The sequence below is a fragment of the Propithecus coquereli genome, unplaced genomic scaffold (genome assembly GCF_000956105.1).
Source record: "Propithecus coquereli isolate 6110/MARCELLA unplaced genomic scaffold, Pcoq_1.0 Scaffold150, whole genome shotgun sequence".
NCBI classification, from domain to species: Eukaryota; Metazoa; Chordata; class Mammalia; order Primates; family Indriidae; genus Propithecus; species Propithecus coquereli.
In genome coordinates, this window is record NW_012139414.1 from 7,734,943 (window position 1) to 7,796,913 (window position 61,971).

Below are 61,971 nucleotides of genomic sequence, written 5' to 3' on the forward strand. Positions count from 1 at the left end.
CGCTGCAGCCGCTCGCCGTAGCAGTACGAGAAGGGGGCGGAGCCCGCCGCGTGCCCGGAAGCGCTCGATGCCCCCCGCTGCCTTGATGTGGCGCGTGCGGAGGGCTAAGAGCGCACGGCCCAGAGGTGTCTCGTTGGTAGCTGAGTCCTTTTCCCCACCCAGGCCCTCCCCGGCCGCGGCCGCGAGCTGCGCGAGGCAGAACGAGAGCGAGTCCGTGAGCGCTGGCTTTGCAGCCGCCATCTTGGCTCGGGCCTAAAGCCCCGCCCCACTCCTCGCCACTTAGCCGAGGGAGCGGAACTGGAAGAGAGGGGCGTGGCCGGGGTCCTCCTCTTTGACGCTTGTTAAATAGCGCCGCCGCAGTTTTCCTGCGAGTCGGAAGTTGTAATTACCGATCCCGGAACTCTGGTTCTTGCACAGTCGCAGAAGGCACGTCGGGAGTGGTGGTTATCTAGTCTTTGTGCGAGCCCGAGAGGCGCGTGCGGTGCATGCTGGAATTTGTAGTCCGCAGCAAGCTTAACATGCCTCCCTCAGGACGGATGGGAAACTCTCTTCCAGGAGTCTCCCAGTGGGCCGGTGCCTCTGGAGATCCAGACGTCCAACCATGGAGTCTTCCTACCGTGCTGCTTTGCCCCCGGCGTCTCCTTGGCAGGGACCGCCTTTCTACATTCAGGCTCACTTCGCTGCCCCCTAGCGGTGGCCGGGGCTCCAAAGTCCGGGCTGACCGACTCGAAGTACCCTGAACCAGGCCGAAAGTGTTATAAGCCCTGACAGCGCCGCAGATGGGAGCTCTCGCTCGGTCAGGTGAATGAGAGGGTTAAACCTACCGAGAACATTCGCTGCCACTTCCTAGAGCGGCACTGGCTTGTGGACTTTTCCGTTTCCGTTGCCGGACCCCAGGGTCCCGAGTGTCTCCAGTTCTGGCTGTGTTTATGAGCTGAGTAGCTGGCATCTGGAGAACCGGGCGCTCTTCACCCGCAATGGAGTCGGCGGCACCAGAAGTGGCGAGGGAGAACCCGGACGGGGCGGAGCAGCAGGGGAGCGGAACATTAAGATACCGGGGAGGCTCCAGGTCGCCCCTGGATTGCGAGGGTGTTCCGCCTGAGCGGCCTTTCCTGGTGTGGCAGGGGCAACCGGCCGCCCGGGAAATGCTACTGGGCCTGCAGTACCTATGTAGGCCAGGCTCTGGCCCTGGAAAGGAAGAAGACTTTGCCAAGACCAACCTTCTTGCACTCTCCAAAGCCTTCGAGTGCCGGAAGTGTGGGCTGACCGCAGCCTGCCTCCCCGACCTCATTCACCACCAAAGCAGCCACGCAGGTGACAAGCCTTACAGTTGTCCGGAGTGTGGCAAAAGCTTCCGACGTGGCTCAGATCTGGTTAAGCACCACCGGGTACACACTGGTGAAAAGCCGTACCCCTGCCCCGAGTGTGGCCGTTGCTTCAGCCTTAGCTCCAACCTTATCCAGCACCGTCGTTCCCACGCAGGCCTCCGGCCCCACAAGTGCCCGGAGTGTGGGGAGGCTTTTGGCCGCAGCTCAGACCTGGTAAAACACAAACGGGTGCACACAGGTGAGAAGCCCTACACCTGTGCCGAATGTGGTAAGACTTTTAGCGTTAGCTCCAACCTGATCCAACACCAGCGCACGCACACGGGGGAGAAGCCTTACCGCTGTGGGGACTGCGGTAAGAGCTTCAGCCTTAGCTCCAACCTGTTGCAGCACCAGCGCTCACACACTGGTGAGAAGCCCTACCTGTGTGCCTGGTGCGGTGACAGCTTTGGGCGCAGCTCCTATCTGCTCAAGCACCAGCGTTCACACACTGGTGAGAAGCCCTACAATTGCTGTGAGTGTGGCAAGAATTTCACCAACAGCTCGGACTGCCTACGGCACCAGCGCACCCACAATGGAGAGCGGCCCTTCAGGTGTCCTGAATGCGGCTGTGGCTTTAGTGAACTCACTCAGTTCACTGAGCACCAGCGCATCCACCAGGGTGAACGGCCCTATGCCTGTTCAGAATGTGGCAAAAGCTTCTACCACAGCTCCAAGCTCCTTAAACACCAACGCTTGCACACAGGTGAGAAGCCCTACAAGTGCTCTGATTGTAGCAAGAGTTTTGTGGACAGTTCAAATCTGCTGCGGCACCAGCACACTCACACAGGCCAGAAGCCTTATGCTTGCAGTGAGTGTGGCAAGAGCTTCAGCCAGAGCTCCCACCTGCTGGTCCACCAGGTGGCCCACAGTGGTGAGAAGCCCTACATCTGCTTGCAGTGTGGCAGGGCCTTTGCCAGAAGTTCCAACCTGGGCCAGCACCGGTGGACACACCAGGGTGGCAGCCTCTGCAAATACCCCAGGCTTCAGTTTTAGCCCACATTTCAGCTCTGACTTTGGTCCAGTGTTCAAGGAGCCTGAAGGGACTAGGGTCTCTAAGCAGACCCGCTTTCTGCTCCCCTAGGGCTGTTGACTTGAGAGCCGATGATGGGATTTGGAAGAGTCTCCACGCCTTTTGCCAGGCCTTCTGGGCTGAGTCAAGGAACGCCAAGCTGGAAGAATCAGAACACTAGAGTTGTGATCACTGTCTTCAGGGAGTCCTTCCAGATAAGAGGGTTTAGGCCTGTTCTTTAAGGATACAAAGACAAAACTTTGGCCAGCTAGAGGGATAGTTTGGGATGGCAGGAGCTGTCTAGCACTGAGGTAGCTGCTTGCAGAGATGTAGGACACCTCTGGCAACTGCTCACCTGCTCTCTTCACAGGCCTAGGGAAGACCAAGAGCAACAACTACCTCTTCCCAGAGGAATGGGACCAGAAGCCAGGCAAGCCCCTGTGAGGAGTGCAATGGCAGGGGGTGGGAGGGGATCCCCTAACCTAACTTCAAGAGGGGACCCTGAGGAAGACTGTGTTCTGGCAGAGGGACCAGAGAGTTTGAACTTGGGACCATTATGTGAGCTCTAGGTTGTATGGCCCTTTTGAAAGACCTCTCACCGCATGAGAACTATCTTTACAGGTGAAGTCCTAGAGTTGTAGGGCCCCAGAACAGACCTGTCTGTTGAGTTCAGGGGATGCTTTGCAGCATTTCTAGGCAGGGGCAAAAAGCTCAAGGTTTGTCTGTACCTTCCCCTTCCTCAGCCCCTTCCCTCACAAGTGCCCCAGGCTCTTTCTCTGCTCCCCTGTCAATAGAGGAAAAAGTGGTGAAGGTTCTCTTGCGCCTGGACATTGGGGACAGAATGTGGCCCTTTTCCCTGGGCATTGCCCAAACAAATGTATTTCTACTGGTAAAACAGCATATATGAGAGCCGGGGGAGGCTTCCCAAAGCACTGCATAATCTGTGCTCAGAGCAGAGTCCAAACTGGGAGACCCTTCCCTCCCCAGAGCTGCCGTGTTCCTGGGAGAGGCACAGATGGAAGCCCTCAAATTTTGAGGTTGGAGGAGGGAGCTGCCTGTGGGACAGTCCTACCATTAGCCCAGGCTTCTGGTTCCCTGCCCCCCAATTTTGCCTTCTTTTATCAGGCTTGCCGCATCGAGGACTGTGCCCACAGAGAGTAGGGGCTAAAGGGAAGGAATATGAAGTAACCCCACCCTCAGCTTCAAGCTCAGAGTGTTCAGAATTGTCTCTTCTTGGCTGTGTGACCTTGGGAGGTCTGTCTCATCTGAGCCTGTTTCTTCACCAGGGATGGCTACCTCACGAGGTTGTGGTGAAGACTCCACGGGAACATCTACATGAAGCACTTGGGTCAGAGAAGTGACTCAGTAAACCTCAGTTCCCTTCTTTCTAGACTCCTGTCAAACACTATGCCAGCTCATGTACTAGTTTCTCCCTAAGATTACAGAAATGAGTGAGACAGCCCCAGCCCTGGAGTGGCTTGCTAGCCTCTGAAGGACGTGGACTGAGGACGAGTAACAACACAGAGTGAATGACACTGGGAGTGAAGAAGGGCCCTGCCTGGAGCAAATCTGCGAGGCTTCGTGAGGTGGTGACATCTAATGAACAGCACTTGTGTCTTCAAGCCAGAAACAACAAATGCCCCCGAACGGGGTCAGTGATGAGGGAAAGGGTTTTTGACATGTTCTTCATTGAGGACACCTCAAAGACCACAAGCCAGGGTTTGAGTTGCAGGCCTGAGCCCAGCATTTACATAGTAGGTACTCAATAAATAACTGCAAATACTGATCAGGTCCTGTTTACACTGCTTACTAGTGGCCTTTGGGCCTCAGTTTCCTCAGAGTTGTATTGAGTGAGTGTCAAGTGTTAACTTACTCTGCAAAGTCTGTATCTTTGTATACAGATGTTAGGTATATGGTAGACATGGGCATTGGGAGAAGGATTTGTGTGCAAAATCCCTTTCAGAGATAAGCTAATTTCTCACATTGAGGTAGGTATTCCTGGGCCCCTTCTCCTCTCAAATTGCATAAAACCAGCCTAACCAGAACAGGGAGTCAGGCCAGACCACAGAAGCAGGAGAGATCGGCTTAATCCAACAGGTATCTATCCTGGGCCCTGCATTCACTGTGCCCTGAGCTGGGTTTAGAAGCAGCCTGACTGTCCAAACATGTGACCAGTGCTTGGGCCAGAGATAGGAAACACATTTATTTTGGCCCTCACAGTATGTGTGTGTGTGTGTGTTTAAACAGTTTAGCCTACAATTAAATCAGGAGATTTCAGGTCACAATCTAAATTTCTAGTATTTTTGTTTTGGTTTCTAAATCAGAAGATTTAGCAACGTTGGATCTTTATGGCAATGATTTATTGTGTAGTAGCTGCCCCAAACATGGACAGTCCCCACCATTCATTGTATCCCTGACTCAGCATGTTTTGTTTGCATTATTTGCCTGACCCCTACAGAAAGGATTTGAGATTCCATTCCCCATCCTACACTATCATGGGGGAGAAGGACTTCCATGCAGTGAAGCCAAACTGTACCTTTTCCTTCACCCCTTCCTCCCCTCTACCCTGCCATTTTCCTTCCGCTCCCACAAAACTCTTCAGTGACAGACCCACCCTCCTTCCCTGACCCTGCCTGTCTCTCTGCCACCTATTTCCACCTCCAAACCTCCCTGATATCACCCCTTAATTTGAATCTTCTTTCCTTAATTGAAAGGGTGGGGGCAGAGTGTACAAGCCCAGCTAGGCAAGGTGAACCCTTGTATGCCTTGGTCAGAGGTCAGGGTATTAGGCCCTGGGCCCTGTGGGCTTCAAGGAGCTAGTCCCTGGCAGACATGCCTCACAGAGCTATTGTGGGCAGCAAACAAGTATGGAGGTACTCTGTAAATGCTAGACTGAAGAGGGGGTGGCACTCGGTGACAATGCCTCCCCGGGGCTGGCCCTGCTCCTGCCTAGTTTTGGGCATGAGATTATTCCAATGCAATCACACTTCTCTCTGTGATCTCACCCAGTCCTGGGACTTAAGTTCCTCACTCTGAGTCTGGTGGGCCATGCAGAGGCTGGTGCTGGGGCAGGGAGGTGGCCATGGCCTGGCAGCTGGAGTCCCAGCCACCCGTACACTCAACTGTGATGTGGCAGGTGATTTTGGAGGGGTACTTGGGACGCAGGAACAGTGCCCCCCATCCCAGGCCGAACTCCCTCCCTTCCCTGGACATCCCCATAGGCGTACTCCAGGAGGACAGTTAATATATCAGCATTTCTTGTTTTGTTTTTTTTTTTGTTCCAGTAAGAATATCACTGTATTTATTTTCCTATAGGCACTTTTATTGCTTCAAATATTTTCCCCTCAAAATTAAAAAGAACAACAACAAAAAAAAAATCCCAAAGCTTAGAAACGGATCACTTGGCCCTTTCTCTTCTTATGCCCTTCCAGTTCTCTTAATGGCCAGCAGCCTCTTGGAATTGCCTCATCCTATGACCTTATTTAACCTTTATCACCTCCTGACAGGCCCTATCTTCAAATAGTCACACTGGGGATTAGGGCTTCAACATATAAATTTGGGGGGACACAAACAGTCTATAACACACCCAATGCCTCCAGCCCTAGGCAACCACCAATCTACGTTTTATCTCTATAGATTACCTATCTGGACATTCATATAAATGGAATCATACAATATGTGGCCCTTTGCAACTGGCTTCTTTTACATAGCATAACGTTTTCAAGGCTCACCTATGGTGTAGCATTTTATTTCTTTTAATGGGGAATAATATTCCATTTTATGGATTGCTATGGTTTGAATGTGTCCCCTAAAGTTCATGTGTTGGAAATTTACTCTCCAGTGCAACTGTGTTAAGAGGTGCGGCCTTTAAGAGGTGATTAGGTTATGAAGGCTCTGCCCTCGTGAATGGATTAACACAAGCATCACATGAGTTGGGTAGTTACCGAGGGAGCGAGTTTCTGATTAAAAGATCCGTTCTGTGCCCCCACCCCTACACTCTCACACACCGGCTCTCCTGCCCTTTCTCCTACTGCCATGGGATGATGCAGCCAGAAGGCCCTTGGCAAATGCAGTCCCCTCAACCTTGGACTTTCCAGCTTCCAGAACTGAAAGAAATAAACCCCTGTTCTTTATAAATTACCCAGTGTTCTGTGAAAGGGCTGTGTACGCAAAGTGACTCTGCAATGCCCAAGAAGCCGAGAAACCAAAGGAGGCAGACAAATCATTTGCTGGTATAGGATGATTTATTAGGGGAATTACAGACAGTAGCATGGTCTTGGGCCTCTGCAAGACAGGCAGATCTCCACACCACAACTCCCCTGACCCAGGGCTTGTATCTTGGGGAAAAAGAATATGTGCTCTGGAAGGAATGGCTACAGGTGTTACTGCCTATGATGTATGTAACAACATCAAGGGTTGTTTTGGAGGAAAGGTGAAACTTTGCAATGAATAGGTGTTTCAACGCAAAGAATAATACATCAACTAGACATTTTGGAGGCATTCCCAGACTTGGAGTTAGTCAGGAAAATTAGCATTTTTAAAGTCACTCTTGTCCCCACACCCAGTCTCAGGTATTCTGTTATAGCAGCACAAAATGGACTAATACATGGATATACCACTTTTATTTTTTCGTTCATCAGTTGATGGACATTTGGGTCGTTTCCACTTTGGAGCTATTATGAATACTGCTGTTATGAATATTTATGAATGAGATTTTTGTGGAATATGTTTTTCTCTTGGTTATATATCTAGGAGTGAAATTGCTGGATCATATAACTCTATGTTTAACCATTTGAGGAACTGCCAGACTATTTTCCAAAGTGGGTGTACCATTTTACATTTCTACTAACAATGTATGATGGTTCTAATCTTTCCACATCCTCTCAAACACTTGTTAATTATCTGTCTTTTTAATTATAGCCATCCTAATACGTACGAAATGACATCTCATTATGGTTTTTATTTGCATTTCCCAGATGGTTAATGATGTTGAGGATCTTTTCATATATTTACTAGCCATTTGTATAACTTCTTTGAAGAACTGTCTATTCAGATCATTTACCCATTTTAAAATTGGGTTATTTGTCTTCTTACTATTGAGTTGCAATAGTTCTTCATATATTCTAGGTACCAGTCCCTTACCAGCTATATGATTAACAAAAATTTTCTGCTACTCTATGGATTGTCTTTTCATTTTCTTAATGATGTCTTTTGAAGCACAAGAGGTTTTAATGTTGATGGTATCCAGTTTCTATATTTTTTGTTTTATTGCTTGTGCTACTGGTGTCATATCTAAGAAAACATTGCCTAATTCAAAATTATGAAGAATCTAAGAGTTTTATAGTTTCAGTTCTTACATTTAGGTCTATGATCTAATTTGAGTCCATTTTTTATATGTTTATGAGATAGGGGCCCAAATTCATTCTTATGCATTCAGATTGTATCAACATAATATATTGTATAATCTCTACTGAGAGTGCTATAGTTTCAATCTTCCTTCAAAAATTCATATCGAAATTTAATTGCCATTTTAACGATATTAAGGGGCCTTTAAGAGGTGATTAGGCCATAAGCATTCTTCCCTCGCGGATGGATTCATGTCGTTATTGTGGGAGTGGGTTAGTAATCACAGGAGTAGACTCCTAATAAAAGGATAAGTTCAGCCCCATTTCTCTGTCTCACATGATTGCATACCCTCCCACTCTACCACAATGGGATGACCCTCTGCATATGCTGACACTATGCTCTTTGATTTCCAGTCCAGAACTGTCAGCTAAATATATCCTTCTTTATAAATTACCCAGTCTGGGCCGGGCATGGTGGCTCACGCCTGTAATGCTAGCACTCTGGGAGGCCGAGGCAGGAGGATGGCTTGAGGTCAGGAGTTTGAGACCAGCCTGAGCAAGAGCGAGACCCCATCTCTACTGTAAATAAAAATAAATTAGATGGGCAACTAAAAATAGAAAAAAAAATTAGCCGAGTGTGGTGGTGCACAGCTATAGTCCCAGCTACTCGGGAGGCTGAGGCAAGAGGATCTCTTGAGCCCAGGAGTTTGAGGTTGCTGTGAGCTAGGCTGACACCACAGCACTCTAGCCCAGGCAACAGAGCGAGACTCTGTCTCAAAAAAAAAAAAAAAATATTAACCAGTCTGTAGTATTCTGTTATAGTAGCAGAAAATGGACTAAGAGAGTATAGAATATATCAAGAGCGTAGAAACACAACTGATTTTTGTGTGTTGATCTTATATGCTGCAACTTTGCAGAATTCATTTATTAGCTCTAATTGGGTTTTTATGGATTGTTTAGGGTTTTCTATATATAAAATCATCTCATCTGTGAATGGACATAGTTTTACTTCTTCCTTTTTGATTTTGATTCCTTTTTTTTTTTTTTTTTGCCTAATTGTTCTGCCTAGAACTTCCAGTACAAAGTTGAATATAAGTGGTAAAAGTGGGCATCCTTTTCTTGTTCCTGATCTTAGAGGAAAAGTTTTTAATCTTTCACCATTGAGTCTGATATTGGCTGTGGGTTTTATATAGATGCCCTTTACCAGGTTCAATGGGTTTCCTTTTATTCCTAGTTTGTTGAGTATTTTTATCATGAAGGGTGTTGGATTTTGTCAAATGCTTTTTCTACACTAATTGAGATCATAATGTGATATTTGCCCTTTATTTTATTGATGTAGCATACTACATTAATTTATTTTCATAGTTAAACTAACCTTGCATTCCTAGGATAAATCCCACTTGGTCTTGTTGTATAATCATTTTTATACATTTCTGAATTTGATTTGCTGGTATTTTATTGAGGATTTTTGTGTATATATTCATAAGAGATATTGGTCTCTAGTTTTGTTTTCTTGTGATGTCTTTGGTTTCAATGGCAGGATAATACTGGCCTTGTAGAATGAGTTGGGAAGTTTTACTGTAGTGACTTTTATAGCCTAATCTTGGAAATGACAAATAACTACTTCTGTAGTATTCTATAGGTCACACAGACCAGTCCTGGTACACAGTGGGAAGGGATTAACAAGGGTGTGAATACCAAGGGTAGGGTCATTGGGAACTATCTTGGCAGATGGCTGCTGGCATAATGGCTGAACATTCACTGAACACTCACCTCGTGCCAGACATTGTGCTAAGCACATCACATGGGTTGTCTCCTTGAATCTTCACAGAAACCGCATGAGGAAGGTAGGTGCTATTGTTATTGCCATGTTACAGATGAAGAAATTGAGGTACAGAGATTAAACTCACAAAACTGCCAAACTCTCACAGCTATTAACTGGCAGAACCAGGAATCAAACCCAGCAGGGTGTGAGTATAGTATGTTTTGACCTAGCGATAGAAATTTTGACTTAGCCTAACCCATAGGTCCTGGAAAGGTTAGAGTCCTCATTTACAAAAAAAATTCCCAGAATTCTGAGGTTCCTTCCAGCTTAAAAATCTTATGAATATGGAACAAATCTACTTCTCCAAGAAGGAAAATCCTGATTGATAAAACTTCCTTGCTTCTTGATGACTTTATTGACATCACAGGATCTGCTTTCTTGGAACTAAAGTGAGAAAATGGGTTCAGATTTGGTGCAGCCATGTATATGAGGAAGCCATGTGCTATCCCTGAGGCAAGTATTTATATAAATAATTTAATTAAGGTGAACACCTAAATCAACCGGGGTAATTCCATTTCCCTTGCCAGGAGTTAGTTTAAGAATGGCATATGTTGCAATTCTGGCCAATGAGATTTGAGGGAGGTGGTGAGAGATTATGGGAAAGTCTTCTTTGTTCTTAAAAAGGAAACTAACACTAAATAGAGACTTCTCTCTGCCAACCCTGGGCATTGTTTTAGGAGGATGTGGTGATTGGAGCTGTCACAGCCATCTTGTGACCATGAGGGAACAAGCCTGGGGAGAAAATCCAACATGCTGATGAAACCAGAGCAGATGAGTGTAAACAACCTGGGTCTTGATAATATTGTAGAGCCACTTAATTAATTAACTCTGAAACCACTCTGTCTCCAGGTTTCTCATTATGTGGTACCATAAATCCCCTTATTGTTCAAGCCAATTTGAGTTGAGTGTTTTTATTTTCACCAAAATTTTCCTAACTGATAGACATTGAAAAGTCATTTCCCCTACTGCCTGTAATCACCTTTTTAAAAAATTATTTTGAGACTGCTTTGATCCATGTGTTATTTACAAGTGTGTTGTTTAATCTCCAAGTATTTTGAGATTTTCCAGCTACCTTTCTGTTATTGATTTCTAGTTTAATTCCATTGTGGTCTGAGAGCATGCTCTGTATTATTACTATTCTTTTAAATTTGTTAAGGTGTGTTTTATGCCCCAGAATGTGGTCGGTTTTGGTGACTGTACTGTGTGAGCTTGAGACGAATGTGTATTCTGCTGTTATTGGATGAAGAATTCCATAAGTGTTAATTAGATCCAGTTGATTGATGGTATTTTTCAGTTCGACTGTGTCCTTACTGATACTCTGTCTGCTAGATCTGTCACTTACTGATAGAGGGGTATTGAAGTTTCCAGCTGTACTACTGGATTCATCTATTTCTCCTCGTAGTTCTTGTTTTTTTGCCTCGAGTATTTTGATGCTCTGTTGTTAGATGCATGCTCATTAAGGATTGTTGTCTTCCTGGAGAACTGACCACTTTATCATTATGTAATGCTCTTCTTTACCCCTGATAATTTTCCTTGCTCTGAAGTCTACTTTCCCTAGAGTTAATATAGCTACCCCAGCTTTCTTTTTTAGTCTTAGTATGACATATCTTTCTCCATACATTTTTTTAAATTTTTTTTTTTTTTTTGAGACGGAGACTCGCTCTGTTGCCCTGGGTAGAGTGCAGTGGTGCCATCATAGCTCACTGTAACCTCAGACTCCTGGGCTCAAGTGATCCTTCTGCCTCAGCCTCCTGAGTAGCTGGGACTACAAGTGCCTGCCACGACACCTGGCTAATTTTTCTATTTTTAGTAGAGATGGGGTCCCACTTTTGCTCAGGCTGGTCTCGAACTCCTGAGCTCAAGCTATTCTCCCACCTCAGCCTCCCTGAGTGCTAGGATTACAGGTGTGAGCCACTTCTCCCAGCCGATCCATTTATTTTTAATCTATGTCTTTCATTGTGTTTGAAGTGGGTTTCTTGTATACAACATACAGTTGGGCCTTTGTTGTTGTTTTTAATCCATTCTGACAGTCTCTGTATTTTAATTGGTATATTTAAACCATTGACATTTAAAGTGATTATTGATATCATTGGCTACCATATTTGTTTCTACTTTCTATTCATTACTCTTGTTCTTTTTCTTTTTTTTTTGGTCTTCCACCCTTCTTCTGCCTTCTCTGGTTTAATTGAGCATTTTTGTTTTACATTTTCTTTCCTCTCTTGACATACAAATTATACTTTTTGAAAACCTTATTTTATTGGTTGCCCTAGAATTTGCAATGTACATTTACAACTAATCCAAGTCCACTTTCAAATAACATTGTCTCACTTCACAAGTAGTGCAAGTCCCTTATAACAGAATAGTCTTGATTCCTCCCTCCTGTCCCTTACAATATTGCTGTTATTCATTTTATTTGACCATAAGCTATTAATATAATCACCAAACATGTTGCTATTATTATTTTGAACAAACTATTATCTGTTAAATCAATTAAAAATAAGAAAAATATTTTGTCTTACCTTCCTTTATTCCTTTTCTAACATGCTTCCTTTATTTAGATCCAAGTTTCTGACCTGTGTAATTTTCCTTTTTCCTAAAGAACTGCTTTTAACATGTCTTGCAGGGCAAGTCTACTGGCAACAAAATTCCTCAATTTTCGTCTGAGAAAGTCTTCATTGCTTCTTCACTTTTTTTTTTTTTGAGATAAAATCTCACTCTGTCACCCAGGCTGGAGTGCAGTGACCTCATCACAGCTCATTGCAGCCTCAAACTCCTGGGCTCAAGTGATCCTGCTAGGCCTTTTCTTTCAATATTTTAAACATTTTATTCCACTTGTTTCTTGCTATCATGGTTTCTGAAGAGAAGCCCTGTGCAATTCTTATCTCTGCTCCTCTGTGAGTGAGATGTCTGCCTCCCCCCACCCCCACCCCTTGGCTTCTTTCAAGATTTTCTCTTTGCCTTTGATTTTCTGCAGTTTGAATATGACATGCCAAGGTGTTTACTATTTGGTATTTATCCTGCTTGGTGTTCTTTGAGCTTCCTGGACCCGTGGTTTGGTTTCTGTCTTTAATTTTGGAAAATTCTCAGCCATTATTACTTTAAATATTTCTTCTGTTTCTTTCTCTCTTTCTTCCTCTGGTATTATCATTAGCTGCATGTTACATCTTTTGTAATTGTCCCACAATTCTTAGATATTCTGTTCTGTCTTTTTCATTCTTTTTTCTCTCTGCTTTTCAGTTTTATGAATTTGTATTAGCATTTTCTCAAGCTCACTGGTTCTTCCCTTAACCACATCCTGTCTACTAGTGAGCCCATCAAAGACATTCTTACATTTGTTATGGTCTTTTGTTTTATAGCAATTCCTTTTGATTTTCTTTCCTTTCTTTTCTATCTCTCTGCTTAAATTATCTATCAGTTCACTTTTTCCACTAGAGCCTTTAGCATATTAATCATAGTTGTTTTAAATTACCAGACTGATAACTCCATATCTGAGTCTGGTTCCAGTGGCTTTCTTCTCTTCAAACTGTGGTTGGGGTTTTTCATTGATTTTTTTTGTGGGCTTTTTTGTTTACTTGTCTTTAGTATGCCTTGTAATCTTTATTGAAAGACATACATGATGTACCTGATAAAAGGAACCAAGTTAAATAAGCCTTTACTGTGAGGTTTAATGTTTATCTGGCTAGGAGTTAGGCTATGTTTACTGTGTACTATTTGCTTTAGCTATAGGTGTTAGAGGCTGAAATTTCTTCTGCTATCTTTGTTTTTGCCTCACCTTGTTTTCCGTTGGTTTCTCTAGAGACTTCTTAAATTCTGAGACATGCAGTTCTTTAAGTTGTATTCTCTTGTTATTATATACAGGATTCCTATCAATATGGTGGTAAAGTATGGGAGGGAAGATAAGCTTTGTGTAGTCCTATGATTAGGTCTCAGTCTTTTAGTGATCCTGTTCTCTGGTCTGTGGCCTTCAAAAGCGCTTCTCAGTCTTCCCCCACCCCCATCCCCTTAGGTGAGACAGGAAGGTTACAGAAGGCTGGAGTTCGATATTTCCCTTTCCCCAGGTTGGTAGGCTCTGGTGAAACTCCACTCAGTTAGGCTCTTTCAAAATAGTTTTAGTTGAAGGCAGGACTGTTATGAAGAACAGAATGCTCTAAGTATATTTATATTTTTTTTTTAAGGGCTACTTTTCTCCTCTCCCCCCACCAGAAGCAAAAAGGAATTTTTCTTTGACCTTTACTATGAGAACCTGGTAGAGCCCTTGGAGGTAAAACTCACAAAAGTGTGGGGGATCCTTAAGACTGAGCCCCTGTGGAGGTTTTAACTCTCAAGCTTGTCCACATTGAGCCTCTAGCAATTTATCAATTACAGTTTATGTTTTTTTCTACCCTTATACCTGCTCCAGCAGTACACTCAGGTAATATGTGATTTTCTGTATCTGCTTGGCTGCCTCTCCAATGTGGGGGCAGTGATTTGCCCTGTGACCTCAATTCCCTGAAAGATCTAAGAAAATTTCTTGATTTTTAGCCTGCTTAGCTTTTTACTTGTTGTTAGGATGGAGTGATGACTTCCAAGCTCCTTGTATGTGTCGACCTAAGGGAAAAGACCGAGGCAAATTTAATAAAATGTAAACTAATGATAAAATCCTGAGCCCCTCTGCCAACTGAACAGACCCTCTCTTGGCTACGGGGACCCCATAAAAAATTTAAAACTGAGTTCCTGGCCATAAAGGGAAGGGAGGTCAGACATGCCTCCTTATACTCCCTCCCTTTTGGAGTTTAGACACCACTAGAACTGAACAGCATTAATGTTAAAATAGAGATCATAAACAGACTGACAAATAGAGATTGACAAAATAGATTCTTTATGGAAATAAGATACCAAATTACAAACAGGACCTAAGGCCATGCAAGGCAAAGGTTAAGTTATGGCTGTAGGCCATCAATTTGCTTAACAGATCACTTTGAGGACATTGTGGCTTGTCTATGATTAGCAGACTTCCTTATCTTAACTTAAAACCTTCCTTCCTGCTTATTCCAAACTTTTAGACAAAGCTTTGATTCATTAACCAATTACAAATAAAGAATCTCTGAACCTACTACCTATAACCTGTAAGCCCCTGATTCAAGATGTCCCGCCTTTTTGAGCCAAACCAATGTATACCTTCCATGTATTGATTTATGATTTTACCAGCAATTGCTGTTTCTCTAAAATGTATAAAACCAAACTGTAACCCAGATGCCTCAGGTATATTTTCTCAGGACCTCTTGAGACTATGTTCCCCAGGCCACGGTCACTCACACTGGCTTAGAATAAACCTCTTTAAATTATTTTACAGAGTTTGGATTTTTCCATTAACAATAAGTAGAGAGTTTATTTGGGCCAAGTTCGATGACTGCAACCAAGGAGCATAGATTCAAGTTGCTCTGTATATAAACTCCAATTAAACAATTGCCACTGGGCATAGGCATGGGGTAGCACGAGGGAAGTTCCATATGCATGCCTCTCTGGGCCTGATAAATTTCACATACCTCTTATAGTTCAGACTGCTCCCAGCTACTTTTTTCCTCACATGTCAGGCAGGAAACTTGAAATCCAGCTCATTTTTTTTCTTTGAAACATCCCCCTACCCCTTATTCTTGGCCATATGATTTGGATGAGATTGATCCCATCTCTAGCTCCAAAGATGGACCCTGATTAAGTTAAGCCCATCAATATATCCCATTCCCCTTGGTCAGTGTTACTGGTACAGAGGTATTGGGATATGAGGAAATGTGGGCTGGACCTTCTGGGACAAAGAAACTTCCTCTCTCTTCCATTGTGACTTACTAAAAAAAATGTTCTCCTCTCCCCTGAACGTGAGGCAGAGGATTTGAGGTCAGAACTGAGGTGGCCATTTGCTATCTTAAGGGTACAGCCTGAGGGTGAAACCAACATCATGAAGGCAGAGTGGAGACACAAGAACAATCAGGTGCTGGCAACACTGTTTGAGTAGCTGGATCAAGCCTTACCTGACCTATCTTAAGATCCATCCTTTTCATTGTTGAAGCCAGTTTGAGGCTTTCTATTTCATATATAATGTAAATTAAATGTCTACTGTTCATTTGCATGCTATGAACTTTGGAAAACATAAATTATTCTGTTCCTACCTGCTCATTTTGCTTTACGGTTTATACCCTGCCAAGAATGGAAATTTAGTAAAAAGAGGAGACAGACTATTGTTTTGGAAAGAGCACCAAACTGGACCACAAGTCAGAAGATTGAGCTACTTAATCTTGAACAAGTGTATAGATCCTTTTCCTCATCTGTAAAGAAAGGACAGTCCCTACCAGCTCTCACTGCCAAGTCTATGTATCTGTCTGTGAAGGTTGCAGAAAAGCACAACACAGCCCTGCCCTCAGGGAGTTCACAGTGAGTTGAGAGACAAGATATACACATGTTCCCAGTCATAAAGCAATGACAGAAAAGTCACAACAGGGCAGATGAGACAGGTACCAAAACAGTACTAAGAGGAAAAGTCACCAGTGGTCAGAGATGGTCTAATGGAGAAGGTGTGGCTTGAACTATGCCTTGAAAGATTGTCAGAATAATTTTACAGAATATTTACAGAATAATTTTAGGTCCCCTGTACATCTTTTTCACTCCTTTGAAGAAAATTTATGTAATCCTATTGTTTTAGTTTGAGTTCCCCTGGAAACAGATCCTGAGGCAAGAATTCGAATGGAACAAATTTAGAAGGTGATTCCAGGAAACTCTGGTAGAAAGTAGGGAAAGGAGACAAGAAAGGGAAGGAGTCAACAAAAGGTATATTAACTGTGGGCAACTAGAGCTTAATCCCACTGGGCACTCCAGGAGACAGCACGGAACGTGAGCTTTGTAGTTACCTTTCCTGAGAAGGAAAGAATCTGGATTATTAATACACCAACTCCTGGCAGCCATGGGTTTCAAGCTGCTCCCAGGGGCATTAATTGTTTGGCATTTCTACTCTGCCAAGCAGCAAAGAACATCCTCAGGAGAAAACAGGTGCTAGCAACTAGAAATCAGGTGGTGTGCACAGAAGTGGGTAAGAGTGAGGTTGTGCACAGAAGTAGGGAACCAGTAGCCTTGGCCAACCCATCTAGCCTGACTGTGCCGTTTTCTACTTTTAGGCCTTTTATGAGCTGTCATCCCAACACCTTTCTCATCTCAGCTCACCAAGTTCCCCCTACAAGGTAAACAACCCCCAGAATCTATTTCCTTAAAGAGGTTTACTTAAATCTATAAAAGAATTCTTCTAGCCAGACTATCATAACTTTGCACAAAATGTACCTACAACACTTGTGCCTTCCACACAATGACCAAGCTGCTCTGGGACCTGGGGTAGACACCAACTCTCATACAGGGGCCTGCACAGTGTAACAGGGCTACCAAGGATACAGGATGGGGGTCTGCTGAAATGTTCGCCTCTCCACCCTAAAGTCTACACACACTTTACCAGCTCTCAACATCACCCTCCAGGCCTGATGGTTATCCATTTGCTCAAAGAAGAAATACCATAGCTCATACCCCTTAGTTTCTCTGTTGTCATTATTACCCGATGACAGCAACTTTCTTAGAAATGTGAACCTTCCAAGAAGAACAAATAGCTGATAACAGATTGTTATTAATTAATGTACTGTAAGCTTGCAAGGGAATTTGCATTTTGAAAGCGTTAACTGAAGTGTAAATTCTCCAAGGAAGAACCTGATTCTCAAGCATCCTCACGACCTGGTGCAACTAAGAGGCAGTCAGGAGATATTTCTGAACAAGAGGGCTGTAGAACCTAGTGGCCTCATCAGGTGTAGTCCTTGCTTGGCCTTAAACTAATTGCCCATGTCCACCAATGCATCATCAACCCAAGAGGACTAGACAAGGAGAGTGTCTGGTCATTATAATGTGTGGAGAAGGTGAAGAAGGGGCTGATGGTGAAGTAAGGAGTTGTACCAAGACCCCAGATGTTAAATTTAAATGATGTGGAAGTTTCTATTGGGCTGGAATTTTAAGGTCATGTGGTTGGGGGATTAAGAGGTTTTGATAATCTCCCTCTTCCCCACTTGCCAGGAGCTCAGCTGGACACCAGCCCTCACATATCTCCAATAAGGACTTGAGAGCACTGTTCTTCATGCTTAGAGCAGTAAAGTTTCACTACTACAAGATTTTTGTTTTCAACCAAGCTTCTAGTCCAGGCCTCTGAGCAATGTCCTCAGAGCCATCCTGATTCTACCACTTACCTGTGTAACCAAGTGCCTGCATTAAGTGTCTACAGTGCCACATTAAACAACTCTTTACTCTATCCCTTCATTTATTCATCTGGAATGTTTATTAATCATCTACCACGTGCCAGGTATTGTTCCAAATACATTCCTATCTTTTCTAGCATTTAGAAAACATTCTACGTACAGAAGGAGTACATAAAACCTATGTGTGCATTTTAAAGAATAATTAAGGGGGAGGAGAATAATTAAATGGCAATATCCCCATAACCACTATTCAGAGCAAGAAATGTTGATCTCCAAAGCCCCCCTCACACCCTCTTTCTCTCCTCTAGGACTATAAACACTATCTTGACATTTATGATAATAATTTCTTGTCTTTATAGTTTCTCATCTATATATGGATTTCTAAACAATATATTGTGATTTTGCCTGATTTGGGGACCTTATAGAAATGAAATTGGACTGTATGTATTGCCTTGTTTCTTTTGTGCAACAATGTTTATAAGGTTTATCCCTGTGGTTCATTATGATCATAGTCATTTGTTTTGTTATATAGTATTTCACTGTGTGAAATATCATTAATCTATATATCCATGTAACTACCAATGAACATTTAGATTGTTTTCAATTCTCGGATACTAGGAACAATTCTAGGACCATTTTGTACTCATGTACAGGTAAAATTTCTGAGTTCTTCTATTTCGTTTTGTCGTTGTTGTTTTTTGAGATAGAGTCTCACTCTGTCACCCAGGTTAGAGTGCAGTGGCATCATCATAGCTCACTGCAACCTCAAACTCCTGGGCTCAAGCGATTCTCCCACCTCAGCCTCCCAAGTAGCTGGGACTACAGGCGCACATCACCGTGCCCAGCTAATTTTTCTATTTTTTGTAGAAATGGGGTTTTACTGTTGCTCAGGCTGGTCTCGAATTCCTGACCTCAAACAATCCTCCAGCTTTGGCCTCCCAGAGTACTAGGATTACAGGCATGACCACCGCACCCAGCCTCTTAGTTCATCTGTTTAACCCTGTGAGAATCACTACTTTTTAGAACTACCAGGATCCTTCTCGATCATCTAGTTGGACCCCTAATTTTTCAAGGGCCAACTGAGGCCAAGGTGGGGCATGATTGGCCCAAAGTCACTCAGCAGCTAGTGGCAGAACTCAGACCATTATTATCAGGGTCCTGTCCAGGGGTAGTCTACTTCCTTGCACCAGGGCAGAGATACGGTTCCAAAAGCGGAGGACTTGGCAGAGACAGGGCTAGAGTAAAAGGAGTGAGAAACTAGTCTCTAGTGCAAAATTTAAGGGGTGCCAAAATACTCAGTAATCAAGATAAATAATATTTTAATGCAAACCCATCAGCAAACCACAGCCCATGCCAGCCACCTGTTTTTGTAAATGAAGTTTTATTCAAACCAGGGCCAGGATTAGAGTGAGATAAGTGAGGCAGAGTCATGAAAGCGCAGGGTAGAATCCTGTTTTTATTTAAAATTTGGATATTTTGTTCATCGTGGATATTTTTTGCATTAATTTTGATTTTTTGAACTATTGCATTAAAATGTTATTTATCTTGATTACTAAGTTTTTGGGCGCCTCCTTAAATCCTGTGCCAAGCGGGTGCAGTGCCTCACACCTGTAATCCTAGGTCTCCGGGAGGGTCAGGCGGGAGCACTGCTTGAGGTCAAGAGTCAGAGACCAGCCTGAGCAAGAGTGAGATCACGTCTCTACTAAAAATAGAAAAATTAGCTGGCCGTGGTGGCGAGTGCCTGTGGTCCCAGCTACTAGGGAGGCTGAGGCAGGATCGCTTGAGCCCGGGAGTTTGAGGTTGCAGTGAGCTATGATGACACCACTGCACTGTAGCCCCAGCGACAGAGCGAGACCCTGTCTCAAAAAAAAACACAAAAATCCTGTGCCAGAAGCCAGTGCCTCACTCGCCTTACCCTAATCCCAGCCCAGCGACCCAATTTCCCTCTCCAAGCTGCGCCACCGCCTTCTCCGCTTTCCAGCCCATGCTCCTCACGCCCCTAGGGGTCGCAGTCATCCGGCCCTTGACAGGTTATCCCCTTGCTTTCAATTCCCAGGGGAGGAGCGCGGAGTGGGAGGAGCGCGCTCGGATCGGGGGCGGGGCCGGCGTGTGCGCGTGTGCGTGCTCGCGCTCCTGCGCACGGAGGCCTCCACTCCCACCGCCCACGCACCCGCGCATGTCCAGATCTCGCTCAAAGCCGCCAGACAGGATCCGTGACCGGCGCGGCCTGGCCTAGCGTGGTGCGCCGGGACCTAAAACCTCTCGCATAAAGCGAGATCGCCCCTAGCCGTTTCCTCCCTCATTCTATTAGGGACGGGCGGGGAACGGTTCCTAAAGGGCTCTTTGTGGCCTGCTCACTGCTCTGACCATTTCCTCGTCATCGGAGGGCCGGGGGCACGTGGCGTCACTATTTCGGGGGAGTGAGAAGCAAGCAAGGAGAGCCGGGAATGGAGCGCCCCATAACTGAGGCTGGCATCCTAGTCCGGGGCCGTGAGGTCTCCCAACACAAGGGCTTCGGCCGCCAGAGCCAAGGCCCCTCGCACTCCCAGGGCCCCTTGCGGGGACTACATTTCCCAGCAGGCCCCGCGGGGGCTGGCGACCGAAGCCCTCGGTGGCGTCCCTTTCCCGCAGCTGAGCGCCCTGCCGCGTTCTGAGCTGCTGCGGCCTTCGCGTGGCTGGGGCTCTCTCTAGAGCCGCCGATGGCCTTCCTGGAGCTGGGATCTGGTCCCCGCTCGGCTGCACCCTCGGGCGTCTTGCAGGAGACTTGTGGGCACGGGATCTCAGTGGGTAAGAGCAGCCCGGGCCTGCTGCTTCCTACCTGCAGGAGGAGGCGTTTCTGAACACACGCCTCTGCCGAGTCCCTCGCCCCCGCAAAAGGTTTGGTGGGGCGCTCCGGGAACCCCACAAATACATTGGTGTTATCAGGAGTGGAAGGGGCGGGACAAACATCTCCACTGCCCTTTTCGGCTTTCCACTCCTTTCTCTTCATGGAGCCCATTTTCCCAGCTATTCCCTCAAGCAACACTTGCTGCACCGCACCCCCTCCCCTCCTTAAAATCCCAGCCTCCTACTACTGTTCCCGAGTCCTCCACTGGATTCTGCCCCTGACCATGCCGCCGCCACCACCACCGTCCACATGCCCACAGGCACAGACACCCACAGGCCCAGCTCGCTTTCTCAGAACTTCCCACTACATCACTGTAACTAAAAGGTTGTATATATCCCCAGCCCAGAGACACTCGTTTAAGACGGTTTGGTGAGGTTAAAATTTGTCATATGACATTGAGACCAGCTGCTGAGAACTTTGAACACCTCAGTTCATGGCCTTGACCTAGTGTGTTAATACTGTACCCTGTACCCATCCCTCAGAAAAGAGGCATTGTAGTAGGAGAAGGATACACTGAGATAACCTTTTAGTGCAAAGGTTCTCACCTTGGCTGTGTATTATTGCTATTACTCCTGGGTGCAGCCCCAGCAAAAGAATTTTTTAAAGCTCCTGGGTAATTCTAACGCGAGGGTCGAGTACCACTGCTTTAATCCCTAGGCAGGTAGGTGGGGCTTGGGGTGACCCTAAACACTGGGCCAATCACCTCCATCTGGGGCAGGCTTTATCCCAGTGTGCTGCTCAGATTTTCTTTGTGTTCCATGCTGTGAAAACAGGAAGCACTGCCCTACAGAAACTAGCATGTCTGATAGCCTTGTGTAAGATAATTGGAAAAGAGGGGAAACAAACCGAACATGGCCAACTATTAATATAATAGAAAACATACAATAACCTAGGGATGAGGTAAGGAAAACCTGGGCAAGACTAGTGACAGGGAATATAGAGGGGGACAGCTAGGATAGTCACAAGAAGAATGCTGGGATGTGGTGGTGAACTAGATGGAAGGTTTTTTCAGGCTGTGGCATTTTTAATGTCACAACTGATTCCGCTAACATGTCCTTCCCGACTCCCAGAGGAGAGTTGCCAGAATTGCTATGGTTTTCCCAGAGTCCTCAAGACCACGAATGGCCCAGGGTCTGGACCAGTCTCAGGAACTAGCAAATAGAACAGCAGTCCATTCATACTGTTGCAAGAGCTTCTGCTTTATGGAGGCCAGAGGACTTTTATATGGGGCAGCAGCTCCACTCCTGGAAATGATTCCTACACAGAATATTCAACAGGGAAAATAATAAGCTCTGTGCATTGCCGTGAAGATGCTCCTTACAGCATTATCTGTACTAATTACACATTCCAATAATGAAATGAATAAAATATATTTTAAAGATAACTGTAGCCATTAAAGTATGATCATTATACAAGAATGTGAATGAATCAGAAATGTTCATAAGTTTGAAAAGAATGCACATCTTTTTGGAAACCAAAATTAGACTCATGTTTTGCTTATAATGGCTTCCTCTTGCTCACTATCTAGACTGTGATTATGGAATAGTTAAAATACATCTGCGTGTTAGCAAAGCCTGAACAAAACATGCAAACATGAAAATGTTTTTCAAAGAGGAGGCTGAATTATGGAGGAAAGGGGGTTTCTTTTTCAAAATTGTCTTAATGAGAAGTATTATAGCATGGTAGTTAGAAGCTCTCTGGAGCCAAACTCTTTGGGTCTTGGTTCTGCCACTTACCATATGTATAACTTTTGGCAAATTACTTAACCTTTCTGTGCCTCAGTTTCTTCATCTGTTAAATGAGGTAATAGTTGCTATATTAGAGAGTTGTGAAATTTAATCAATATGTGGAAACTCTTAGAACAGTGCCTGGAACACAATAAGTACTCTGTAAGTCCTAGCTATCTAAACTCAATTTTACTTATAATTTAATCAAATCTTTTGAAAATAATTGCCAATCAACACTGATACTCCTGTCCACCCTCATCTCAGAAAAAGCTCAGCATATCTGTGCTGACAGCCTTATTGAAGTATAAGTTGCAAATACACTCCCATTTTAAGTGTACAGTGTGATGATTTTTGATGAATGTACTCGGATACACTGGTGTAACCATCATCATACTCAAGATATAGAACATTTCTATCACCTCGAAGTTCTTTCATGCCCTTTTGCAGTCAGCTGCTCCCTCCCCGACCCACCCAGCACCAGATAACCACTAATCTTTCTGTTTCTCTTAATTCATTTTGCCTTTTGTAGAATTTATTTTTTTTTATTTTTATTTTTATAAGAGACAAGGTATTGCTTTGTTGCCTGGGCTAGAGTGCAGTGGTATGACCATAGCTCACTGCAGCCTCCAGCTCTTGGGCTCAAGCCATCCTCCCACCATAGCCTCCAGAGCAGCTGGGATGACAGGCACGTGCCACCATACCCGGCTAACCTTTTTAAATTTTTTGTAGAGACAGGGTCTCACTATTTTGCTCAGGCTGGTCTCAAACTCCTGGCCTCAAGTGATCCTCCTGCCTCAGCCTCCCAAAGTGCTGGGATTACAAGCATGAGCCACTGTGCCCGACCCTGTTGTAGAATTTCATATAAATGGAACCATATAGCATGTACACTTTTGTGTCTGACTTCTCTGGTTTAACGTAATAATTTTGAGATTCATTCATTTGTTGCATGTAACAATAGTTACTCCTGTTTGTTGCTGAGTAGTGTTCTATTATATGGGTATCCAGCAATTTGTCCTTTCATCCATGGATGGACATTTGGATTGTTTCCAGCTTATGCCTATTATGAATAAAGCTGATAGCATGCCTGTAAAAAAGTCTTTGTGTGGACTTTCATTTTTCTTGGCTAAATACCTAAGACTGGAATTGTTGAGTCATGTGGTAAGTGTACATTTAATTTGCTATTGACAAACTGTGAAACTTTTCTAAAATAGCCAGACCACTTGACATTTCACCAGCAATATGTGAGAGTTCCAGTTATTCCACATCCTCAGCAACACTTGGTATTGTCAGTTTATTTAATTTTAGCCATTTGAATGAGTGCACAGTGGTAGTCATTGTGGTTTTAATTTGTATTTCCCTGATGACTGATGATAGCACATCACTTTTAAATGGTAGCTCACTTGTAGGGAAGGAAGGAGAGGGTCAAAAGAAGTTCCATCGCTCCAAGCTTAGAAGTCCAAGAGAATGAAAACTGGTGCCACTGACAAAAAAAAGTAAAATTAGGAATCAGCTATTCTTTGGCACAGGGATATCAAATTTGAAGTGATGGCAGGTCATTAAGGGGGAAATATCTGAGTGGCAGCATGAATTTCAGGCTTGGAGCTCAGGTGGGAGGTCAGGGCCTGAGATAAGGGCCAGATATCAGAGCTGTGAAGCACAAATGGGGAGCCCAGAGAGCAAGATGAGGGCCAAGGATTGAGTCTTGGGGTTCACAGTGGCCACAACAATATCTGTCCCCCAGTTCCCACTTCCAGGTAATGGAAAATCCAGACTGACAGGCTTAATAGGCCTAAAATTAGATAAAATTAACATGAGCCACTGGAATATTTGCTAGTCCTATTGCAAACTCTACTCTTAGATAATTTAATTGTTGAGATTTTAAATTACAAATTTATCTGTATCCTCTTCTTAAAAAAGTTTTCAGGCTGGGCAAGGTGGCTCCTGCTGTAATCCTGGCACTCTGGGAGGCTAAGGCGGTAGGATCGCTTGAGGTCAAGAGTTTGAGACCAGCCTGAGCAAGACCGAGACCCCATGTCTATGAAAAATAGAAAAATTAGCCAAGGGTCGTGTCATGTGCCTATAGTCCCAGCTACTTGGGGGCCTGAGGCAGGAGGATGGCTTGAGCCCAGGAGTTTGAGGTTGCAGTGAGCTATGATGATGCCATTGCACTCTACCCAGGGCAACATTATGAGACTGTCTCAAAAAAATTAAAAATATTAATAAATAAAATAAAGTTTTCAATCTGGTTTGTGACAAAATGTTTAATTATTTTATTGGGTCTTTCTCTGTCGTGTCCAAGATTGCTCACTGCAGCCTCAAACTCCTGAGCTCACGTGACCCCTGACTCAGCCTCTTAAGTAGCTAGGACTACAGGCAGGCACCACCATACCCAGCTAATTTTTCTAATTTTTTTGCAGAGACATGGTCTTACTATGTTGCCCAGATTAGTCTCGAACTTCTGGCCTCAAGTGATCCTCTCGCCTCGGCCTCCCAAAGTGATGGGACTACAGGCACGAGCCACACCACACACACCCTTCTAATAATTACCTTAACCAATAAAGCAATAATGTCTTTCTGAAAGTTATTTTTTTTGATGGTTTGTGTTCAGACTTTCAAGGCTAAGGTGAATGATCCTCCCCTGCTACACTATCATTTAGGAAAAAGTAGGCAATGTCCAAGACTATTAAAAATCTTATAACCCCAGTGGATATTTTAAAATAAATTTTAAAATAAAACTATCTTCTGTGGTTTACTCTCCCTCTCTGGAGAGAATTATGGTACAGGAATCTGAAATCTCCATTTTTTCCACAGGAACTGGGAATGAGGACAAACTTATTCAAGAGGAAGGGCCCGGTGATGGTACAAATCAAGGGATATGCCCGAGAACAGTGTCATCTATTCCTGGACTCAAAGAGTCTCAAGAGACATCTTCAGATGATATTTCCCAGAATCTTAAATGAGAGAAATTAGATTAAATTGAGATTTCTCTCAAGACAATCCCTTGATGTTTGGGGGCTGGGTACCACTCCCAGACTGTGAGCCTGCTGGCCACAGGAAACCTGTGCCTGGCGAGAGGTCCTACAGCTGCAATGATTGTGGCAAGAGCTCAGGCACAGTTACTCTCTGACCCGTCATCTTTGAAGTCCTGCCCTCTACTCATACTAGCTTAGGAAGGCTTTTCTGTACTATGGATCTTCTGTACTGTGAGATTTTTGTTTTTCCCCCTAATCCTTCTCTCTCCTTTCTCTTAACCCCCACAGTTTACAGAGTAAAGAATTTAGGCAGCAGTAGGCAAAGGTACATTACTGAAATATGGGTATATTCTTGGCATGGAAAAGAATAATATGTCTTAATATTATTGATTAATATTAGATTATTTCTCTTGTGCTTTTTAAAAAAGTATTCATAAAAGTATTTGTTGGTTGTCCTAATGATGTGCTATTATTAGATTAAAAAAAATAGTAACCTTGTGAGAATTCAAACTGCATAGAAATCCTCAATAGCATTACCTGTCCAGTTTCCAAGCTTGCCATCCCAGTCCTTGATGCCTCTTTCTCCCATAGCGCAGCACCCCCAACCCAAGTCCCATCAGGCACCACATCCCATTTGTTCTACTTCAGAAAGATAGAACATCCTCTTTTCTCTGTTGCTAGTGCTACTGCCTTAAGTGCAAATCCTTGTCATCATCTGGATTATTGCAAAAGATGCCTAATCAGTCTTACCTGCTTCCAGTCTCTGCACTCTGGGTCATCATCCATATAACCCACCTGTTAGATGCTGCCTCAATCCCCAGACTACAATGCCAAATCTGATGCTGATCCCCTACATCTCCCCTCCCCAGCATGGCCTACAGGATAGGGGTTCAAATGCTTCAACATGGCACACATGGCTTCTCAGTTTGGCTTTGCCTCTGTAGCTTTACTGGCCATGGCCTTTCCTACCCCTGTGCCTTTGCACTTGCTTTATTTCCCTCAACTTCCCAGAACTGTCCTTTCCCCCTTTCTGTCTTCCCAACTTGTCCTACTGGTTACGTGAGCCCCACCTCCAACTGAAAGCTTCCCCAGACTCTCATATCACACTTAATGTGGTACCTGCTCACATGGAATTGTGAACGGCATCGTTAACATCTGGTGACATGTCTGTCTCCCCAGCAGACTGCAAGTTCCATAAGAGCAGAGACTCGGCCACAGGGCCTAACTCACAGTAAGAGCTCAATAAATATTACTTAAGTGAAGGAACCACTTCCAGCTGCTCAAGTTTTTTATGCTAAAACTCATGTTTCTTTTATCCTTGTTGTCCTCGAAAGATACAACATGGATGTACTTGGAAAGTTAACCAAGGTACTATGAAAGTGACCCCACCTAATCTATGCCTTGCTGATTACTCTGCCTGTCATTCAGTGATTCCATGGTTATTTCTATAGTGATGCAGAGAAACGCAACTGAAAACAATATTGTTCACTTGGGTCTGGTGTATTTCATCCACACATTTGTAGTAATGAGATGAACACAAATTGCCAGGATGGTCACATAAAATTTTCAGTAGCATCAGTGATAGTACAAAAAGGCCTTCAAGTGTATTTTCAAGAATCAGCATTTACTGATGGCAAAATACTATTAAAATATGGAATGTCCGATTTCCTTAAGTACTAAGTTTGACAGTTGGTATCTCTGACATTTCACTTTGCCACTTCTTGTTTTTGTTTTGTTTGTTTGTTTGTGAAGGTGCATCCTCATTCTTTCAAACACACATTTTGGCTTGTGATTATCTTTCAAATTTTTTTTAGAGCAATTTTTGTGAAACCATGGATAAGTCAAAAATTCATGTTATTTTTGAATATGAGTTCTGTTGAGGAACCAATGCAGCACAGACAGCTCGAAATATCAATGAAGTGCTTGGGAAGGATGTGGCTAATGAACACATAGTACATCAATGGTTTCAGAAGTTCCATTCTTGTGATTTTAGTCTTGAAAATGAGCCATGTGGGTGACTAATCAATTGTCAACAAGCTGTGGAAAACGCCTTTGGCGATTTCATCGCCACTCACTCTCTAGCCTTCTTTGCTGCTGGCATAAGCAAGCTACAATTAAGATGGCAAAACTGTGTCAATAGTTTAGGCACATACCTTGATTAATTGTACTGCTTCTTGTTTGGGATATAATAAACTAAACTGTTGACTGGAAATCGGACATTTCATATTTAGTGACCTAATAGTTTAGAAAATATCTCAGATTCATAGGTTATCATTTTAGGCCCTCTTTAGAAGCCAGCTGGCCTAGTGGACACAGCACATAGGCTATGAGATAAAAATCTCACATGAGAGCGGGGGCTTCAAACTCTGTTCCGTCATTAACAGCAGTCTTGGCTTGAGTCACACCAGTCATGAGGCAGACTGAACACAAGCATGCAAGTGTGGCTGCCTCAGCCAACCCCCCCGCCCCATCCCAGTGTTCCCAGCATTAGATACTGATTTGGGAGAAATCAGGTCACAGTGTATAAATTTGTTTTAATGTAACACTGCACTATTATGCAATGGAAAAAGAAAATAAAAGTACAAATACTCAACCATTAAACCTTTAGCAACTTGGACTGTATCTCAATTTGTAATTTATTTGACTAACTTCATTTAAACAAATATTAAATCCCTTCACTTCAAGTGACCATTAGGTTTAATTCATTAAAGCTGTACTTACTCCAGCATTAATACCTATCGTATCTACAAAAGAAGGCCAAAAAGCTTCAATAAAACATGGATCACAGTACAGGAGAACAGAAATCAGAAATTTGCTGGTAAAAGTTTGGAGATACACTCTAGTTTCACAGAAAATGTTTAGCAATAAATTAAGACTTAAAACCCCATCTCAAACGGGCTTTTACCAATGGAAGATTTGTTTATCATGTAACTGAGAAGTCTAAGGGTACAAGTCTTTATTAATTCTGGCACATCTTGATCTAGGGGGTTCAAATAATATTAACAAGTCTAGATCTCTCCCTGTCTTTCAGGTCTGCTCTGAAAAATGGCTGTAATATTGGCTTCAATCTAAGGTCCCAGCAGCTCCAAGTACAGTTGAAGTACTGATGTGTTTCAATAGTCCAAGAAAGAAGCCCCAAAATTGAGACTTAAGGACTTGTGCCCCACCCTAAAACAAACACAGGGCCCAGAGAATGGAATGTTCTGATTGGCTAGGCCTGGATCATGTGGCCCCTCTTGGAGCTAGAGGAGGGAATCAACTCCAAAAACAGAAAATGGGGGGAGTAGGGGCGATTTCACAAAGAAAACCCTAAATGCTATTATCAGAAGAAGAAGGCATGGATATACTGGGCAGACAAGACAAAACAATAGACGTCCACTATAATAAGCTTCTAGTCCCTCCCAAGGGCAAAGGGAGCTAATAGCCCCTCTTTAGACCCTATCATCATGTTGCCATTAGCCCACTGGTGAGCTCCACCCTCATTCTATCTTATCTCCACTCCCTTTACCATTCCTTCTAGATAACCTGTCCTGTATCACCATATAATTGTCCAGGACAATTCTAATTCCAAATATTCTGTCCCCCATAAACAAAATTTTATATTTAGTAGATCACATATTGTGATTGATCTTTGCTTTGGAAAATATGGTCATGGTATGTAGTGTCCCAGGAAAGAGGCACAAGAGAAACTGTCCCTCCATACCTGCACCACTAAAAGCTGAGGTATGTTGGAAAATGGGCTAGGATGCTGCCCACTGGGGTTTATTAAACAGCTGGTGAGTTTGTTCTTCCTTCTGCCTAAAGCAAAGAAAAAAATTAAACCTCCAGAAACTGAAAGCTTTGGTAGCAGCCCCATTAATTATGTGGGAGAGAACATACAAAACAATGGTGAGTACTGAGCCTGCAGGTGACCGCTCTGATTGGCCTCTACTGAGAGGCAGTTAAGACGAAACCATTATCGGCCATGGGCAAATGCACCACATGATGGCGACAGCAGCAGAGGATAGAAGCAGGCCCTCGGGGCATTTGCCAAGTGCCAGCAAGAAAAGTGCATGGGAGTGTCCAAGCTGAGAACAAATGGATGAGAATTCCCAGGGAATTGTCAAGCAATGACTAGCAAAACTCTGAGGGGCTATCTGGAGGAGAAATAGAGCCTGGAACCTTTTCAAGTAAAAATACCTGTTTTTATTTGTTTTCTCCAGGAGTCATTGTCTTATATAAGCAGGGAGGGAACTATGTGTGGGAGATGCCAGGTAACTTTGACTGGAATAGAATCCCATCTCTGGGCAGCAAATCCAAAGTCCACCTGGGAAAATGCAACTGTAGGAGGAAGGCCATTATAGCTCAGGAATAATTTAGCAACATTGTATGACATTTGTTCAACAAGGTTATTTTTTTGAAAAAAGCAGCAGCTTAAGAAAGTTAGGTGGAAATTAGTGTTCAGTTTATTATTAATACCAACAGGAAAAATAGGCATAGGGACCCTTCTTGAAAATGTACCTTCCTCATTTTTCTTTTATTTATCAAATTCAGATTATATATATATATACACAATTCATTTTTATTTTGCATATTAAATTCATATTAGGTATATCAGTCCTGGATCAAAGCCAGAGACATTCTGTTGGACTATAGTTCTGAAAAAGCATTTCTATAGGGTTAACCAAAGTAATATGGTTCAAGCATTCATTAAATACATATTTTTAGAACACCGACTTCATGCCAAGGTCCATGCTGGGTGCTGAGGATAGAACAGTGAGCAAAGCAGACGTCATCTCTGCTAGGGCTTGAAGTTTTCTAGCACCCTGCTTTGATGCGGAATTCATACAGACCTGCCTAGGCTTTCTTCTCCCAGTAATCGTATTTCTCAGACTGAAGTAACGTTCTCTGCAGTAGATGCTTGTCAGGTTTGTGGCTGCTCAGCATCTTTTGAATACTTTTTGTATACTTGGTAATTTTCCCCACAATACAATCCCTGCCTCCCAAGGCAGAAGCCAGAACTCAATTTCCCAGCCTTTCTTGCAGCGAGAGCACCTTGTTGCCAATTGGTGCACCCATATGATTCTTTGATACAGAAGAAACAACCCCAGGATGCACGTCTCATGAAAAATCCATTTTCAAGAGGGGTTGAGGGCGGAAGAATCTGGCTTTCCAGGGCAGCATTAATGAAGTTTTTGGCACCCAGTGTCCTGCAGTGTGAGTGTGGTTTGTCTCACTGCAGCTAGCTCACAGGATGGTTTGTTTCTGGCTGTGCAGGCTGTAGGCCCCTCTGGCTAGACCAGAGATACTGTGAGCTACCTAAGATTCCCAGTTGCTTATCTTTTAAAACTAGTGAGATTGAATTCTGCTCTTTGCAAAGAACTATGACTAATACATACACTGAACTACTGTTACATGCCAGATCCCAAACCGGCACATTCCTATGTTACTAAAACTTCATAAAATTCGTTTAAGGTACAAATTATCATCCATTTTACAGCTGAGAAAACTGAGACTCAACAAGACACTTCATTCATTCTTTTATTAAAGGCCTACCGTGTGCCAGCCACTGGGAATAGAGTATTGAACAAAACAGTTCCCTATAACTATGAAAAAAAAGAATGGCGTATTGTGCTTTAAATGTCCCCTTGCCAAAATAAAGAGAAACAGTACAGCAGCTGTCTGGAGAGGACCATGCCGGTCAGGCCCCATTATAAATATAGAAAACCCCTAAAAATAGCCACTCATGTTCCAGACTCAACAGGTGATTGGCCCAAAAAGAGGGGAGGAGAACCTAGGCCTCAGTGAAGGAGAGTGGAAGGACAGTGCCGTTGTCGCAGCCTCCCTCACCGCAATGGCTCTGCCTCTGAGGTCCTTGAGTCGTGGCTTGGCGAGCGCAGCCAAGGGAGAACACGGAGGGGCAGGAGGTGAGTGGGGCTGGGCCTGACCGAGTGGCTACCTGACCTTGCCCACCTGTTCCACCCCTCAGATCCCCGCACCCTGCCGCCTCTGGGGTCCTGGAGACACCCACCACCTGCCCACTGTCCCCCAGACCTCCCCGCCCAGTGGCCTCCCGCTTCTCTCACCCCATCTTCCCCCGCCCAGCCAAAACCTGGCGCCTCCTGACCTTCGTGCTGGCGCTCCCGAGCGTGGCCCTCTGCACCCTGAACTGCTGGCTCCACGGGAGCCACCGCGAGCGCCCCGAGTTCATCCCCTACCACCACCTCCGTATCCGCACCAAGGTACGCGCGCGCCTCGGCACCCGGCGTCCCCTAGCGGGCGGGAGGGCGTGCGGGGACCCCAGGCCAGGGACGCCGCTGACGCTCGCTCTCCCTCCCCCGTCTCTCCACAGCCCTACTCCTGGGGGGACGGCAACCACACTCTTTTCCACAATCCCCGCGTCAACGCTTTGCCCACGGGCTACGAACAACCCTGAGGCGCCGGCGGACGCCCGGTGGAGCAATAAAGTGTGGAAGCTTTGTGTCTGCTGGCTCCTTGGGCAGGCGGGCGGGCCGCGAGGGGGTCTCCGCGCATGCGCACAGTGCGGCCGGCGCGCCACGTGCTTTCGCGGGTCGCTGCTGTGCGCGAGGCAACATCCTTCCTGAACAGGTAGGAGATCCCAGCCCTCTCTCTCTCACTTATTAATAATTACGTCTCACACACACACCTGTTAAAAATTAGGACTCTGGGCTGTAAAGGACTTTCACACACACTGAATCCTCACAGTGACTCTGGGAACAAGATGCAATTTTGGTTCCCTTTCTCCAGAGGAGGAACCTGAGATTCTCAGCGATTAAATGACTGGTTCAGGCACTTCATCAGAGACCCCGTGGAACCCAGAGCTGCAGACTCTGAACTATCAATTCTTATCTGACACACACTGCCTGAACGGACAGCATCTGCGAATCCTAGCTAGCTGGAGATAACCTGATTTCAAACATGGGCTCGACAGTCCTATATGTGAGGCCTCATGACCTAATTCTGGATTTGGAATATTTTGGGTCATTTTATATGACCATATTTAATGGGTCTTCTTTATTAGTTTGGGAAATCAAATGCTCCTTTCTAGAAGCCTGGCTCTCCAGGCTTCTGGAGACCCCATTCAAGGAGGACATTGGTTCAAATGAGTTCTAGACATTTCATTCACCTCCTAGGACAGTCTGCTCACTTGCCATTACTAGGAAACTGAAGCCTGTGCTGGAACCCATGAGTGACACATGTGCACACGCGTGCATGCGCGCGCGCACACACACACACACACACACACACTTCCTTTGACCCTCTACCCTCATACTACTCACAGCACCATCAAGAAAAAATAAACCTCATGCCCCAGTCACCTGAGGAAGTGAGAGAACTTTTTCTGTACCCACAAATAGTTTCCCCCAACTATTACTAGAACAATACTCAGGTCCCTGGGTTAGAGCTCTTCCATGCAAGGGAAATGCATTGTAAACATTCTCCTTTAATGTGACAATTCTTATACATATGAATATTTATGCTGGCATCATGCCTGCTTCTGTAAAAAGTGGGTCATCCCTGAAGAAATTGGATTTGTAAAAATATAAAAATCTCTACCTCTTTGGGAAGGTGGCTTTGCACCTGATAGGTTGTTCAGACCAGTTCAGCTCTATGCAGAGGTTGTTTCCACAGAAGTAGATTTATGGGTGGAGGCAAGGCCAGCCCATAGGGGCAGAGATGAACAGGACAGTGGATTATTAGGACGAAGGCAAATTTGAAGCCTCATGGCTGAAATCCTCCCCACTGAATGTAGCAGCGTCTTCAGGCTTGTCACCCAGCATTTCTTTGTACTGACGTTTGAAGAAGCCAAGCTATGAGAGAAAGTAAATCATAAAAGCTGGGTAAGAGGGCAGGTAAGAAAGTTGGGAGTAGGAAAAAACTGAGAAAGAAGGGGAGAAGAGAACTAAGCTAACATATTTGTGTGCCAGATGTTTTTGTGAATAATAGCTATCATGTATTGAGAATCTACTGTGTGCCAAACACAATAGTTAGACGCATCATCTGTAGCAGAAAAACATAGATTCTGTAGTCAGGCAGGTCTGTGCATATATCCTGACCTCATTTCTGTCTCACTTCAGCCACTCTGTGATGTAAGAATTATTCTCATTACAAAAATGAGAAACAGGCTCAGAGAGGTTGAGCAACTTGCCTAACACTAAATGGTGAGTAAGTGATGGAGACAGGATGTGTCCAGGCCTGTCTGACTCCATGGTCTGAGTTCTCACTGTACCATCCTGTCTGTGGGAGGACTGGGCTGGATGCTGGACATGTCAAGAGTGGGATGAAAACACTCACTTCGTACAGTGCAGCTGTGATGAGAGCCAGAAGCAGCAAACCTCCCACAGAGCTGCCCACCATGAGGGGGATGGGGTTGTAGACCTCATACTCCTCCAGCACCGTCTCCATCTGATTTAGGGATCAGCATATGTCAGGCCTCTTGCTGCCACAGTCTCCTCCTAGGTTCCCCAACCTTTAACTCCCTCCTGCCCTTCCCCAGGCCCTGCTCCCACGGGTGAAATGCAGAAGCACTTATATGCTTAGGGACAACTGTCCCGCCCAGAGACCTTTATCTCTCCTCCCTCCAGGCTCACAGGCCCCCCACCCAGCATTGCAGATTTAGCACCAGAAGCCCCCTTACCAGCCTGGCCACTGCCTACCACACAGTCACTACCTGGGCTCTCATAAACATCTCCTGTCCTGGAAGCTGGGAATACACGGACCTGTTGAACGTGATTTCGGCTACGCTCACGACCAACACCTTCTTCTGCAACGTCTTCGAAAGAAAGGGGCGGGGGGAAACCTGTGGAATTGGCTCTGGGGGATGCTCAGAGTTCCAGGAATGCCCTGGCTTGAGGTCGGGCACAGACACATCAGGTACCACGTGAGTCTCGGGCAGGGGCTGTGCCCTTGGGCCTACACACCTGGCTGACCCAGCCGAAGCTAAGGTTGCCCTTCAGGATGAAGTCAAGTTCCTCCTGGATGCCGAAGGAGGGGATGTCACAGCGGAACCTCAGGCAGTCAGCAATGGAGCAGTCCTAGGGCAGGAGAGGAATGAGGTTGAGGAGGGTCCTCACTTAGGAAAGAATCATAAGAGAAATAGGGTCTGTCAGATTTTGGGTAGGGAACAGATGAACAATTTCAGGATGTGTACCTAACTCGCAATCTAGCAGTACTTTTCCCTGTATCCCCCAGTGTGGGCTGGTCTTGCAGTGGGGGATCAGGGCCTTTCTCACCAGCACAGAACTCCTTAGAATCTGGGTCAGGAAGTCAGGATGCTGGGGCGGTTCCCTCTCTGACACACAGGGGAGACTCTAGGGAGAGAGAGAAGTAGCCACAGAACAGTCAACACATCCCTGGAAAGAGGGGGTGCGGTGCAGTGGGATCAGACTCTGGAGAAGGAGGAAAGGCAGGCAGGCACCTGTGCAGGGGCCTCCAAGGCCACGTCCCACACAGCCACACTGTTCAGCAGGATGGGGACCCAGAAATGAACACTGACCGCCAGATCTCGCTGACCCAGGTTATTCACCTGCAGAAAATCGAGACAGAACATTATTGTGGTCTCTGGAGCACCCCAAATCCCACTTCTTTCCGGGCCCTAGCCCGAGGTGCCTCTCCATCTTTCCCCACCAACTTCCAACTTGATCTGCACCGAGGGAGGGCAGACGTGGGTATTCCCTAGCCTCTCACACGATATCGATGCTCAGCCTCTTTCCTGCTCTTCTCATCAGAAGTCGAAAAGTTGAAGTACTTGGTGGATTCCTCCTGCCTGGAGAGAGAGGGCCTGTTGGTGAAAAACAGCCCTGAGACCGTCCCCAGTTGTGCCCTAGCCTGCTGCAGAGAGTTCCGTTTGGCCGGCAGATGGTCTCACGTAGCTCTGCAGCCTCGGCTTCAGCCCCGTTGCCCCCAGCGCCCTGTGCCCCAGTCACCCAGAACCGCTAGCTCTGCCCTCGACACCCCTGGCTCTCTCATACCCCTACGACTTTGCTCAAGCTCTTTCTTCTGCTTGGAATGTCCTTACCCACACCCCTTCTGGAAATTTACACTTAAAGGCCCAACTTAAACATCACCTCTCCTAATTTTTAAACATTTCCCCATGAGAAAAAGGTATCCACATTGCTTCGTCTAGTAGCTACATGGTTAGTGTCAGGTAACACTTGCAGAGACTGTAGCCGGAACAATAAGCTCAGGGGGACTCTAGGGAATGATGGCTGGATCACTCCAGAAAAAATGGAATGAGAGCCCCTCCACAGTGGGAAGGAAGAAAATAGATGTGGCCACCCTGAAGCAGGTAAGTAAATGTGAAGGAAGATGGTGCATGGACACAAGCCCATGGAGGGGACATGAGTGTCCTAGGCTGCAGGTGGGTTTCCATCCATCCATGGCGTCCTTCAGCAAACATAGGCTGTGTGGCTGGCCTTGGGGGGTCAACAGGTAAGGCATCATCCCTGCCCTCTCAGAGCTTAGTATCTAAGGTCTCAGTAGAATCAAGCGGACTAGCAGAAGGGCCTGTCCTTTTCACCCGCAGCCCACACACAGCAGCCAGGCCAGCCGCACAGAAACTCCGTGGGCCCAGCAGTATCCCCACCATCAGCCTCCCAGCGTGGTGATTAGGAACACACAGGCTCTGGTGCCAGACTTCCTGGGCTCACATCTCAGGTCTACCACTTTTTGCCTGAGCCACTTCAGGCAAGCTACTTAACCTCTCTGGAGCCCTGTAGTTTTTTCCTCTTTAAAATGGGGATGATAATAATAGTGCCTACCTATGGTAGAGTTGTGATGAAGGCTGTAGCGGTGCCTAGCACACAGTGAGTCCTCCAGAAATGTTAGAGATTATTTTCCCTTACTATGCTAGCCTTCCTCTCTGCTCCCCATCCCAGCCCCTTCTCCCTGTGCTTCCGTTTTCTCACCTTAAAACCTTACAGTTCTAAACCTCTTTTCAAATCTAAGCAAGTCACCCAGCTTTCCCAAGTCCTCAGAGAGGCATGTGGTATATGGCCAGGGGCTCTGCAGCGAACCATCTGGATTTGATTCCTGGTTTGGTCGCTTGGTGAATGACAGGGGCAAGTTATTTAATCTGTTGATTTCTTTGTCGGTAAAAATGGGGATAACAATACAGTTATAGAATTGTAGGGTTAAATGAATGTAAATGCATGTAAAGTGCTTAAAATAAAGCAAAAAACCCAAAACAACATAAAACAATGCCTGACATAAGTATCCATAACTGTAAGTTCTTCATATTTTCCTGTGGATAGAAAGGGAAACTTATACATGTGGTTTGAAAGGGCAATGACACTGCTTGATCCCCTCCCCCAAGTTCCCCTAAAAATTCATACATCAGCAGCTGCAGCAACAGCAGCAAACTCTGTCCCACGGCAGTGTTATAAGCTTCTGAGCAACTCTCTAAACCCCTGAAGCTTAACCCAGCATGTGGGATCCTTGCTTTGTTTCCAGCCTGGCCTGCCTCTGCCTCCTCACCCCACCTTCATAACCCAGAGCAGCAGCCCTGCCCTTGCCTTTCCGGTGGCCTGCCTCAATCTTGGGCTCTTAGAGACCTTCTCACACCTCTGCCCTCCTCTGAGTTTTGTAGAAACTTGACCTTTCCTTTCCTCTGTGTGGTGACAGACCATATCCTGTTGGGTACAAGTTCTCCAATTTAGAGTGCTCAGAAAACCTTTTTTTTTTTCTGAGACAGGGTCTCACTCTGTTGCCCAGGCTACAGTGCAGTGAATCATAGCTCACTGCAACTTTAAACTCTTGGGCTCAAGCGACCCTCCTGCCTCAGCCTCCCAGATAGCTCTGACTACAGGCACGTGCCACCACAACACAACTAATTTTTCTATTTTTTGTAGAGACAGGGTCTCACTATGTTGCCAGGCTGGTCTCAAACTCCTGGGCTCAAGTGATCCTCCCACCTTGGCCTCCCAAAGTGCTGGAATTACTGGCGTGAGCCAGCGCCCCTGTCCTCGGAAAAGCCTCAATCTCAATCTAGTACCTTTGCCTGGGCACATTCATGTTTAGCACAAATGACAGGATTGGCTTCATTTTAAAAGAAGCCTGCATTTTTTTAGGGAGAGGAGGAAATGCACAGTGGCGACAAGATGTATGTTCCACCAGCAGGCCAGTTGATCAGAGAAGAAACAAGAATTATGGTATATAATATTGTGGTATAAATACAGTCATGCATCACTTAACATCAGGGATACATTCTGAGAAATGCATCATCAAGTGATTTCATTGTGCAAACATCACAGGGTGTACTTACACAAGCCTAGATGGTATAGCTTACCATACACCCAGGCAATATGGTGTAGCCTGTTGCTCCTAGGCTATGCACCTGTACAGCATGTTACTGTACTGAATACTGTAGGCAATTGTAACACAACAATAAGTATTTGTGTATCTAAACATAGAAAACGTAATGCATTGCACTACAATGTTATGACAGCTACGACGTCACTAGACAATAGGAATTTTTCGGCTCTATGATAATCTTATGAGACCACCATAGTATATGCGGTCCATCACTGACAGTAAGTGGCACATGACTATGTATGGCTGGTTACCCACACAAGCATCCCCATGTGAGGAATCAAAAGGCCACGTCATCAAAAGAGTAGGCTGAGGCTCAGAGGGAGGTACCAGGCTTGGAGGAAGGTCAGAGGTCCAAGGAGAGGGCCAGGGAGTAAGCACCTGCTGATTACTGTGTAGACGGAATATTTCACTGGCAGCTCCAGCTGGAAGGTTGTCTTGCTGGTTGCAGGCTTATTATTCTCACTGGAGGAAGAAAGGGGGCCCAACTAGGAAGGAATCCAGGAGAGGAATCTCCACCCGGGGCGTGAGACAGGAGGGTGAAGGGCACACCATACCTGGCCTGGACTTACCTGCTTGCATTGGCCCTCATAAGCATTCTGTCTCCCAGGTTTGCCTTGTAGGAGACGTCGAATGTGACTATGAAGGTTCCCTGTGGGAAGGAGCAAGAAGGAATGGGGATAGAGAAGGTCATGGGGGAGCGAGGGAAGAGAACAGGTCAGGATGAGGGAGAACAGCGGTGAGGATCTGAGGGGAGGCACTGACCTTAGAACCCTCTCGGAAGACAGGGTGGTTGATGCTACAGCTGCTGCTCCTCAGGCCTTCATTTCTGGAGGGCACTGCCTCACATGCCAGGCGCAGTGGGCGCTGATGAGGTTGCTTCTAGGAGACGAGAACAAATTCAAAAAAGTTACCCACATGCACATATGTGCTTGATGTATAACAGTGGTGGCACTGCAAAGCGGTGGGGAAAGGGCAGACCCTTTAATAAACGGTGCTGGGAAAATTGGCCCCTGCCAAAAAAAAAAAAAAAAAAAAAAAAAAGGAAAAGGAGAAAAAAGGATAAAGAAAGAAATTGGCTCCATATCTCATTCCATATGTTAAGATAAATTCCAATTGGATTAAAGATTTTTTTTTTGAGACAGAGTCTTGCTTTGTTGCCTGGGCTAGAGTGCCATGGCATCAGCCTAGCTCACAGCAACCTCTAACTCCTGGGCTTAAGCGATCCTTCTGCCTCAGCCTCTGAGTAGCTGGGACTACAGGCATGTGCCACCATCCTGGCTAATTTTTTCTATATCTATTTTTAGTTGTCCAGCTAATTTCTTTCTATCTTTAGTACAGACAAGGTCTTGCTCTTGCTCAGGCTGGTCTCGAACTCCTGAGCTCAAATGATCCTCCTGCCTCAGCCTCCCAGAGTGCTAGGATTACAGGCGTGAGCCACCACGCCCAGCCTGGATTAAAGATTTAAGTGTGAAAAATCAAAACTAGCCAGGTGTGGTGGTATACACCTGTAGTCCCAGCTTCTTGGGAGGCTGAGGTGGGAGGATGGCTTGAGCCCAGGAGTTCAAGGCTGCAGTGAGCCATGATCGTGCTCCGGCCTGGGTGACAGAGCAAGATCCCATCTCAAAAAATATTTAAAAGAGAAAAAATAAAAAAAGTATAAAGCCTTTAGAAGATAATATAGGGAATTATTTTTACAACCTTGGGGTAAAGAAGTATTTCTCAAACAAGACTCACACACAAAAACACTAAATACAGAGATAAGATTGATAAAATCAACCATGATCAAATTAAGATGTTCTGTTTATTAAAAGGCACTATAAAAAGACTGAAAAGACAAGCAACAGGATTGGAAATGATATTTGAACACATCTAACTGGAACAGGACTAGTAACCAGAACATGTAAAGAACTCTGACAAATCAATAAGAAAAAATGGGCAACCCAATTGAAGAACAGATAAAAGACATGGACTGGGCGTGGTGGCTCATGCCTGTAATCCTAGCACTCTGGGAGGCTGAGGCGGGAGGATTGCTTGAACTCAGGAGTTTGAGAGCAGCCTGAGCAAGAGCAAGACCCCGTCTCTACTAAAAAAAGAAAAAATCAGCCGCGTGTGGTAGTGCACGCCTGTAGTCCCAGCTACTCAGGAGGCTGAGGCAGGAGGATTGCTTGAGCCCAGGCATTTCAGGTTGCTGCGAGCTAGCCCGACACCACGGCACTCTAGCCCAGGGACAGAGTGAGACTCTGTCTCAAAAGAAAAGAAAAGAAAAGAAAAGAAAAAAAAGACATGGACAGGCACTTCCCAAAAGAAAACATCTGAACTACCAGGAACTATATGAAAAGTTGATCCACCTAATTAGAGAAATGCAAATTAAAATTCTAAGGAAATTCTGTTACTAACCCACTAGATTTACAAAAATTAAAAAGTCTAGGCCGGGCGCGGTGGCTCACGCCTGTAATCCTAGCTCTCTGGGAGGCCAAGGCGGGTGGATTGTTTGAGCTCAGGAGTTCGAAACCAGCCTGAGCAAGAGCGAGACCCCGTCTCTACTAAAAAAATAGAAAGAAATTAATCGGACAACTAAAAATATACAGAAAAAATTAGCCGGGCATGGTGGCGCATGCCTGTAGTCCCAGCTACTCGGGAGGCTGAGGCAGAAGGATCGCTTGAGCCCAGGAGTTTGAGGTTGCTGTGAGCTAGGCTGACGCCACGGCACTCTAGCCCGGGCAAAGGAGTGAGACTCTGTCTCAAAAAAAAAAAAAAAAAAAAAAGAATGGCCATGGCCAAAATCAGGAATCAACTCAAATAGTCATCAATTATAAAATGGATAAATAAATTGTGGTACAGTCATACAAAGAGATTCTATGTAACAATGAAAATTTCTAGAGCCATTTGCAACAACGTGAGTGAATCTCACAAACATAATATTGAGAGAAAAAAGTAAGACAAAAAAGCACACACGTTTCCATTCACATAAAATTCAAATATTAGCAAAACTGAACAGTATCATTTGGGGAGGTGCTCATGCGTGGTAAAACTATAAAGAAATGCAAGGAAATGATTATCACAAAGTCAGAACAGTGATTACCTTTGGGGGGGTGTGATGGGGAAAGTCACATGGCGAGAGGGCTTCTGGGGGTGCTAGCAGTGTGTTGTTTCTTGACCTGGATGCTAATTGTGTGGAGGTTTGCTTAATATTACTCATTAAACTATACATATGCTTTATGTGCTTTTCTCTGTGTGTGTTTATATATCATCACAGAAGAAGAATTTAAAAGAAACTACTATAACTCTGGGAATTATGGGGCAGGGGAGAGGCCCCAGCCAAGTGGAGCCCAAGGAGGTTGCTTACCTGGGTTTCTGACACCCGTCGAAAGGACAGCCCTGCTGGGTAGTAGAAGTTAATCACAGTGCCGTAGGAATCCTCGCCCTCATTCCACACAGTCACTGTCACATTGAGTTCCAGGGAGCTCCCCACCATCAGAGTCTGCAGGCTGAAGTGGGAAGGACAGGACTGAGAGTGTGACTCTGCTGGAAATAGGCTGGAATTGGATTGGGGCAGGGGCAGGACTATGGGAACTCATGAGCTATGGGCAAACAACACTCCAATCAAAATCATTTTTGTTAGAAAGCCAAGAGGGAGCACAAACGCTCCTCATCCTATGAGAGTGGGAGACCTAGAAGCTTGAAAGGAGACAGAGCTCACCCTGAGAAGCTGAGGTCGACACTCAGGTCCGCTTCACAGAGGAGATCTTGCCCACAGTTCTTCTCAAAGGGGAGCTGCAGCGAAACAGTATATTCCCTTCCCATCGCATGCCTTAATCTCTCTCCAGTCCCCTCATTAGGAATACTCATCAACGTTGAGTATCACCGAGCCTCTGCTCCCAGCACTCTGCTAAACACTGGAGCACAGGTGGGGTTTGGGGAGGGTTCGACTACAAAAGGAAGATAAGACAAGATCCTTGGATTCAAGGAGCATAAAGTTCAGTTGAGTCAAATCCAACTCATCCTGGAGCAATATTCAACAAACATTATTAAGAGCCAGTAATTTGACAGGTTCTGGGTTGGGTGGGGGCTTGGTGAAGGTGAAAACCACAGGCGAATTAGACATGGTTCCTAGGCTCAAGGACCCTACAATCCCGGGAGAGCCACAAATGCAGATGCAGGTTGTTATGATTCCAGTCATGCGACATTTGGTCTGGCATCGCCATGGCACAATGGGGGGCCAGAAAAGAAGTGACAGCTGCTGAGTGTGGTTTTCAAAAGAGATTGGAGCTTTGGGGACTGGAGAAGATCCTTGAGGCAGAGAGAAGAAGGAAGTGGTTTCCAGATGAGGGATAGATACAGCATGGACAAAGGCACAGAGGTGGGAATTGGAAAAGTCGGGAGGATCTGCAGAATGTGAACCAGAGAGTTTATGTTGGAGCAAAGCGGGTAGCCAGCCGGGGTGTGTGCAGGGGGCCAAGCTAGGCAGGGCCTTGGTGCCTGGGTGGAGGCGTTCTGGACTTGATGAGGTTGGTGGGCTATTGGGCGCTACTGTGGGTTCTTAAGCACATGGAGACCCAGTGAAAGTCAGCACATCCCTGGGACCTCACTGAAAGACTCACAGAAGCCGTGAAGAGGTCCTGTGTGCCCACAGCCAGCACAGGGCGAAGGTTCCTGAGTGAGGGGATGGGCTCTCCCACCAGGGAGAAGTTGAGGCGCAGGATGATGGGGCTCATCATATCCTCCACGCAGTCCTGAGGGAGGATGGACTTTCAAGAACCTGCTCTCCTTCCCCTTGCTTTCCACCACTGGGGCTTCTCCACTGCTCCATTCCCCACTGGCCAGACAGCTCCCCATCAGAGCTGGCTTGCAGCCAGGGTCTCCGGCCCCAACTTTCCTTTCTCCAGCCCCAGTATCTTCACCCTTCCCACCTCACTCAGCAGAAAGCAGGGATGCTAGAGGCTGACTTCGGGCTCCTCCTCCCTCTCCCCTGTCCAGAACCCAAAGTCCTCACTGGCAAAAGCAGCTTCATGGTTTCACAGTGATCCCCCAGCCCCAAGGTGATTCTTCGAGTCAAAGTCCAGTTTTTGGTCTCATCAAAAATAGCTCGAGAAATCAGACGTCCTGGGTCCAGTGCCAGATCATACCTGACAGAGCTCTGGACATCACCTGAAGAGGAAGAGGAAGTGGAAAATGGGAAGGCTGAGAGAACCTAGAATGTTCTGTTTTCATTTATCTGTTTGTGTAATAAACATTTGCTGGGCACTTTTTATGGGCCAGGAACTGTGCCCAGTGCTTGGGATACACATGGTGAAGAAGATGGAGAACTATGGCTCCTGCCCTCATGAAGCTCACAGTCTAGGAAAGGAGTCAAGTGCATGGGCCTTAATGGCACAGCGTGATAGAGCAAGGGGAGGGTCTTCTGGTGGCTCTAAGGAGGGCGTGCTGAGTCGTGCCTGGCAGGGCTGCCGTCTTAGATGGGCCACGTCTGTGCTGCAGCCTGGAGGATGAGCAGGAGTCTCGCAAAGAGTGGGGAGGAGAACGTCGGACGGTGGGCACAGAGGCTAAGACCAGGAGAGAGAGGGAGGCTGGCACATTTATAAAAAGCGTATCTAGTAAGGGGGATGCTATGAGACCAGAGAGGCAGGGAGGCCAAACCAGAGAGGGCATTTCAGGGAGGACTGGGGTCTTTGTAAAAGGGAGGAGGAGCAATTGAGGGGTATTAAGCCACAGAGTGAGGAGCCTGAGTTTGCATTTTAGGACCAATCAGCTCTAGTTCTTCTGTGCAGAATGGGTGGGAGGGTGCAGGAATAGACACGAGAACCGCTCAAAGTGTCATTACTTTGGTGTCAGAAGCAAAGACTTGGGGGCCCGGAGCAAGGCAGGGGGTGGGGCTGGGGGTCAGAAGTGGGCACACTCTAGATCCATCCTGGACACAGAACCTATAGGCCTGGGTGTGGGAGGAAGGGGGAGAGAAGGTGTCCAGGTTTCTGACACGGGCAGCTGAGCGGATGTGGTGAGATTTGGACTCTGGGCCCATTCTGTCCTGAGGATACTCGTGGCCTCTGATGGGGTGAGGGGCTGAGTACACTTTTAGGGAGGAAACTCACCTAACTGGTCAAGTGACCTTTTGTGAACAGTGAGACAGACCGTGGCCTCCCCAGCTTCCAGGGTGGTGGGCACCTCTTCCCAGCACTGGTACACAGCCTTCGCCACCTCCACAGGGGTGAATCTCATGGTTACACCCACTGTCAGCACCGGCAGGCTCCTGAAGGGCATAGGCAGGGACAGAGGACAGGACACTGGTCTTTGGGAGGAGGACAAGGTGGGGAGGGCAGCATTGGTGAATCAGACACACAGAGGGCAAGAGTGGTATTGGGGGTGTGGTTGTCACCTGAGCAGCAGTACGTGCCCCTGGGCCCCCACGGCAAGGTCCACCAGTCCGTCCTGGGTGAGGTCCTGGCCCCCGCTCAGCGACTGCCCAAAATACTGGAGCCTGGGGGACAGCTGGGAGCCTGCAATCCGCTGGCCAGAGAGGGACAGGAGAAGGAAAAATAAAAGGGAAATGGTGGGCAGGTTCGAGAAGAGAGCTTTGGAAAGGAGACTGTAGTGGAAGCAGATCTGAATAGAAAAAATGGGAAAAGAGGGACGAGGGGTAGGGAGTGAAAGCGAGCAGAGGTGAGGACCTCGGGGACCCCCAGACAGAGAGAAGGGAGCTCTTTTTGTCCACCTCATCACAAGGGTGCAGGTTAATGAGGACATAAAAGCACAGCAATGGGAATATCGTAGATTCATTTATTTGCCATAGTCCTTCATAAATACTTGATGAGCAGAATGCTTAGTGCTCTTCTGCTATCTGTGCAGGAAGCCGCTGGAGTTGGTTTTATCATTTCCATGTTTTGCAGAAGGAAACTGAGGCTCGCAGAGGCTGCCAGTCTCTGCCTAAGGCCCCACAGCTAGTGGTGGCTGGCCAGGCCAGGCCAGGGGTGACCTGGGGTCTGGCCTCCACACCTGATCTCTCAGCCATTGAGCTGCCCACGGCTGCCTGGAACCCAAGAAGAGAAGAGAGATGATCTGTGCTTCCCTGGGGAGCTACTGAAAGGAAGAGAATGGTAACTGCCAAGGCGAGTGACAGGAGACTGCCGCTGGGGAGCCCCAGACATGGAAAGGGAGCTGCAAGCAGAAGAGGCTGGAGACAGAGGCCTCACCTGGCTGTGGGAGGAGCTGATGCCGAGTCCTGGGGTGCCATGAAACAGGTAGACAGCACCCCGGTTCTCCTGCTCTCCGGGGGCTCCGATGGCCACGTCCGTCAGCTTGTCCCCATTCACATCCCCCAGCACTGTCAGAGCTGCCCCAAAGCGGCCCCAGGGATGGCCCTGCTCCCCGCGGAGAATGACTTCACACTGCCACCTGCTCGGCTGCACGACAAAACCAGTGCCAGGCCCCTACCTGGGCAACCCATCACCCCATACCCAGACCCCATCCAGCCCAGGGCCATCAGCCGCTCACCCCCTGGGGCAGGGGGCACACAGACACCTGGCCCCCCCGGGTCTGCTCGTAGTAATGGGGGGCCCCGATGAGGACCAGGTCGGTGCTGCCGTCTCTGTCCACGTCCACGGAGCAAAGGGAGGCCCCGAAGTAGGAGCCGATCTGGAGGGCAGAGCCTCAGGTCATCCTGCCTGTCCCCTTCTGGGCCAGGTCCTGCCTCTCCTCAGGCACCAGGACCTCCCCCAGGGGCCCCAACCCCTCCATTCTTTCCTTCCCTGCCCCTGGCCACCATGCCCGCCCTCGGGTGCTCCTCTGGCTGCCTCCATACCCAACCTGGGCGCCTGCAACTTCAGCCTTCAGCCTCCACTGCCCAGATGCCTGTGTGAAGATGACAACCTTCCCGGTGTGCTGATGGCGGGGGGCCCCCAGGACCAGGCTCTGCACCCCCTTCCACAGGGCCAGCTCGGTGGAGTAACCTGAGGGGGCCAGGCCTGAGCACAAAGGTCCCCAGGCTCCTGCCTCGCCCAGGCAGCTCCTCTCCAGCCTATCCCCCACCCCTGGCCTTTTCTCACCCAGGTAAGAGTCCATCATGTTCACATTCTCCTGAGACATGTTGATGAAGGTGGGGTTCATATTTGGGGGGTACAAGAAGGCACCTCCAGACCAGCTGAAGCTCCCCACAGCCCCCAGAACCGGTCCATCCTGGGAGGGAAGGGTTCCAGGGCTGAGCGGGTGGGAGCAGGAAGATAGCCTCTTCCAAAGAAATGCCTGCCACCGGCCCTTGCCAGCAGTCCCTGCGCTCCCAACCCCTAATGTGTCTCTCTCTACCTATCACCCCTGCCACTGTCGCGGTCAGCCCTGTCCCATTTCACCCACCACACTTCCTGCCTCCCAGTGTTCTCCTCTGCCCCGCTTCTACCACTCCGGCATTAGATTTCCTCAAACCCAAATGTGCAGCCACTGCCCTGCTGGAAAACCAACACCACGCCCCTCAGGAGGGCACCGAGGACCCTTCCCGGTCTAACCCATGGAGTCTCGCTTTGTTCCAAAACACATCGAGCCTTTGGCCTGGGTACCTCTCTCTCCTTCTCGCTTTCTGAGACTCAGCTCTTCCCTCTGGAAGAATCAACTTCAGTCACCTCTTCTTTGAGGTCTCCCTCAGTTCCCTTAGGAAACCAGAGGCATTTCCTGTGTGTACTTTGTTTACTGCCTTCTTAAACTTTTGATATGGATAATTTAGAACACACACAGAAGTAGAAAGAAATCTATAATGAACTCCCAAGTACCCATGACCTACCAACTTGTTTCATTTCTACCACCTCTCATATACCCCCAAATTATTTTGAAGCAAATCCCTCTGGATACTTTGCACACACATGGACTTCCCAACATGTCTCTTTGGTCTACACAGTCTGGTCCTTCTCACCTCTCCACCCCTCTCCTCCCATGCTGCCCCTTGCTTACTCCACTAGGGCTGTGCCAGGCCTTCTTTCTCTCTAGCAGGGTGACCTTGTTTCTGACTCAGGACATTTGCACTTGCCTTTCCTCTATCTGGAGCAATCTTTCCCCAAATTTTCCCAGGGCCAGCCCATTGTCACCATTGGGCTTTCTCTGACTAGCTGTTTTTTTCTGTCCCAATGCTTAGTCCCCTCTGAAAGTCTGTTTGCTCGTTGACTCCTTGCACTTGAATATGCACTCTGTGAAATCGGGAACCTTGGCCACCCTCTTCTCTGCTGTGCTCCCAGCACCCGACACACTGCTTGGATGTCTCTTCCCCACCAGACATGAACTTGAGGACAGGGTTTGCTTCTTGTTTACTTCTGGGTTCCAGCTCCTAGCCCAGGGCTGGCCTAGAGACCTGTTTATCAAGTGTATGCTCCACCCACCATTGTGAGCACTGAACTGAAGCCTTCTTGGGACATCTCATGCTGAAAGGAGCTACTTGTCCTTGACTGGGTTCCTGTGGGAAACAGGTCACTTAGGTTCCCAGAAGTGATGAGACCATGAGGACTCAGAGCAGCAGGAGGAGACCATGGTCTGGGGCTTGGGTTCTGCGGAGCAATTTTGGATGAGTTGTGAAAAGGGATGGACCAAATCAGGACTGTGGGGGCAATTGGGTCAGGACCCCTTTAACTCAAAGGCCCAACCTTGTCACCCATTTACCCTCGATTGCAAAGATCTTCTCCTGCAGCTTCTTCTGGATGCTGCCAAGTGCTGCAAAGTTGTCCACCTTGAACACGTGGTCCTGAGGAGGCACTGAACCAATGGTGTTCAGCTCCTCCCTAGCAGCAGGTTCCTGGAAAGCATCTCCCACCTGCAGCAGAGAGGCAGCTGAGGAGGAGGAGGCCACCAGCCCTTTGCCTGGGTGAGGTGCAGGCTGAGTGTGGGGCAGTGGTGAAGAAGAGGCCGCACCCCGATGGCATAGCGGATGATGCCAGCTTTCTCTGCCTGGGGGATGACAGCACTGTATTCCAGGGGATCTCTGTACTTCTGCCCATCTGTGATGACAATGAGGATCTTCTTGGCACTTTCACGGGCTCCATTCTTACTATGAAATAGCTCTGTCCTGTCAGGTAAGAAGGGAGATGACTCTACTGAGGCTGGTTGATTCTAGAAAGACACCATTTGCAGACCTAGAAGATCATCTGGAGAGATTGGGAGTCCTGGTAACTTCAGACTCTATCAGTCATGTTAAGAAATAAATTCAGCCCTTTTTGAAGCCGTCCTGGCAATAATAATAAAGGTACTCATATTTTTTGTTTCTAAAATTCTATCCACTACTGAACTTCATTCCCAGGAGTCAGCTTTGGGCAAGTTATGTAACCTCCCTGAGCCTCTGTTTCTCTCCATGCAAGTTGAGTATAGTAACTGTGCTGGAGCTGGTCTCCAAAGATGGCCCCCAATGAACCATACTTAGTTTCCCTCCCACACTGAACCTGGCCTGGCCTATGACTTACTTTCACCAGTAGCATGCAATGGAAGTGACATTATCCCACTTATGGGCCTAAGATGCCTTGGTATCTTTTGATTTTGCATGAGAGCCCTGAGCCACAGTGAAAGAGGTCTAGACACCCTACTGGAGGCACTCAATGGACTTGCCTCCAGGAGAGAGAGGCTCAACCACCCCAGTGGAGCCCAGCCTTCCAGCCAATCCTGCCTGGGCACCAGACATACAAACAAAGTTCTCAGGGTTCCAGCCTCACACATGGGACCACAGCTACATGAAAGACCCTGTGCAAAATCAGCAGAAGAAGCATCCAGCTGAGCCCCAGGATCATAAAAAATAATGAAAGAGCTGAAAGCCACTAAATTTGGGGATGGTTTGTTAGGCAGTGATGGATAACTGAAACAATAATACCAGGTTATTCTGAAGATTAAATGAGTTCAAGCTTTTACAACAGTGAATGGCCTATAGTAAGCACTAGTAGATAATAGCTGTAACAAATGATTAAGAATGTAACTACATGCTCATGCAAGTCTTTGAATTCAGAACAAACACACACATACCAAACAACACACATATGCCACATACAATACTGGAAACAACATAAATGTTCAACATTAGGGAAAAGGTTTAGCAAATCGTGGCTTAGCAGCTGGGTGGGAAAGCACATAGCCATTTCAAAGGAAAACAATAAAAACTGTGGAGAAACATGGAACAACAGGTTTGTATGACCTAGATGGAAAAAAAAAGGATAAAAATACTTTCTGCCTTGACTGTGACCATGTAAAATAAGTCTGAATAAACACAAGGATGGAAATGGTACTGTCCTATGCGGTGGGATTTATTGATTTGTGTGTACATGTCACTTCTTGCTAAAATACTGTAAGGTGGTAAGACTAGAGGGCCTGTGGGTAATACTCCTTTTTTAAAAATTTCCTGGCCGGGCCCGGTGGCTCACGCCTGTTATCCTAGCACTCTGGGAGGCCGAGGCAGGCGGATTGTTTGAGCTCAGGTGTTCGAAACCAGCCTGAGCAAGAGCGAGACCCGTCTCTACTAAAAATAGAAAGAAATTAATCGGACAACTAAAAATATATAGAAAAAATTAGCCGGGCATGGTGGCACATGCCTGTAGTCCCAGCTACCCGGGAGGCTGAGGCAGGAGGATCCCTTGAGCCCAGGAGTTTGAGGTCGCTGTGAGCTAGGCTGATGCCACGGCACTCACTCTAGCCAGGGCAACAGAGTGAGACTCTGTCTCAAAAAAAAAAAAAAAATTTCCTTAATGTAATTTTTGGGTTGTTTTTTTTTTAAATGAACTTCTTGTAAAAAAAAAAGAAAAAAGAAAAAAAGAAACCTAGTCAGTAGCAGGGAGGTCCAAGCAGCAGCCGAGTCTAGCCCTGAGCCGGGCGTGGCTCCGGGGAGCATGGAGCTGCTGGGCTATGGGAGCAGGGCAGAGTCGGTGAGAACCACGTGAGCACCCTGGCCTCATTTACCTTTCTCCCAGGCCCTACCACTGGAAAAACCTTGGGAGGTGAGGGACTCCAGGAGGGGATACTCCTGTGATACTTTAAACTTATGGACAGAGGTTTTCCTCCTGGTGGCCCAGCCCCAAGAGGTCAGTGTTCAAGGCAGAAGAGCCACCCGGAAATAAAGAAGGTACATTTGGTGGGGACAGCTCTTGTTCTGTACGCTCCCACCAAATTCTAGCACTACCCCCAGGGCAGCATCCAGGAGTGTGTGCAGGAAGCCAAGGATTCCAGACACTCAGCCAGCTCCTTCCCACAAGAACCACATCCTCTTCTTTCTAGCCCCAGGACCAAAACCGTTTTCTGCATGGGCTGCCTGGCCCCCAGTGCTGGGCAGGCACATGGTAAGCACCTGGTGAACACACAGGGGGTGCATGGGTAAGGACAGAGGGTGGAGTGGGATGAGTGGGGAGAAAGCACAAAGAAGACACTTGGCAGCAACTCCTGAGTCCCTGCCAGGGAAGTAAAGAGGGGCGGCGCTGTTCTCTGGATAAAACCTCAGCCATGTGTCCAGCACCTGCTGCACGCCCCCGGCTAAGCACCTCGCGCACGTGATCTCATTTAATCCTGTCAACCTAGTGGTGAGCTCATCCTCATTTGACAGTTTACTGAGGCTTAGAGTCAGTAACTCCCAGGGTTACTCCAGTAGCAAGCGGGGGGTCAGGATGGGAACCCAGATGTGTGTGAACCAAAGCTCATGCCTCTGGCTGCCCCAGGTTGGCTCCTAGGGTCCAGACCCTCCAGAACCAGGCAGAGGGGAGTCTAGTCCTATATCGGGGAGACCCGGCAGCGAGGGGGCCAGGAGCACTCCAGGGAAGGTTCTGCCCACAGCCCCTACACTCCCCTTTTAGCGCCTTTCCCCGGAGCCTGCCTGGGCCTCTGAGGAGGGCTGTGCTGACTCAGCATCAGGAGGCCAGTGCTGAGGCCACATCCGCAGGCAGCAGGAGGGTAAGCTTACACCACTTTCAGGATGCCGGTGGCCGTGTAGGTCAGACCCTTCAGCTGGACGATGGGATCCACCAGGCTCCGAGGGCTTGAGCTGTGGTGGAATTCGGTGAAGGTGAAATGGATCTTCAAAAGGTTTGAGTACTGCAACAGCGAGAACTGCAAAGGCCAAGGAGGTGGGCCCTGTAGCTCAGAGGTTGTTACTGATGTTACTTTTAATAAACTTTTTATTTTGGAATGCATTTGAATTTACAAACCATTTCCCATGTGTTTTGGTGGTCCTACAGATAATATACTGAAACCCAGAAAAAAAATGACCCAAAAATACGAAAAGAAAACTGGAAAATCAAAACCAAATAATGCTGCTTTCGTAGTGTACAAAGAACGAGAATTTGGGGAGGGGCAGGATGGCAAACTGGGAACAGCCCAGGGGGAGGACGGAAGTCGCAGGTGGATGCCCACCTATGGACACACCTTCTTGGAAAGAGCGTTGTAAACCACTGGAGAAGTGATGGGGGACATTCAGAGTGAATGGGAAGGTGACAAGGCCACAGTTTGCAGAGAATAACCTTGCCAACCACAATATTCATTATGCTTAGATTTTTAAAAAATTTTTTAACACATGAACTCAATTCATATCCTCACTTCTCAGGAGTTTGTGCACACACATGCTAGTGGCTGGGAAATAAAAAGATAAAGGACTCAGGAGTGACCAAGCAAACATAATGAAGAAATCACCCATCGTTTGGTTGAGTTACCATCAGTCAAATTTCATAGCAAAATTATTTTGAAATACTTTCAGTGTTTTTAAATAGTATAATCATTGTGTTTCCCGTGGCTTGTGGATACATATATTACATGCCATGGCGGAACCTTCTAGATCAGAGCTCGAATCGGCCCTGCTCTGGGACCTTCCTTTGACTCTGGACCGGCAAAGCTCCCCTAAGCCACGCACCAGGTCTGCCTCCTGGACCCCACCCCAGTCCCAGGTGCCCAGTCCTCACCGAAGTGTTGGTGCCCTCGAACCAGCCCATCATCGCTCTGACGAAGTCCTTCATCTGGCGAAATTCACTTTGGTCGATGCTGCCAGAGCCGTCAATCAGGAAGACAATGTCCATCTCTGGACTGGGACACTCTGCAGGGAGGGAGGTAGAAATCACAGATGCATTACGGGTTCCAGCCACCTCCTGGGGCCCAGAAACCCTCCTGCTCAACAGGGTTGGGGGCAGACTTGGCATCCCCACCTGGCTTCCAACCCCTCCACGGACGAGGCTAAATCTTCTGCCCCAGTCCTGTTCCCTCAGGGGAGTCCCTGTTGCTCCTCCCCTCCCCCATGGCCTGGGAAGCAGGGCAGGAGTAGAGGACAGGGACCAGGTGGGCTCCTCATTCACTTGGTCAACGAAGATTTATGAAACACATACTCTAGGGATGTCACAGAGCATGAGGAAGGCAGTTTAGCAAAGTGGTTCAGAGTGTGCATTTGGGAACCCGAGTGCCTAAGCTCAAATCCCAGCTCTGCCAGTCGCTAATTGGGGAACTCAGGCAAGCTGCTTAACTTCTCTGGGCCTCAGCTTCCCCATCTGCAAAATGAGGATAATAATAGTGCCTTCCACATGGGATTATTGCAAGCATAAAACAAATTAATATGTATATAGGTGCTTAAGACAGGGCCTGTCCCTCTGAATGTTAGCTGTTATTCATGTCCTAGGCATTTTCTAGGCCTGTAGGATAGACCAGTAGGGGATGCTGGGGGGTGCCACCCAGACCCATCCCCTTGCAGGTCTGAGACACTCGTTTCTTGCTAAATGGAGTCGGCTGCTGGTGGCTCTCAGCTGAGTCCCTTCCCAGAAATCACGCTGGGCAGAGGGAGCTGTCTCACCCAAGGGTACCTCCTGCACCTGGGGGCAACCCATATGCAGTGCCTGTTTCATGTCTGAAGGGCCAGCCAGGCTCCAAGCTTCCTGTGGCCAGCTGAGGTCTCTGTACGATTACGTCACGTCCATCCTGTCCCCTTCCAGCCCCGCGTCCCTCATGCTGTCATGGGTATCGTTCCCAGGAACATTCCCTAACAAGCTCGGAGTCTGTTTCTGGGGAAATCTGACCTGAGACCATAGCTTCAAAAAAGATACCACCCCTGCCCTTGTGGAGTTCACACCGCAATGGGAAAGACACACCATATGCACATAAACAAATGAGACTTTCAGACTGTCCCTAGGCTTGTGGGCGGAGGGGTTGGGGCCTGTGTGCAGGACCCAGTCAGTGCCTCTACCAGCACCCACATCCTGTGTTCTCTCAGGGTGGTGGGAGATCAGGCCACCACAGCGCGGAGGTGCGATGCCCATACCCCACAGCTGCAGTCGCTGCCTCCTGTCCACTACTGAAGGAAAAAATGCCTTTTCCTCTCTCCCCCCTCCCCCCAGCTCAACCAGCTGGGGCTTCAAGGGTGCTGAGAAGAATAGAAGATCACTTCCTTTCCTGCTTCTTCAATGACTAGAGAATCCAGCTGTCCACAGGGCAGGCCGAGGATCCCACAGGTGCTCCCCTTTCTGCCCATTAGCCTGCCACACCTGGGTAGCCAACACCTTGCACTGTCCTCCCTTGTCCAGCTTCTTCAGGAAACCACCCCCTCATCCTCTACCTCTTGCTCCTTTTATTGTAGCCACCGAGCTTCCGATAGCAGGTGCCTGGATGTATCCTCTTGAAAAGGGAACACACTGATCAGGCAAGGTTGGCTCAAGCTCTGGGCTTCGCCTCTTTCTCTCTGTGGGGACTCATATCTCTAAGCTTCGGTTCTCTCATCTGACAAATGACAGTCATCCTGCACCACCCAGGGATCTTGTAAGATGCAACAAGGTGATTCCTACCAGGCACCCAACACTGCCTGGCACACAGGTGCTCAGTTCCCTCCACTTTGACCTCAACTTGCCTTGCCTGCTTGCTGTCGTGTCCCATTTTCATCAGGCGTCCCACCTCATGGGTTCCAGAGACATCTATGAGGAGACATTTACCTACTTGCAGTTAAGTGCCACATCGCCTACCCTGGCCTTGCACACATATCGGGCTGGGTATGGTACCCCCAAGAGCCACAGATGCTTTTTCTCCACTCCCTCTGCCCCTCTATGAACTCTGTTCTCACAGTTTGATGTGGGGGTGTTTCTGCTGCTGGCCCTCCTTTGGCTAAAAGCCCGATGCCTGGCACTATGGCCTCTCTAGCCTAAAGCCTCGTTCTCAGTCACACCCTGAGTGGCTCCAGCATTCCCTCTCATGCCACAGATCAGGTAGTTTTTCTATATCTTTCTCCTAGGCCAAATACACAGTCTTCAGCTAGAAGATCAGTCAGGACGTCTACCACATATTATGTCCAGGCAGGGCTCTAAGCATTTTATACACATTGACTCCTTTAGTCTTCATAACCACCCCAGTTATTAAGCCCCTTTTACCAATGAGAAAACTGAAGCTCAGGGAATGAAGCCACTTGCCCATGGACACGGAAAACAAACTTGGGCGCCACCACTATGCAGTCTGACTCTCAGAGAGATGCCACTGTAGTGTCCTCAGGCCCTGTTCTCTGTGGAAGACGTTGACCCTGACAAAATCGTGCATCACACTTTCCACAGCCCTATTGTTGGCTCCTCTCAGAGGAGAAGCATTAGTCTGGGGAATCCTGGCAACTCAGATGAACCATGCAGAACTGCCTCCCTCATGGATTCTCGTCCTCACCACAGGTTTTCACCACCCCGAGGTCCTTCTTCTGGCCATGGACTCAAGAAGTGTCCATGCGCCTGCTGGCAACTGTAAGACCCTCACGTCCACCCCCAGCCAGCACCCTGGAGCTCCCCTTTCCCCCATCGGAACTTTCACCCCTGGACCAGTGCGTGGCTCCTGCCCTGAGCAGCCCTCCCTGCCGGGCCACAACGTGCTCATGTCCCCTCTTGGGCTCACGGAGGCTCTTGGCCACACTCAGTCCTCCAGGAAGGGGAGATGGGCACAGGGGGCCGAGACACAGGCCTCATACTCTGCCCAAACCTCAGTGACAGCGTGTGCCCCACAGATAACCGCTGTCTATAAGGGACCTACCTGGCAAGGCAGCTGGGACTGTCCGGATGATCTGCAAGCGGGAGCCCAGCAGGAGGCAGGAGCCTTTTGCATACATGTTCTCCCCACAGGCTCTGTGCATGGTTGGGCCACAGGCCTAGAGGCAGAGGCTGTGAGCAAGGGGATCCCCAGAGCACCCCCTCCTCCTCCAGCCCAGCCCCAGCTGCCTCCAGCCCCTGCCCCTCCCAGTACAACCCTCCTGTGACTCAGGACTACTCACAAGCAGCCAGGAGTGGTTGGTGGAGGCTGCCAGGGACAGGCCCAGGGATATGTTTACGGCCTCTGGGGGAACTGAGAGGGCAGACACACATGGTCACACTCATGGACACAACTTCATTTGTGGGGAGAGTCCAGGCTGGAAGCTGAAGGGGGTTTGCTGGGGTCCAGGAGGGTCAGGGATCCCAATTCCTGGGTTGGGTCACTCACTGTGCAGCGAGATGGGCTGGCATGTGCCGGTGGGAGATGCACAGTCGTACAACCGTCCTGTTTGGTTGACCGCAACCACCTCCAGGGGGGCTCCCACCACGAGTCTGGAGGCATAACCATGACACACAGTCTCAGGGGGGGTGGGAACAGGGGGCACTTTGAGGACAAGGAAGTTTCTTATGATGGGGAACTGAGACTTTTTACCACTTGGAGGTTGTTCAAAAACCAGGCCTTGGGTTTAACCCACATAAGCCTAAGGACCATGCTGTGGTTTCATTTATTTGTTTCTGAGTGTGCATACCTAAGTATATGTGTATCTATGTATATAAATGGTTTGTACTTTTTTTAACAGTCACAAAAAATAAAACTATCTAAAAACAAAAATGGCATTTCCCAGTCATGGGTAAGTGCATTGTGCTTCTGAAATGCCGTAATTGTGAGCCACCGAAGAAACAGATCATCCCACGTTAAAGGGAACAATTTCCTGAAGCCAGAGGCTTTCAAAATAAATAGTTGATTCTGTAATTAGTTGGACAAATTTAAGTGTAATGTAAACAGTTAAACTGCACAATTGAAAGCAGTGGTGTCAGAAGCCATATTTATATCCATAGTTATATAAATGCAACGGTTTATTTGCAAAACTCCGTGAGTGGAAAAAAAATCTTGTAATTTTGGAAACATTTTATCACTACTAACGATCTCCCCACCCAGATGAGAAAAGTAGACAAATCCTGGTGTATTTTAATTAGCCAAGCAAGGCTTAGTTAAGTGGGCATATGAGGGTTCCTTCTAGAGAGCCATTGCTTTACAAAAAGATGTTATCCCTGTGTGTCATGATTCACGGAAAAATCTAAGACTTCTAAGAAAAGTCTAAAACAAAGTCTAAGACTTTGCTGATGAAAACCTAAACAGATGGCTAGAGAGTAGCAGTCTGGGACGTGATAGCCTAAATGGTGGACAAATTTTGAGTCTAAACTATCCACCTGGGTGTTTTTTCTTTACCCCAACCCATTCCTTCCACATAGGCTCAGTCTTTTCCATATTGGGTTATGATTCAACAGAATCCAGGAAAAACAATAACTTTGTAGAAATCAGAATGATACCAACTATATATCCATCCTAGTTTACTTTATTATAGAGACTGGTGAATGGTGATCAATAAATAGTGTTGTATTCTTTTTTTTTTTTTAATGAGGCCTGAAAACAAATTGATGGTGATGGAAATCAGAACAGAGATTATCTTTGGATTTGTCGGGTGATGAGGGACCCAGTAAGGGAAGCCTGGTGCCTGTGAGTTTGTACATAGGATCAGTCTGCTGCGGGCAGGGTTTACCCAGGTGTACACAATGTCCTAACTCATGGAGTTGGACCCTTCAGATTTGTGCGCTTCAGTCTGCTACATTTCAAAACAAAGAAAAAACAAAACCCTAGTGCCTGGTAACTGCCTCCATCACCCCGGGCTGTCAGCTGGGTGAGGAAGGGGAGGGATATGCACTCAGAACTCAGTGACCTCTGTAGGTCCTTGTTGGCCAGCTGAACCTGTCTGTCCTGTGGGGCTCACTGCCAACACCACCTCCCCTGGGGAGCCTCCGGGAATTTCCCCCCCCACACCCCCCACCCCGCTTCCTATGCCTCCCAGAGTTTGGTTTCGCCTGCATCACATGTGACTTGAACTCTCTGGGACGTGAGAATGTGACAGCTCCTAGAGTCAGGGCCAGGTACATAATTTGTGGGCCCCAATGCAAAAATGAAAATGTGGGGTCTCTTGGGGTTAAAGGGAACTTGCTCTTTTCTTCTGCATTCCTTCTCTCTCTTTTTCCCTCCCTTCTTCCCTCTTTCTCTCTCTCTCCCTATTCTGCTGTTTTCTATTTGCAATTTAGTGCCACACTCGCATAGGCTCAGGGATACTCCCAGGGTGAATGCACCCAACCCTGACCAGCTGGTGCCGGGGCCGAGGGCAGCAGCAGTCACCGTGCATTGGTGGGGTACCGGCAGCTGAGACTGCTTCCCAGGGAGGAGGCGGGAGGCAGGGCTGCCTGTGAGCTGAGCCTCCAAGCCCACAGTGTATCTCCATCCTCTCATCAGTCTTTGCTTACAAAATAGATGCAAAGATAAAATCATTCAGACTTTCAAGAGGCCAAGTGCAGAATATTAAACTCCAAGTTTAATGAGTTTGGACCCTCTGCGACTGCACAGGTCACTTGCCAAGAAGAGGCCCACCTGGAGGGCAGGTTCAAGGCCTCCTCTTGAGGTGGTATCTTGCCTAGAGTTTTGTGGCCCTTCCTGGGATCACGAGTAACACGTGGTAGTGTCAGGGGCCTCAGAGGAGCCATGGAAAGCCTTCTCGCCCAGGCTGCCCTTCCTCAGGACACCTCCCTAGGGTGCTACAGGTGGCCATCTGCCTGCAGGACACGAGGGGGTGGCGGGGGAGGGAGTGGAGCCTACCGAGATGCGCCAAACTGCACCACACTCTGTCCGAAGCTGTCTGCATCCTCTTGGAAAACGGTGGGCTCCTCCACATCCAGGTTGAATCCATGACAAGAAGACAGGACTGAGGAATATGGGGGCAGGGGTCAAAGAAGCCCCATCCCCTCTGGCCTCCTGGCCTCTTGAAACCCTACCCTACTCCAGCCTCATTCCCATCTGCCCAGAAGGACAAGCCCGCTCCTTTACCTTGTTGACTGAGTTGCCATCTCGGTGGTTTCCATCCCTCTCCCTCCCTCAAAAATGATCAAACCACAATACAACCACAATCCAGGCAAATGCCCCCTCGAAGACACTTCAAAGGACATCCAGGATCTGAAATTAGGCCGGTCACCTCCTGTATGTTACATCAGGAATGTCCCTTAAAGACAAGGTGACCATAACATTTATCGTCTAAACTGAGACCTTCTGAGAGTGAACAGGGCACCGTCAATAATTGTAGCAGGGACTGCCCGGACAAACCAGTGCACACGGGCGCCCTGCTAGAGACGACCTCCTCCAGCCTCTCGGTACACAGAGACACCACAGTCCAGTCAGGGAACAGACATAGAAGCCTATGATTATGTGTCACTGTGTGTTTCCTGTGTCCCCCTCTTGGAACCAGGCTCTAAGAGGGAAGGGCTGCATCTGTCTTGTGCTTCCACGCCGGTGGCAGTGCCTGGCTCAGCAGGTGTCTGATTACTGTTTGTTGACTGACCCAGAACCGCACAGCAAGTCACTGGCACAGCCAGGATTCCAACTCGCTTTCCTGATCCTTGACTAGTCACACTCCTCTCACTGATGGCTAAGCTCCAAAACCTCGGGGGGCAACCCCCTACATTTCATGGGCTTTTCCTGACTCCTCCACTCCCAAGCAGCCATCTCTCCTTCCCATTCCGCTAGAATCCCCACCTGTCCCTGGACTGAGGAGTCAACTCCCCCCAAGAGTAGGGAAGCCCTAAGGGGGTCAAGCATCTGGCCAGGTAGTGACAGGGAGGTCCAGACACCTGTACCCTGGGGTCCTGGAAAGAGGCCAGATGTGTAGGGAACTGGGATGCTTCTACAGCCATGTGGAGGGGAGCCTTACGTCCTCTGCTTTCCTTCCTCAAGTAATTACATTTCTGAGTCTGAAAGCAGCCCCTGCGCTCCGACAAGTGGCAGGATATCAAGGGGCTCAGACTTGGCCGGGCGCGGTGGCTCACGCCTGTAATCCTAGCACTCTGGGAGGCCGAGACTGGGCGGATTGTTTGAGCTCAGGAGTTCGAGACCAGCCTGAGCAAGAGCGAGACCCCGTCTCTACTAAAATTAGAAAGAAATTAATTGGACAACTAAAAATATATAGAAAAAATTAGCCGGGCATGGTGGCGCATGCCTGTAGTCCCAGCTACTCGGGAGGCTGAGGCAGGAGGATCGCTTGAGCCCAGGAGTTTGAGGTTGCTGTGAGCTAGGATGATGCCACGGCACTCTAGCCCGGGCAACACGGTGAGACTCTGTCTCAAAAAAAAAAAAAAAAGGGGGGGCTCAGACTCAAGTGCCTCTTGGCCCAGGCAGGTGATGTCAATGAGCGCAGTGAGGGGAAGCGAGCTCCAGGGAATGGTGGACCCATAGAGCTCCTGCCCCTTCTGAGGGGGCAGCCATTGCCAGGCACCAGTATCCAGAGCTGCCAGACCATCTTGTTTTTCAAAATAAGCTAGAAAGCTGGGGTTTTGTGTGAAATCTGATTTTTAAATGGCACACGAATGTAGTCCTATACAGTTTTCAACCTGTGGACTATTCTCTTGGCAGCAGTGGACAGCCTACCTGTAATCAGGACTTGAGGTAAAGCCAGGCTGAGGGAGGTGGCATCCAACCTTCTCCACCCCCCATGGCTTCTGTGGCCTTCTGTTCCAGGGGGGTTGCTGGGGCAGACACCTCTGACCCACACAGCGCCCTGACCAGGGCCCCTGTGAATACCCATGGGAGGGGCAGTCCTGGGTCAACATGGCCATCTGCGTAGGCTGCTTGCTCTCCACCCGAGCACAACCCCTGAGTCCATCTTCCCTCGCCTTTGTTTGGGTCACACCCTCCCATTCCAGTCTGTTTGGACACGAGTCCACTCCCCTGCCTTCAGCTCCTCCTGACCACCAGCCCCCAGCCTGTCCTACCAGACAGAGACCTCCACAAAGCTTCTCCCCAGTCCTGCCAGCCCCCCCTTACCAGCCAGAAGGAGCACCATGCCAAAGGCCATCGCTGAGCGGCACGTTGCGGAGGAAGCAGAAGGCTGGGTAACAGCACTGAAGGGTGCTCAGCATCCTGGGGGGTAGTTAAAACAATGACTCAGGGCCTTCACGTGGCAGGAGGAGGGGCACAGTGGGGAAGAGGGCCTTGGTTAGTCATAGAATGGGGGGCAGGCAGAGGCTTCATGCTCTCCCCCGCCACCATCTTCAAAGATCTGGCTTCCTTCTCCCAGGGGACCACCCTCCCCCAGGCTTTTGAGCCAGGTGCTACCCAGGGGGTCTCTCTGGGGCTGCACACAAGTGGAAAGGGAGGAAGCAGAACAGACAGCTCTACAGGCCCTGGCAGGTGGACGTGAGAGAGGCAGAGCCCCCATCAGAGCGTCGGAGATGAAGAAAGGGGGGAGAGAGGGCTAGGTTGGGGTGTTTAAACAAGCAGACCTGCTCAGTAGGAGAACGGATAACCAAAAGAGTGAATTCATACAATGGACTACTACTCAGAAGTAAATAACAGGCTACAAGGCCGGGCGCGGTGGCTCACGCCTGTAATCCTGGCACTCTGGGAGGCCGAGGTGGGAGGATCGCTTGAAGTCAGGAGTTCGAGAGCAGCCTGAGCAAGAGCGAGACCCCGTCTCTACAAAAAATAGAAAAATCGGCCAGGTGTCGTGGTGCACACTTGTAATACCAGCTATTGGAAGGCTGAGGCAGGAGGGTCGCTTGAGTCCAGGAGTTTGAGGTTGCTGTGAACTACAATGAGGCCACTGTACTCTAGCCCAGGGGACAGAGTAAAACCCTGTCTCCAAAAAAAAAAGAAAAGAAAGGAACAGGCTACGGATGTTTTATCTCAAGTGAAAGGAGCCAGACATCAGAATATATAATGTCTGACTCCTTTCATGTGAAGTTAAAGAACAGGCAAAATTAATCTATAAAGATAGAAATCAGAAGAATGATTGCCTCTGGTGGGGTGGGGGGGAACATTTAACATTTGTTAAATTTAGCATTTAACGCCAGGCACAGTGGCTCACTGTGATCACAGTGCTTTGGGAAGCTGAAGATAGAGGATCACTTGAGGCCAGGAGTTTGAGACCAGTCTGGGCAATATAGCAAGACACCCCCCCGCCATTTCTACAAAAATATTAGCCAGACCTGGTGGCGCATGCCTGCAGACCTAGCTACTTGGGAGGTTGAGGTCGGAAGGTCGGGGTTACAGTGAGCTATGATCGTGCCACTGCACTTCAGCCTGGGTGACAGAGCAAGATCCTGTCTCTAACAACAAAACAAAACACCCAACATTTTAACATTTGTTAAATTGGGGATGGGTGGTTGTCATTTATCTTCTGTAAATTTCTGTGTATTTGAAACATTTCACAGTTAAACATAAAAACATGAAAAAAGGGTCCTATGTGTTAATGTAAAAGCCCAGGAACAGACTTTGAAGGTTAAAATATATGAAAAAATCCCTTCCTATAGCACAAATTATTTTGTGTATATATGTCAGGGTTATTTAAAACATATAAAATATAGATTAAATGTCAACTGCAAACAATATATTAGTAAAAGTTTTCTGTATGAAAATTTTGCATCCACTTACTTTGAGCCGGACAGAAAAAGTCACGTGTGAAGCATTGACAATGCTCTTGCAGGGCACTGGGCTGAGGGCTCTGATTGCTAACTTTGAAGCTGAGTTACCTCCTTCCCTGCAAAGACTGTCAAGGTCAAGTTGGGCAACAGCCTTCTCCCTCTTGTGCTGAGGGCTCTCAGCAGGCAGAAGGCCATCATGAGTTCCGTGGATCTGTGAATGTCTCTCTGCGTTTGGAACCACAAAGTAATTTTTAAATGAATCTACTTAATCCAAAAATTTAAAGATCTCTTCATTTCCTCCACAGTCACCATACTTCATCATTTAGACATGATCTTGAATGGTATCGAACTTCATGCACGATCTTTACTTTTGGACTTCCTTGCATGCTTCAGGCTAATATTTTGCTGATTTTAGCAACTATAAAAAATCTCCAACTTTGTCTTACTTATATTACGCCTTATCTCAGCAAAAGTTTGTTTTGCACTCATTTTTAGAGAACAATAAGGGCAAAATGCAATAAGATATTCAAATACTTGCAAACACCACACACTGCCACAAAAGCATCTTCTTCCTGGGCCCTTCCTAGCTGCCAAGGCTCTGACTCCTACAGCAGTGGT

At 47.3% G+C, this 61,971-nt stretch overlaps 4 protein-coding genes across 4 annotated transcripts in view; 2 read left to right on the forward strand and 2 right to left on the reverse strand.

The window, feature by feature from the left end:
• Window positions 1–830, reverse strand: part of ARMC5 (armadillo repeat containing 5) — a 7,138-nt gene extending 6,308 nt beyond the window's left edge. Inside the window, exon 1 of the mRNA XM_012640389.1 lies at window positions 1–830. This exon is cut by the window's left edge and continues 232 nt beyond it. Within this exon, the coding sequence (XP_012495843.1) occupies window positions 1–240 (240 nt within the window). The 5' untranslated portion in view covers window positions 241–830.
• A 117-nt stretch (window positions 831–947) lies between these two features.
• Window positions 948–2,360, forward strand: LOC105807000 (zinc finger protein 501-like). Its single transcript, XM_012640247.1, has one exon. The coding sequence runs from the start codon at window positions 978–980 to the stop codon at window positions 2,358–2,360; it is 1,383 nt and encodes a 460-aa protein (XP_012495701.1). The 5' UTR covers window positions 948–977.
• Window positions 2,361–31,217: 28,857 nt separating this feature from the next.
• LOC105807023 (cytochrome c oxidase subunit 6A2, mitochondrial) lies at window positions 31,218–31,841 on the forward strand. The gene is made up of 3 exons (XM_012640275.1): window positions 31,218–31,290; window positions 31,469–31,605; window positions 31,716–31,841. Exons 1-3 carry the CDS (start codon window positions 31,218–31,220, stop codon window positions 31,797–31,799), a joined length of 294 nt encoding a protein of 97 aa, XP_012495729.1. The 3' UTR covers window positions 31,800–31,841.
• Window positions 31,842–33,081: 1,240 nt separating this feature from the next.
• ITGAD (integrin, alpha D) lies at window positions 33,082–59,786 on the reverse strand. The gene is made up of 30 exons (XM_012640248.1): window positions 59,756–59,786; window positions 57,542–57,647; window positions 55,097–55,200; window positions 54,891–54,961; window positions 54,653–54,767; window positions 51,580–51,710; window positions 50,589–50,734; window positions 47,576–47,729; window positions 47,327–47,477; window positions 47,050–47,123; window positions 45,736–45,865; window positions 45,497–45,639; window positions 45,185–45,325; window positions 44,884–45,093; window positions 44,070–44,200; window positions 43,786–43,943; window positions 42,690–42,844; window positions 42,298–42,429; window positions 41,397–41,470; window positions 41,043–41,184; window positions 38,459–38,575; window positions 38,266–38,345; window positions 38,075–38,158; window positions 35,072–35,150; window positions 34,803–34,910; window positions 34,618–34,695; window positions 34,306–34,419; window positions 34,056–34,157; window positions 33,680–33,790; window positions 33,082–33,195 (listed from the first exon to the last, which is right to left on the reverse strand). Exons 1-30 carry the CDS (start codon window positions 59,784–59,786, stop codon window positions 33,082–33,084), a joined length of 3,486 nt encoding a protein of 1,161 aa, XP_012495702.1.
• Between the last annotated feature and the right edge of the window lie 2,185 nt (window positions 59,787–61,971).

Excerpts from the sequence above, each read along its gene's own strand:
- LOC105807000 (XM_012640247.1), top strand. The coding sequence starts at position 978 with ATGGAGTCGGCGGCACCAGAAGTGGCGAGGGAGAACCCGGACGGGGCG.
- LOC105807023 (XM_012640275.1), top strand. The coding sequence starts at position 31,218 with ATGGCTCTGCCTCTGAGGTCCTTGAGTCGTGGCTTGGCGAGCGCAGCC. Across the intron at positions 31,291-31,468 it reads AGAACACGGAGGGGCAGGAG|CCAAAACCTGGCGCCTCCTG; the intron begins GTGAGTGGGGCT and ends TCCCCCGCCCAG. Across the intron at positions 31,606-31,715 it reads ACCTCCGTATCCGCACCAAG|CCCTACTCCTGGGGGGACGG; the intron begins GTACGCGCGCGC and ends GTCTCTCCACAG.
- ITGAD (XM_012640248.1), bottom strand. The coding sequence starts at position 59,786 with ATGGCCTTTGGCATGGTGCTCCTTCTGGCTG. Across the intron at positions 41,185-41,396 it reads GTCGACCTCAGCTTCTCAGG|CCTGCAGACTCTGATGGTGG; the intron begins GTGAGCTCTGTC and ends TTCCCACTTCAG. Across the intron at positions 34,420-34,617 it reads TTCTAAGGAGTTCTGTGCTG|GACTGCTCCATTGCTGACTG; the intron begins GTGAGAAAGGCC and ends CTCCTGCCCTAG.